At 44.6% G+C, this 71,921-nt stretch overlaps 1 protein-coding gene and 1 pseudogene across 1 annotated transcript; both read right to left on the minus strand.

Moving 5' to 3' along the window:
- Positions 1-5,524: 5,524 nt before the first annotated feature.
- On the minus strand, positions 5,525-17,124 carry LOC122474344 (NUT family member 2G-like). Its single transcript, XM_043565234.1, has 8 exons — positions 16,320-17,124; positions 12,821-16,238; positions 10,205-10,922; positions 9,590-9,718; positions 9,108-9,247; positions 8,363-8,649; positions 6,765-6,881; positions 5,525-6,389 (listed from the first exon to the last, which is right to left on the minus strand). The coding sequence occupies exons 2-8, from the start codon at positions 12,834-12,836 to the stop codon at positions 5,634-5,636; spliced, it is 2,163 nt and encodes a 720-aa protein (XP_043421169.1). The 5' UTR covers positions 12,837-16,238; positions 16,320-17,124; the 3' UTR covers positions 5,525-5,633.
- Positions 17,125-28,250: 11,126 nt separating this feature from the next.
- On the minus strand, positions 28,251-28,817 carry LOC122474345 (annotated as a pseudogene).
- Between the last annotated feature and the right edge of the window lie 43,104 nt (positions 28,818-71,921).

Genomic DNA, 71,921 nt, shown 5'->3' on the forward strand with positions numbered 1-71,921 from the left:
AACAGATCAACAAAGCAAAGAACTGGTTCTTTGAAAGAATGAACAAAATTGATAAACCCCTAGCCAGACTTATCAAAAAGAAAAAAGGACCCAAATAGATAAAATAACAAATGAAAGAGGAAATATCACAAACAACATCACAAATACAAATAGTGATAAGATAATACTATGAAAAATTATATGCCAATAAACTGGGTAATCTGAAAGAAGTGCACAAATTCCTAGAAGCTCACACACTACCAAGACTGAAGAAATAGAAAATTTGAACAGACCCATAGTCAGCAAAGAAACTGAATCAGTAATTAGAAATCTCCCAACAAACAAGAGTTCTGGGCCAGATGGCTTCCCAGGGGAATTCTACCAGACATGTAAAGAGTTAATACATATTCTTCTCAAACTGTTCCAAGAAATTGAAGTGGAAGGAAAACTTCCAACTCATTCTATGAAGCCAGAATTACCTTGATTCCAAGACCAGATAAAGACCTCACTAAAAAGGAGAATTACGGGCCAATATCCCTGATGAAACTGAATGTAAAAATTCTCAACAAGATACTAGCAAATCAAATTCATTTACAATTGCACCAAAACCTATAAGATACGTGGAGATAAGCCTAACCAAAGAGGTAAAAGTTCTATACTCTGCAAAACTATAGAAAGCTTATGAAAGTAATTGAAGAAGACACAAAGAAATGGAAAAATGTACCATTCTCATGAATTGGAAGAACAAATATTGTTAAAATGTCAAAGACATTTGAGGTCAAAAGACCTCAAATAGCCAAAGTAATGTTGAAAATGAAAACCAAAGCTGGACGCAGCACAATTCTGGACTTTAAGCTGTATTACAAAGCTGTAATCCTCAAGACAGTATGGTATTGGCACAAAAGCAGACACATAGATCAATGGAATAAAATAGAGAAACCAGATATGGTCCCACAAGTATATGGCCAACTAATCTTCAACAAAGTAGGAAAGAGTATCCTATGAAAAAAAGACAGTCTCTTTAGAAAATGGTGCTAGGAGAACTGGACAGCAGCATGCAGAAGAATGAAACTGGACCACTTTCTTACGCCATACACAAAAATTAATTCAAAATTGATGAAAGACCTAAATGTGAGACAGGAAACAATCAAAATCCTAGAAGACAACATAGGCAGCAACCTCTTTGATCTCAGCTGCAGCAACTTCTTCCTAGACACGTCTCCAGAGTCAAGGCAAACAAAAGCCAACATGAACTATTGGGACTTCATCAAGATAAAAACCTTCTGCACAGCAAAGGAAACAAAAGATAGCCTACGGAATTGGAGAAGATATTTTCAAACAACATATCTATAAAGGGTTAGTATCCAAAATCTATAAAGAACTTGTCAAACTCAACACCCAAAAAACAAACAACTGAGTTTAGAAATGGGCAGAAGACATGAATAGACATTTTTCCAAAGAAGACATCCAGATGGCCAACAGACACATGAAAAGATGCTCAACATCACTCATCATCAGAGAAATACAAATCAAAACCACAATGAGATACCACCTAACACCTGTTAGAATGGCTAAAATTAACAACGCAAGAAACAACAGATGTTGGTGAGGATGTGGAGAAAGATGAACCCTGTTGCACTGTTGGTGGGAATTCAAACTGGTACAGCCACTCTGGAGAACAGTATGGAGGTTCCTCAAAACTAAAAATAGAACTACCTTATGATACAGCAATTATACTACCAGGTATTTAACTAAGGGTACAGAAATGCAGATTTGAAGGGGTATATACACCATAATATTTATATCAGCATTATCAACAATAACCAAGCTGTAGAGAGCCCAAATGTCCATCAACTGATGAATGGATAAAGAAGATGTATTATAAATATACAATGGAATATTACTCAGCCATGAAAAGAATGAAATCTTGCCATTTGCAGCAACGCAGATGGAGCTAGAATGTATTATGCTGAGCAAAATAAGTCAATCAGAGAAAGACAATACCATATTATTTCATTTATATGTGGAATTTAAGAAAGAAAAGAGATGAACATATGGGAAAAGAGGCGAATCAAAGAGAGAGGTAAACAAACCACAAGAGATTCTTTTTCCTCTTGGACATTATGCTGATTAAAATAAGCCTGTCACAAAAGAAAAAATATTGTATGATTCCCTAATCACTCATATGAAGTATCTAAAGTAGTCAAAATCATAGAAAGAGAAAGTGGAAAGGTGGGTTGCCCAGGTCTGGGGAAGGGGGAGGGAGGACTAGTGTTTAATGTGTACAGAGTTTCAGAACTAGAAGATGAAAACATTCTAGAGATCTCTTGCACAGCAATGTGAATATACTTAACACTACTGAACTGTATGCTTCAAATCGTTAAATGATTTTAAAAAGGTAGAAAGCAGAGGCATATTCACAACATAGGGTCAGTCAACATATTTTTAGGTCTGGCAAAATGGCACAAACAACAGAAGAAAAAATACATACATTGGACTTCATCAAAATTAAATACCTTTTTACTGCAAAGAACTCTATTGACAAACTAATAAACAGCCTGCAGAATGGGAGAATATTTTTGCAAATCATCTCTGAATAAAAGATTTTATCTAGAATATATAAAGAACTCTTACAACTCAATAATAAAGGACGAATAAACCAATGAAGAATGGGCAAAGGATAAATATATATCACTCCAAAGAAGTTACAGAAATGGCCAATAAGCACATAAGATGCTCAACATCAGGGAAATGCAATCCAAAACCACACTGAAAGCCCACTTCAGAACCACAAGAATGACCATTAGCAAACAAAAACAAAAACAAAAACAAAAACAAACAAACAAACAAACTAGATGGTAGGAAGCATTGGCTAGAATGTGGAGAGAAAGTAGAATCCTAATACACTGCTAGTGCAAACATACAAAATGGTGCAGGCACTTTGGAAACAGTCCAACAGTGTCTGAAAAGGTTGAATATACAGATTTCAAACAATCCAGCCATTCCACTTTTAGATATATAGCCATGAGAAATGAAACATGCATCCACACAAAAGTTCACAGCAGAATTATTCGTATTAGCCAAAAGTAGAAACAACCCAAATGTTTGGCAACTAATCCGTGGATTTAACAGACAGTAGTACATCCACACAATGGGATATTATTGAAAATGTGCAAACACGAGTGAAACATGGAAACCTTATTCTACGTAAAAGAAAGCAGACATAAAAGGATTATCATATAATCCCATTCATACAGAAGTGCAGAATGTGGGAATGTATAGAGACAAAGGAATGAATGGGTGCTTAGGCCTGATGTCCAGATGGGAAGACAGGGGGACGGTGAGAGGGTACAGGATTTCTTTTGGGGCTGATGAAACGTTCTATAATTTATTGTGGTAATGGTTACAAATTCTATAAACAAGCTGAAAGCCATAAAACTGTACACTTCAAATGAGTGAATTGTATTTCACGTGAATGTCTAAAAACAGTTTTTATTTTATAATTAGGCTAGAGCAAATATGTCAAAATGCTAACGTTGCCTATATCTAGGTGCTGTCTGTTGTGGTTTCTATTGCATTTTTTTCATTTTTTTCTATAAGCTTGAAACATTCCTACTGAAATTACCCATTTTCTAAAATGGAAAATAAGCAATTGGTGTGAATGCAGGCCATCTGGGATCTATGGACCCTTGTCGGCTAGTTTAGAATCCCAGAGGAATCTCCTAGCATCACCTAGGGTATGGTCTGTGTCCAGCACAGACCAGTTCTGATGATCTGTTCTGATGTCCTGGTTCTGATGACATCAGGATGGTGACAGTGACATACCATTGTGTGACTAGTGCCTTGGGGGCTCTCCTTCTCTACGTCATGAAGGATGAGAACACCAGCATCTGGCCAGTTTCATTAACAGACTGTGCGGGAAGAGCAATTAACAATGACCACCCCCCGAGTAAATAAATTAGGAGCCTTACAATTGGGGATGCCTCTGTAGTTTGTGGTTGGAAAACATCTTTTAATGTCCATGCACTTTGTACGAATTCACACAATACACAGCCCTGAAGCATGATCTTCGGAATGAACCACGACAAAGGACATTCCAAAGGACAGACTATGGGAGGAGGGTGGAGACTGGCCTTCAGAGACTGCGGTGAAGTAGGGAAAATGAACCCTCACACAGCCCAGCTTGATCGCAAGATATTTTGCTAAAATGAGCACCGAGAGAGAGCCCAGGCTGGCACGCAGGCATCCCAGACGGACGGGCCCTCAGACTGCGTGAGTCACGTCCAGGGCCTCCCAGGAGACCTGCGAAGCTGTGGGGACTCGTGCCAGCTCATCTGGAGGAAGGGTCCCGTCAAGTAGGTCGTGGGGACCACAAGTGGGGACTTTCCGAGCCCTCTGATTCCCGGCCCAGAGTCTCCAGAGCAAATGCTTGTAGGGGTTCCGGGGATGCCTCAGCACTGTCTGTCCTAACAACTGGCCACGGACACCATCTTTCTCTGCCGGAGCCCCCTAAGACACCTGTGCCCAGTGATGGCTGATGACCGATGGAGGCATGGGTGCGGGCAGACCTCCCCAAAATCAGCGTTTGGGGAGCATGGGGGCACCCTGGCCAGGATTCCCCAAACCAGCCTGCTCTCCCCCTTCCCGCGCAGCGCACAGTGACCTGTAGGACACCCCGCAGCTCGGAATGAAGAACAAACGTGCAGCCAGGACAGGGGGGCAACAGGGAGCCCGACTGCCCGGGTGCCATCAGAAGACATGACACCGTCATCAGTGGGGACAGGTATGCACCTGGATGTGAGGGATTTCCCCACGACTCCATGGCTACTTTGAGGGGTTTCTTCTTACGGGAGCAGGAGGAGGACTCTGGAGCCAACGCTGTGTGGCAGCCGCCCTGGCGCCCGTGACTGCCCTCATCCCCTGGCCTCCCGGAGCCCACGGTCCTCAGAAAACGGTGAAGCCTGGCTCCCTCCAGGCTCCCTGTGGAGGCCCAGTGAGCTGACCCGGAGGTGCCGCCTGGGACAGCGCACGCACACCTCGGCTGGTGGCCCCCAAGTCCCGCCTCATGCTGCCCCCAAGTCCCGCCTCATGCTTTCCCCAAGTCCATCCTCACGGGGATGAAGAGGACCCCCCCCCCCTCACATTTCAACGGTCCCACTGGGACTGGAAGATGCTCCTCATACCAAGAGGCCAGAGCCCCAGAGCCTGTCCCCTGAGTCTAGGCCTTCTGCCCTCCCTCAGGCCCACACAGGGAGCCTTGGAGGAGCCAAGGAGGATGTAGCCCCCCCAAGCCCCCCTCCCCGCCCCAGCTCAGCCCCATGGCTGGACGCTGCAGGGAGGCAGAGGGCAGCTCCCGGAGAAGACAGGGCTGACTGCAGACTGCACTCTGGAAGATGGTTGTGGTGCAGAGGGCGCCCATGCCTGGATGTTCAGGGACGCACATGGTGACCGCAAGCCCCTGGAGGCCCCTCCCAGACCCCTTCCCTCCGGCCAGGGCATCTCCACGCAGCGGCCCAGACGCATTTCCCAGCAAAACCATCTTTATTCCCACGTACACGCAGCGCCCCTGGGGGCTGCTGCCACCCCGCCCGCAGTCGTGCCCTCCCCCTCTCCCCCCGGCCAGGATCAGCACTGAAGGGTGGGCCCAGGGCTCCCTACGGGCTGCAGTGCTGCTTTCTCCTCCTCCCTGGGACAAAGGAGCCACACCTTCTCTTTGGAGGCAGAGAGGGCCGAAGCAGCCCCACGGCCAGGGCCCGCACCGAGCCCCTGAGGCTGGCCCCTGGGAGGGGCGTCTTCCCGGCCGCGGCCAGACCCGCACGCAGAGCCCGCTTTCTGGACTTGGCAGCTGGGGGAGCGGCTGGGCTGCGGCCTATTCTCTGAGCAGCGGGGGCCTGGGGAGCTCCCCGCGGCCCGCGCCCTCCAGGGCTGGGGAGGCCCGGGGCCGGAGCAGGACTCTGGGAGAGCCCCCAGGGCAGCAGGCTGTGCCGAGAGGACAGGAGGAAGGCCAGGCTGGGCAGCTCCTCCTCGTCCTCACTGGACCCATCTGCTGGCCCGCCAGGCTCCCTAGCAGGGGGGGCCTCTCTGAACAACGGGGCATCCCTGGGGTCCGGCCGAGGAGGGGTGCGCCCTGGCCCCTGGGGAGGAGAGGAGAGCCCACCAGCCCGGAGGGCAGGCAGCTCCTGTTGTCCTGGAGACGCGGCAAAGGCTCTGGGTCTGCACGGGTGGGCGTGTGCCGGGCTGTGCCTCCGGAGGTCCTGGCACTCGCTCTCTGCTGGGCAGGCTTCACGGCTGACCCCTGGCCGGGCCCTGGCCTCACCCTCAGGCCCGGAGCCCAGTGTCGCTGCACAGTGACTCGGGGTTGTGGGCACACCGTCCTCCACCGCCAAGGCCACCAGTCTCTTCTCTACCAGCTGGGAGGAGGGAGGTGACGGTGACTGGCCAGCACGGGAGTGTGAGAGGGGAGGTGGGATGGTGGCATGGGGGACGGGGGGGGGGGGGGTGGGAGGAGGGGTCGGGTGGCCCGTGAGGCCCTGGCTCTCCTAATATCCCCCTGAGTCCCTCCCTCCCTTCCCAGGCTCCCCATCCTATAGATGCCATTCTCTGCTCAGTACCTGCCCTGGAGCTCCTGGAGCTCGCCTCCCCAGTGCCATGCCTCCTAGGCAGGGGAGCGGGGGACCGAGTCACGTGTGCCATTGTACTGAGTGCCCCCCCTTCCCCTGGCTCACCTGGGTCCCCTCCCTCCCCTGGCTCAGCTCCTCTCCTGCGTCTCTCTTTGCCCTGCTCACCTCTGCAAGGGAGAGTCCTTCCTCCTGCTCCAATTTCTCAGCGAGGGCCAAAAGATCCAGCTGTGGTTCTGAAGAAAGCAGTTCTGCCAGGAATCGCGGGTGAATGACTGCCTCCACCTGGGACAGAAGGAACAGGCTGTGGGCACCTTGGCAGGGAGCACCTGTGAGCCAAGGAGGACCCGCAGGGAAACTGGCAACGTGAAGCTCCACCCCACCTTCTGCACAAGGCAGGATGTTTGAACTATCATGGTCACTGGCTGCACGCACACGCAGACAGGCGCACACGCACACACACACATGCACACACAGGCACACATGGAGACAACACAATTTCACACATGCATACACAGAGAGACACAGCCTATACATACATACGTACATATATACATACGCACATACAAAAGCCACACAAATGCGTATGCACACACACCCCCAACACATATGTGCCCACACAGAGACACAGAAGCATTCAAATGGTAGACACCAACATATCCTCACAAACATATGCATACACACACACACATGCACGTACACATATACACAGGCCACACACAGACACCCACACAGGCTCACCCACCCCTGCACAGGTGCACACACACACAAGTACACACACGTTCATGTACACAAGTACCCACAGAGGCACACTACACATAGGCACAAACACGTGCATGGACACACACACACAAGTACACACAGGTGCACCCTACACCCAGGCACACTTACATGCACGTAAGCACATTCACACAAGTCCACAGATATACAAGCCCTTGCATGTACGTTCATGCACCCAAGTACAACATGCAAACACACACAGGCACACACACACGCATGTAAGCACATTCACTCAAGTACACACACATACAAACACTTGCATGTGTGTACACGCACTCAAGTACACGCACATGCACACACACATGGACGCACAACACACAAGTATACACATATGCATACCCACAAGTACCCACAAGCACACTACACGCAGGCACACACATGCACATAAGCACATTCACACAAGTACACATACAAACAAACCCTTGCTTGTACGTACATGCACACAAGTACACACACGCACACTACATGAAGGCACACACACGTGCACGTAAGCGCATTCACACAAGTACACGCACATGCACACACAAACATGTATGCACACGCACACGAGAGCACACACACATGCACCCTACACGCAGGCACACACACATGCATGTAAGCACGTTCACACAAGTACACACACAAACACTTGCATGTATGTACATGCACTCAAGTACACGCCCATGCACACACATAAATGGACGCATATGCACACAAGTATACACACATGCATGCACACAAGTACCCACACGCACATGCACATAAGCACATTCACTCAAATACACACACATACAAACCCTTGCTTGTACGTACATACACACAAGTACACACATGCTCGTAAGCACATGCACCCAAGTACACACAGGTGCACACACACGTGCCTGCACACACACAGCTCAGGAACGAGGAACAGAGCTTGATCCCAAAGGCCTAGGCACAGTCCCACTCCGGGTGTCGGAGTGGCAATGCCTGGAATCTTCCAGACGCCAGGCTGTGGGCCAGCCCACCTTGGTGATGAAGTCTTCCTGGGAACACAGCTTGTCAATGTAGCTGAGAAGACCCGGGTCCAGGTAGATGGCGTCCTCGTCCTGCCGTGGCTCCTCTCCGTCCTGTCCCCATTCACCCGCTAGCGCCCCCGGGGCTGAGCAGGCAGGCCCCAGCAGCCCCTCCATGATGTCCACGTACTCTCTCACAGCCTCAGGGGGGATCTCCTTGGGTGCCTTGGGCTGCGGGGGTCTGTGTGGCTGCCGGCAGGGTGGCTGGGCCCTGGAGCCGGCCTTCCTGGGAATGCAGGCTGAGGCAGAGCGGGAAGGAGGGAGGAGGTGAGAGGGGCTCCGGCTTGCTTGTGGAGAGGGCAGGGTTTGGGGGACACTGATGTCGGTGGGGGCTGGGTCAGGGCCACCTGAAGCCACAGGCACCCTGGGACGGGGGAGCTGAGGGGAGGAGCATCTAATAGCGTCTCCTGTGAGCAACAGAGGACCCACCGATTCTCCAAGGGTCTCCCCCCGCAGCCCGCTTTCCAGGCAGAGATTTGTTGGGTCCCTTGACAGGGAGGTGGGAGAGTAGTCACCAACTTGGCCAGGTCAATATCTCACGGTGACAAAGGGCAGCTACGACCCCAGGCTCTCTGCGGCTGGTTTGGTTGAAAGACCAAGGCCCACGTGAAGGAGGAGACAGGACGTGGGGACAGCGGCCTTCCCTAGGCCCCACTGCCTTCGGCCGCCAGCTCCCTTGGGAATGTGGGTGCTGTACCTGGCTGCCGGCCCCCCTCCAGGGCTGGGGACCCCTGTGTTCCAGGCTTGGGTGGGGCTGGAGCAGATGCGCCCTGGGCCACCTTCACCCACTGCAGCTTCTGAATCTGTATCTCCTCCTCTGCCTCAAACTCCATGAACCTGGGGGTGAGGAGACCCAGGCCACACTGAGGAGGGGCCCCGCCATGCAGCCCAGAAAAGGCGGAGGCCGTGGGGGATCGGAAGAGGCAGTGCCCGGCAGCGGCAGCCATGGTTTGGCCCCCCAGGAGGCAGCAGGCTGGCCGATCCGGCCCGGCCTGGCCACAGAGGGGGTCCCACCTCCCCGGGGTCGCAGGTTCAGCCCCCATCCTGAGACCTTCACATGGAGGCAGGGGTGGGTGTCGATCAGGTTGGGGTTGAAGCCTGGGCAGGTAGGTGAGGAGGACCCTGTGCTCAGCCCGGCCTCACGGGTCCCACCGGCCTGGGGCTGGGACCCTGACTCACTTTCCTGCCATCTCGTAGTAGATGACCCGGTCAAAGTTGCTTCTGCACTGCCACTCCTGCACGGCCCGCCACACTCCCTCCTCCAGCGTCATGGTGGGCTTCAGGCGGGCCAGGGACCGAAGCACTGGGCTGCAAGCCCTCGGGGTCAGGCGGCGGCTGCGGCCTGGTGGCCCCCACCCTGCCCCACCCCCGCCCTGTGCAGCACGTGTCCCCCCGCCCAGCGTGACTCAGTGCTGGCAGGTGACAGGCGGTGTCTGGCCGTGCAAACCAGCCCCCTCCAGGCGACCATTGGCACTGCCTCACACTGGGCAGCCCCGGGCCCTGGGCTCCAGGCTGACCACCCACCCGCACCTGGATCAGGGAGCTCTTTCCCCCCGGACCCTGCGTTCCATAAGGACGATACTGAGCGTGCCGTGCCAGGCAGTGATCCGGTCCCCCGGTCCCCTGCGGGAAGTGCCGTCACCCCGTGTCCAGGGGGGGACCCCAGAGGACCCGCGCCGCACTGCCTTCCCAGAGCGGCACTGGCTCACACCCTCCTCTCCTCACCCTGAGGCCCCCGCCCTGGGCACACCCCAGGGTCCTGGCTGAGGGCGGCGGGGGGCAGAAGGCGCTCACATGAGAAAGCAGGAGAGGGCTTCGGCGTCGGGGCTCTGCGGGAGGTGCCTGCGGGCCAGGACCTTGAAGCACTGCCAGCGCCGGAAGTTCTCGTACACACTCTTGGGGCTACAGGAGTCCACGGGCGAGCCCTTGGCAGGGCTGCTGGCCAGGCTGCCCTCCCTGGCAGCTGTGGGGGGCTGCGGCCCTGCAGTCCCCGGGGGCACCATGGGGGCCAGCCGGACAGCCGTGGGGGGAGCCTGAGGTCGAAGGCCTGGGCTGAAGCCTCCCTTGCCGGCCCAGGTGCCCCCGACGGCTGGGGCGGACACGGGGCTCTCCGCTGCCGACGTTGCCAGGAACAGGGGTGTGGGACATGCAGCACCCCCATAGAGGGCCCCGGGAGGACTCCAGCGAACGGGGGCCTGGGTGAGGACGACGGTCTGAGTCTGGGGGGCATCTGCGGGCCCCCACTCTGACCTGACCTGGACGATGACGTTACGGGCCCGGGTCCCACCTGGGCCATGGACGGCATCTCCTGCCACCAGCGGTGTCCTGCAGAAAGTGGGCAGCACCACGGGGCTGCCAGGCGTGAATGGCGGGGTCACGTGGGGCGGCGAGTGCTGCCCCCGGGGTGACCAGTGCGAGGCGCCAGCAGCAGGTGGGGGAAACGGCTGTGCCGTCAAAGAAGACACGGAGGCCTCCGGGTCCATGGCCACATGCGGTCCCAGCACTGGAGATGCTGTGGACAGAAGGGAAGGGCCGGATCGAGTCGGACAATCGCAGCCAGGACGCAGGATCCTGGGCCCCTTTGCTCACTAGGGAGCGGAGTGGGGAATCGCGACACGGGAGGGACGCTTACACGAAAAGGTGCGGTTTGCAAGTGTCCTGGAGTGATTTCCATGCTCTGGCCTCCAGACGACAATTACCGTCCCCGCCCTTCTCAACAAGACAGCCTGCCTGCCTGGAAGAGGCAGCCTTGGCCAGCACTGACTCTGGGAACCTCCCCAGGACCCCAGACACCATCCTCCATCCTCACGGGCTGTCCTCCTGGACGAGGGGCTGGGTGGACATCTGCCCTGTGGGGAATGCCCTCGGCCGGCTCCCAGGCGGCTTGGGTTCTGCTCCCAGGTACGTCCGAGTCACCTGAAGGGCCTTTGTGAACGGGCAGCGTCTAAACCATTTGGGCCCCTCTCCTGCTCAGACCCCCAATGCCTGACGCTCAGTAAAACTCCCTCCCTTTCTTCCTGTCCTAACATAAGAAAACAAACGCTTGTAATATCTTTCTCCATATAAGCGCGGCCTCCGAGCCCCCACGTAACCCCGTCTTAGGAACCCCCACAGCCCACACGCCGCACGGGCCAGGTCCTGCCGCCGCTCAGCAGCTCGGATCCCGGGAGAGTGTGAGGCCGGCGTCATGTTCCCTGGTTCCTGTCACTCGCAGCCCACGGTGGCTACAGAAGATTAGCAAAGGGCAATGCAGAGGGGGCAGCGGGGCTGTTGGGGTGGGGGGACTCTGGAGCTGGGTCACGTGGGGCTGGTCGTGGGAATGCAGGCTTCTGTGGTCTTCCCCTTCCAGCTCCAACAGTGAAGGTGAGGACACACGAGGAGCCCAGCATGAGCCCAGTGCCAGGAGGAAAAGGGGCTGGATCCCGTGCCTGTTCATGAAGAACCCATGCAGGTCCTCGTTCGGGAGGCCAAGGGACACACCTGCACATCTAACTGATCAACAGGTGTCCCACGACATGTCATACAACCTTAGAAGATGGTCCTCCCGTCCAGGCTCCCCTCCTACCCCCTGTAAGGAGGACTCAGCTTTCACAGATGCTGCTTGGGACACGCAACCACACTGCACTCTGTTCCCCATCCACGGCCCAGGGACGAGGAATACAAGCAGACTCTTCATCTCAAAGGTGGCTCCCAGGGCTGAGGGTTGGCCAGGAAACACTGGACAAGATGAAGCACGTGGAAGGACCGCACGTCCTCAAGAGGAAGAGGGACCCAGAACAGCTGAGGAACCCAAGGCCTACCTTGGTTGAGGCCACCTGATGCCCTGTCCCTGCTGAATCTACGAAAAGGGTCACCTGGGCTGGGGAGAAGTCAGCTCTGGGCTGGAAGCAGTGGAAGTCCTGGGCCGGGGGTGTTAGAGGAACTTCCAGCCCCGCTCCCGGGGAGGACATTGGCCATAAGACCGCCCCACTGAACCACGTCTGGCTCAGACCATCTCCCCCCACATCCCTATCAGGCACTACGGAGACCCAGAATCTGCAGTCAAGTCCCTTGGAGGGATGGTGGGAGAGGTCCAGGTGTCTGAGGAATACCACACCCGGCTGTCCTTTCCCTGGGACCCTGCCTGTGCCACCACCACGACACGGTGCCACCTCTGCTACAAACTGTCAAAGTGGTGTGTGACTCCAGAGACACGCAGTGTGCCTGCCTCCATCCGTTCTCCACACCCAGGGCATTTCCCCTACGAGGTCTCGACCTGCCCTCCTCCCCAGGGTCCTTGGCCCTCATCCTCTTTCCCTACTCAACCCCCACCCCCACCCCCATGTGCCCCTGTCCAAGCGTCACATTTGAATCCCACGGATTTGAGGGATGGCAGGGACGCGGACACACCTGCCCAACCCACAGGCTTACCTCCTTCTGAAGCCATCCCCGCAGGCTTGGGCAGGGACCACTGAATCCTACAGCCACCACAATGAGAAACGTCGAGTCCAGGTCCCAGACAGCGACCTGCTCCAGCAGATACTCAAGAGCCAATTAAGGAGGGAAAAGTTTGAATGTAAACAGGGACAGAATGTAGGGCTCCTGACATTCTGCAGCGGGGGAGGGGCCGAGGGCCAGGGCCCTGGGTGGGGGTGGGGAGACCTTCCCTGAGGGCTCTGGCAGGTAGGCAAGGACCACAAGTCCCTCTCAAGTGACACAGGGGCAACACAATTGCTGTGTGCCTTTTGAGGCAATTGATACAAGTTGTTCAGATTCCGAGCACCGAGGTGTTACTCGGTGGTCCTTCGCTTCCGTTTTCATCCATCGGCCGAGTTTGTGTCCCTCAACCCACTCTGCTTCCCACCTGGCTCTTGACTCACTTCAACCGAGGCCAGACTTTCGGAACAAGATTCAGAACATGTATTCTGATGAACACATGGGTCCTGAAGGCCACATGGAACTGAGGTTCCAAATTAGCATGGTCTCAGCAGATCCTGCGTGCTCGCTTGCACACGGGTCCTTCTGTCCTCGCCGCCCTCCGCCGCTGGAAGCTGCTCAGACTCAAGCAGGACGAGCCTTACTAATGCTCTCCTCTGCTGGCAAGCCCCAGCCTATCAGACAAAGGGCGTGCAGCCTACACATGCAGGACCAGAAATCACTACTTTTTGTTTCCCAGCATCCTGTGCTGTCATTCAACATTGACTGTTAACATTTTTCCTTCTTTTAGTGGAATATCTCAAAGAATCAATAGCTTTGTGTGGTTCAATGTCAAAGGACATAAAGGAATATGCAGTGATGACTCTTCCTCCCACCTCTTACTCCTGGGCACCAAGCCCCTTTCTCGCAGGAAACCAGTGTTATCTGTGACGTTCAAATCTTCAGAGAGACGGATCATGCAACTAAAAGTACATGTGAGCTATTTTCATTTTCAACAAATGCTTGTATTTTTTTCTCTGGCTAAAAGTTGACACATATTCCAAAATAGGTGTGAGTGTGCCCAGTGATTGACTTTATGCTGATACTGTGGCTCCTGTCCTTATTTCTGGAGACTGGTTTCTGGGAACATGTAGTTCGACAGTCCTTTACATTTCAAGGACCCTGTGGAATAGGGTGGCTGGATTTAGCATATGAAATAATGGATGCTCCACTGAGTTAGAATTTCAGATAATAGGGATCAGCTTTTAGAATAATTGGGTCCCATGCAATATTTTGGATATAACTTTTACTGGAAATTTGTTCCCAGTTGATTTGAATTTTGCATTTAGCTGGGGTTCTGTACTTTATATGGCATCTCCACCCAAACAGTGTAATATATTCTGCCAATATTAGTCACCCTGTGAGAAAGAGAACTTGGATTAGGAGACTCAAGGGTGCTACTTTGAAAAAAAAAAGAGTGCTATCTTGGCTCACCCACAAAATCATTTGCCTGCACATGCACGTGCACACGAACACACACACACACACACACACACACACACACACACGGTGTCTATAGGCTCTTTGGGTGATATGGAATTTGGAGGCGCCAAATATACAGAATTGAGTATCTGGAATTAATGGGACTAAGGACAGAAGTAAGGGATAGGAAACCTTCCCCTCCCTAACATCCTACAGTCCTGGTTTTCCTAGGGGTTAAAATCAATCCTCACGAAATGGATGTGCACCTGCCATCTATCCACTGACGTCCAACCCCCATTCACACAACCAGCTTCCTCTAAGTTCCCATTGGCCAATGCTAGCCTGGAAGCCCCGCTCACGGGTTGTGTATTTCCTGTCTGCATGAGAGACCCTTGTTCTTTGGAATCCATGTCATCAGTGCATGTGGCCCCATCTGCACGAGAATCATGGGAGCACCTCTTTAACGTCTTGCTTGATTCTTCTTTTCATATTGCACATCAACATCAGTTTACTGGGAAGGTTCAAACTGATATGAAAGAGCATTGGGGTTTTGTGCTGTCAGAAAAGAGGACTGTTAGGAAATTGGCCAAGGGTGACAAGGGTTGAGAACCTCAGTGGTTGCCACCAATCTCTTGGGAGACCTGCTTCACCCCTGCTATCATAACAGGACAGCTCCTAGGATGGCAGGCTGTTGGGGAAGGAAAGGAAGGTTTAGAAGGATGGCTCCACACTGAACATACACTGAAAAAGACTCCTGGTTAAGGCACTGAAACAATTCCTTGCCCCCTTGAGGAAAAGTTGACTCCAAAGGCCACCACTGTGTGGAAACTGAACAGTGGACACCCTGATGCGGAAAGGCACTGGACTTTGAGTTCAGGACCTGGAGTTCCTCCCCTCCCCCTGCTCCGTACTATAGTCATGTAAGAGAGTCATTTCCCAATTGCTCTCCAATCTCCACACGGTTTCTAAGTTTTCTCCCAAATCTCGCCCTGACGGGGCCCAGGGATTATTTATATTAGCACTTCTGGAGTGTAGGGCCAGCCACCCAAAGCAGGTGAGCTCCACGGTGCAGCCCTTCAGGACATTCCCCAGGCCTCTCCCACTCTGCAGTGTGGAAGGGACTCTCCATAGGCACCCATCTTTGTGTTCTCTCTGGCAGCTGCTCTGAGCACGCTTCCTGCATATGACCTGGGGAGACGAGCAGAGAGCCACTCAAGCAAATCATAGTGAACATTATTGCAAACATCCCTGCTGGGCATTGAAAAATAAACAACTTGGAGACATTTCTCAAGACTTGAGCTTTTATCCGGGGAAGGCTAAAAAGGGTTTGAAGCAACAGCTTTGTTTTAGAGAGTTTTGAGGCAAAATATACTCAGGCACTCGTGAAAGCAGGCTCCTTCTTGTTTGCTCCCTTTGTCCAGTCAGTCAACCAATTATTGCTAAGATTCTCACTCATGGCTCAGAGGTAGGACTTGAGTGACCCTTCTCAGGGCCACTGATAAAAGATGACACTGCAGAAAACTTCTCTGGTCCCAATTCTGCAATCATTTTCGAACACTTCGAAATCTAGAGTCAAGAGTCTAGATGGCATCAAATTAGCCCAACTGTAACTTGGGAAGACTGGTCCCAGGAGGGAGTAAGAGCATTCCTTTAGACCCTGATCTCTGGCCGTTCCCGCATTAACTTCTGAGACAAACCCATCTCTGGACATGGATCACAGGCCTCAGAAGAGGGATGGCCTTCCACACGAGCAAGGACCTTAGCAGAGTGGGGGATATCATGCTTGTGTCTCTTGGAGTCTGCAGCCCGTGGACTTGGAGGTGTGCGGTGTGAGGTTTCATCGTTCTGCTGTGGCTGAGAAATAGCACGAAGGTGGCAACTGGCCACGAAGAGGTTGTGAAGGTTGAAGCTTCTCCCAAGAATATTACAAAATCTCGTCAAGAAGTTGAGTCTTTAAAAAAAAAAAAAATCAGTTGAAATTCTTCGCTGTTTTGAAAAGGAGGGAGGGGAGGGCAAATCGTTCCCAGCCCACCTGTGTGACTGCCTCTGTCCAGCAGGATCAAAGGCAGAGCACAAGCTTCGAAGGAGACGTCCGTGCATCACACGTACTGAGCAGCCCGCGTATCAGCAGCTACACTAAAGAACCTAACCTGGCACAGGCAGTGCGTTCGGGAAACTCTGGGAGAGGAGGCGGGGAGGGAGGGGGCCCTTGGAGTGTTCCCCAGGTCTGCATTCTCCGCCCGATCTGTTCCTTCATGGAACCTTCGGGCTCGGGCGTCCAAGGGGCACAGCACTTGTGGAAAGGCGGGGACGAGCAGAGGGACGGGCGGTCCCGGCCGAGGGCGGCCGTGGCCCCACCGGAGGCCGTGGGGCTGCAGGTGCACCTGGTCCCTAACTCGGTGGGAAGGCCGCGTCAGAGGGCGCGGAGCGCACGTGTGCGGTGTTCCAATCGCCAGCGCGGGCTTCACAGGCGCCGGCTCCAAGGCTGGACGGCCATAAAGAGTCCGCCCCGTCCGAGCTAGAGCCGCCCGAGTGGCTTCCCAGCGCGAGAGGGTCCCCTGGTGCCCTACCCCGCAGGGACCTCCAGGCGCGTCCCTGCGTGCCCTTTGCCCGCCCGCGCAGGCCCAGGGGGGCGGGGCTGCAGCGCTCCTGGGCCCGCCCCCCAGTGCCCGCCGCGTCGCGTCCGTTGAGGCGGTGCGCCTGGGAGCGCGCGCGCGTACGTGGGGGCGGGGCTCAACGGCCCTCCCGGCTGGGGGCGGTGCCCTGCCTGGCGGCCTCGTGCCACCGTGACGTCAAGTCGAGGCCAGGGTCGCGCGCCGTTAGTCGCTCAGGCATAGCCGCGGTCGCCGAGTTAAGGCCTTAGCTTGTGCGCGCGCGTGTCACGTAGCAACCGGCCGCGTGGACGCTCGGCGACCGCCGCCGCGACGGTGAGCTGACGCGCGAGTGGTTCGGGCGGTGTGCGGGTGTGGACCGCGCGGGGCTGAGACCGGTTCTTGGGAGTCGGCGTCGGCAGCGGGGTCCGGGGCGGCTGTACGTCTGGGCTCTTCGTCTCGGCGTCTCGACCCGGCGGTTCTGAAGCGGGTTCTTGGGCGTGTCGGCGTCGGCAGCGGGGTCCCGGGCGGCGGCGGGTCTGGGGTCTTCGCCTCGGCGTCTCGACCCAGTGGTTCTGAGGTGGGTTCTTGGGAGTCGGCGTCGGCAGCGGGGTCCGGGGCGGCTGTACGTCTGGGGTCTTCGTCTCGGCGTCTCGACCCGGCGGTTCTGAAGCGGGTTCTTGGGCGTGTCGGCGACGGCAGCGGGGTCCCGGGCGGCGTTGGGTCTGGGGTCTGCGCCTCGGCGTCTCGACCCAGTGGTTCTGAGGCGGGTTCTTGGGCGTGTCGGCGTCGGCAGCGGGGTCCCGGGCGGCGGCGGCGGCGGGTCTGGGGTCTGCGCCTCGGCGGTCGTGCGTCGTGCTTCGGGGGCCTGGGGGGGGGGCGGGGGGCGAGGGGCCGTCGCGGTTCCCCTCCGAGGGCGCGGGGCCGCCAGGCCAGCGGGGCGCAGGTGGGGCCGCAGGAGCTTGTCCGCTGGGAGTGTGGCACGTGTGTTGGCACGTGTGGGGTAGTGCGGTCTCGGGGCGTTGGTGATGAAGGGCCAAGCCCGTGTGTGAGCGCCGGCGGAGAGGCGTGTGTGGACGGGGAGTTGGCGGTTAGCTGTCGGGACTGTGGGGCACGTGGCACGTGCGATTGCTTCCCCCTCTGACTCGGGGGCTGGCGCGAGTCGCGGCAGATTTGGGAGGATTAGGCGCGTGTGCATAGGGGCAGGGCTTGGACCGGCTCCTGCGTGTGTTGGTTTCGGTGTGTGGCGTGCTGTGTGTCACTCGGACGGCGTCGGAGGACCACGTGGTGCATGGCTCGGTTTCTTTTCCTGATTGTCGGCAGCTGTGTATCTGTCCCTCGGCAGCTACAGGAATTATCCAAGTTGTTCGCAAGGCGTGAAGGTTTCAGGAGCGTTCCAAGGGCATTTCTTTGGATAGTGGAGTTGTGTGTGTGTGTTGGTGTGTAGCGGGCAAGTCCGTGACTCGTTCCTGGCGTCGGGGGTGGGGGTGGGGTGTTTGATGTGCCCTCGTGACGTGGGCTTGTGTGAAGTGTTGGGGTGTGCCGGAAGTGCCTTGTGCCGACTCGGGGTGGTGAGTGGTGCGCATCTGTTCCTAGTTGTGCGTTTAGTGTCAGCAGGCGGGTCGCTTGAAGGAGTCAAGCTGCGAATGCTAGGTAAAAGCCACAAAGGAAGCCTTTCCCTCCTTTCTCCGGGAGCATTTTCTTGAGCATTTAGGAGCACACCACCGGTCTGTGTGGGTGGATGGATGAAGCAAGCATATTTGGGCATCGTTGTGTGTGTGTGTGGGGGGGGGGGGGGGTGACTCTGTGAATTGTGAGTGGAGCTTCCGGAGCTGTGGGCCCTTGTGTGTGTGCACCGAGCCTGGTCATCCTGAACCGTTGCGTCACTCCTAATCAGGTCGGCCCACTGGTTAGGGCCAAAGCATCCCTGTGAACATTGGTGATGTGCAGATAGGTTGGGGGTGTCTGTTAGGTGGGTGGAGACTCCTTCAGCACCTGCGGTCCTGGCATCTGGGTCTCAAGTGGGATGGCCTGGTGGGCATCGATGGCTGTCGGTGCAGAACCTTCACCAGCGTGTTGTTGGTGTGATGGGGATTCCTGGACGGGAGGTCGGAAGGTCTGCTCTCCCGGGCAAGTCAGCCGGGCAGCTACGGGCACTGCTGTCTCTTCTGGGGCATGGCTGGGAGGCAACGACACCCTCCACGTGGGTTCCAGGTGGTGACGGTCTGTAGAACCATGTATCTGCGAGAGCAGCTGCCCCAGGTGGTGGGGGATTTTGGCGGTCATGCTGCTCAGCCGTGTCACTAGTTCTCAACCAGCTCATCTCAGTGGAAGCCTGAGTCCTCGGTGCTCGGCAGGACCTCTGGGGGCGGGGTGGGGGGGTCAGTGAACTGACAAGGCTGGAGTTGGGAGGCTTTGTCCCTGCAGAAGGGCTGGGGGCTGAGACCCGGAGAGACTGGGATGTTGTGCTCTGGGTAGGTATGGCTGTGATGTTCCAGAACCCTATAGGGTATGCTCTCTTTTCTTTTCTGAAGGTTCAGGATGCTCCTAGTCCTGGGAAGCTTATCTCAGCTTCATGTTTCTCTGATGGGATGACCTGATGCTCTTTTTCTCCGTCCACATGGACCTGCAGACCCACCAGAGGGTTCAATCAATATGGCCACCAGCTGACCACATACACAGCTGCCTCCCCTGTCTCTTGGACCCACCCAAGCCTTTCTGGGCCTTCCTTATGGGGAGTCTCCCACTGGCCTTTTCTCCCTCGTGGTGGATCTCCCTCCAGCAAAAGGTGCCGACGTCACCTTCTTGAATGCCCCAATACCACCTCTCTTAGCACTAGCGGATTCCTAGTGGCTCTCACTGCCTCCTTTGTAACCTATCCCCAATAAAGGGACAGTACGGTATGTTAATTGCATTGTGTTTTGTTGGCAAAATGGACCTTTGCCTGTTTTTTGTATTTTAAAACGTTTTATGTTCTAAAAAGAACATGATGTAACACATGCAAGGTAGACGTTCTTGGGTTTCTTTAATTTGTTTTGTTTTTGATAGGGGAAGATGTAGACCCTGAGCTTTAGGGGAGAAGAACAGGAGTGTCTCGATATCCCAAACCAGCACTGAAAACGCCCCACTCACGTGGAATGGATGGAAATGTCTGGAATGGCTGAGGCCGATCACAGCTGGTTGTTCTGGGGCCACTGGTGTTTTGGAGTGTACGTTACGGCACGTACCCTGTGTTCCCCCATCTCTCCCTGGGCAGAAGCGATCCTCTGTTCCGCACGGAGCGGCCCCTTTGGCCAGGCCATTAGGAGCTCCCACCCCTTCGACTTCGCAGCAGTTGGTGGGGATAAAGGAGCCGAACGCTCTCATCCACACTGGGATTTGGGGGCTCAGGAGCCCTGCAGCAACACAGGAGTGGGTCTGAGGACACCCAAAAGGTGGCTCCACAAAGGGGGCTGCTCTGATGTCTGCTGTAGGAGCTGCGCGTCCAAGGGCTTACAGCCTGCCGAGACTGGGAAAAGCAGAATGGGGTCAGTGGGACTAGGAACAGAGCAGGGAGAGGATGGGAATCAGGACGGGGCTGGAGGCAGGCTTTGCCTCTGCTGGGCGAGGAGGAGGGAGCAAGTCAGGGGATGAATTCCGCCACCCTCATCCCCCCGCCAGACCCTGCTCCTGTGGCTGCTCCTGGTTAGGGACCCTGAGAGAATGTCAGCTTGGAGGTCAGCGGTCTAGCTCCTTCCCGAGGCTCACTCACGCTTTAAAGGACAAACGTGTCCACGGTGCACCCTGGTTAGAAATGCAGCGGTTAAGGAAGCTCAAGGCCTCTTCCTTGGGAGCGCCCCAGAAACAAAATTAGAAACAGTAACTGGTTTTTAATAAGTTGTATATCGGTGCTTGTAGCCTCTCCTCCTCCCATGTGCAGAGATCAGAGTTTTTGGTCAAAGTGCTGACTGGACATTGGCTAATGCTGTGCGTGTGTGTGTGTGTCCGTGTCCGTGTCCGTGATGCAGCTCTGTGTTTAGTATCTGTTTTCTCCACTGGAAAGTAAGAGCCAGAAGAGGAGTCTTTACCGTGCCTGGTAAATACTTCTTATAGCTTGGATTCTTCAGAAAACAGACCTGAACACGGAGTTTAGGGAACAGGATGTTTACTAAACAGCACCCTTGAGGGAAGAAACAGAAAGCAGGATTGGACCCATTGATGTCTCCCCCAAACTCCAGCACAGCCTGTGCTTCCCCCACTGAACTCTCTTTCAGAGCTGTCTGCCCTCATTGGAGGAATCCGGCCAGGCCGCCATCAACCGTGGGACGTATGCCTTCCTGGAAAGGGGATGGCCCGTGGTGAGGCCACCGTGTGTAGCTGGGCAGTCCCGGAAGGAGCCGGGAGTTGACACTGCCTCCCGAAGGCACCCTTGTCAGCGGGGGACACAGGACCTTCCCTGAAAAGAGGTGCAGGTGATACTTGCCATTGTCCCCAAACTCATCCCCATCGCAGTTTCTATATGTAGATTCTGAGTGTGTGAGTGTCTTCAAGGTGGTGGAAACTGTGTAAGTGCGCATCGGTGTTGTGAGTATTGTGAATGTTTGTGCGAGCATGGAGTTTTTGTGTGTGAAGTTGGGGAGTGTGTAGGTTTGCGCTTGTGTCTGGGTGGTGGGGGGGGAGGGGTTGGATGGCCCTTGCATGTTGTGCTGAGGATTGTTGGGGGTCCCGAGCTGGTAGATTGTATTAAGAACCAGTCTTGTATTAAGACCTCCTTCAGCAGGTCATACCCACGCGGCCTCAGCAGGGAGCTCCCTCAGCACCTGAGCAACACCGTGGGGAAGTGAAAAGCACAGGGTGGTTTGATCGAACGCACAGTTTCAGCACACCCCCCTCCCTCCAAGGAAGGAGAGTCACAAGGTTTACTTCCTAGTACTGCCAGGTGGTTGGGGTGGAGGTTGCTCGCTTTTCCCGGGCTCAGCTCTGGAGGGTTACTTTCCAAGGTGCCCTCGGAAAAGCAGAGTGGGAGCTTGGGGTGGGAAGTCTAAGCTCAGGCCCTTATGGAAATGTCCAGACTGGGTGTGAGCAGGCTGTCCTGCTGTAGACACGCGGGCAGCACCTCGTGAGGGCGGTTTTCTCATTGTGAGACTGGAGCTCTGTACGCGTGTGTGCCAGTGACGTGAGGGTGTGTATGCGCTGGGGTTGTGTGAATTCCTGTGAATATTCAGGGTGTTTGCAGGAAGTTTGTGTGGTGTGTTGAGTGTATATAGTACAGGCTGAGTTGTGTGTGAATTCAGTGTTTAGTGAGTCATCTTTTTCTTTAAAAACTTACTTAAATTCTGGCTAGTTAACATGCAGTGCAGTATTGGTTTCAGGAGTAGAATTCAGTGATTCATCCCTTATGTCTAACACCCAGGGCTCATCCAGAGTGCCCTCCTTAATACTCATCACCCATTTACCCCACCCCCGTCAACCCTCAGTTTGGTTCTCTGTGTTTAAGAGTCTCTTATGGTTTCCCTCCCTGTGTATTTTCCCCCCTCCCATATGTTCATCTGTTTTGCTTCTTAAATTCCACATATGAGTGAAATCATAGTAATCTAATATATACATTTGAGGATTGGGGGTTGCTTATGTATGTGTCTGGGTGCATGTGCACTTGGGACATGAAAGGTCGCATATGTGTATGTTTCTATTTGTAAGGGGTCCGTGGTGTGTTTGAGGAATTTTGAAGGGTTCTTGTGTATTTGAGAGGTTTAAGGGGTTGGTTCTATATATTCAGTACTTTTTTTTTTCTGGAGGCCTCGGGTTGGGACAGCGGTTGGGGGGACTGTTGTATGTGTGTGTGTGTTGTGTTTGGAAGGAGGCTGGGGAGAAGCAATGTGAATGAGAACAAAGAAGGTTGTGGAACAACTTGTGGGTATATGGGGGTATGAGATAGTTTGGGGTAATTTTAAGGATGTGTAGGGATTGTGTATGTGTGATTTGGGGGGGCAAGGAGAGCTGTGTGTATACAGGTGGTGTGGAATGGTGTGTGGGTGGGTGTGGGTGCGTGTGGTTTGGCTGGGTGGTGTGGCTGGTTGTGTGCATTTTGAGACTGGTGAATATGTGTATGTGCGTTTCAGAAGAGGCAGAGATATGCATTTTAATGCTTCATGTGTTGGTTTTGTGTGTATTTGCAATATCAGTGTTATACCTGTATTCATGCATCCTGTCAGGGTAAGAATTTAGGGAGTGGAGGGATGTGGGAGATTGGGGTTGTTAGTGTATTGGGGTGTTTTGAGTTGTGTGTGCAGAATTGAGGGGTGTAGACATGGTATTTATAGGTTCTCAAGAGGGAGATGGGTGTACGTTTGTATCAGGGTGGTAAGGTCATTGTTTTTTTGGGGGAGTGACCATTTAGGAGAAGGTAGGAAACCCTGTCTGTGTCTGTCTGAGGGTATTTATGTATTTGAGCTTCGAAGGCATACCTATGTGGATGTTCACAGCTCTAGGGGACTGTATGTGGTATATGTGGGATTAGAGGATTGTGTCTAACATTGAGGAGTATGTGAGTTTGGTTTTAATGTATTCAGTTATTGTTGGAGGGTTTGTGTGCATTGCATTGGGGGTTTTATGAGGTTGAGTGGATTTTTTGGGGATACGGGGATGGTTGGAAGTGCATTTTTTTAATTAAAAATTTTTAAATGTATGTTTGTTTTTGAGAGAGACAGAAGGAGGCAGAGTGTGAGCGGGAGAGGGACAGACAGAGAGGGAGACACAGAATCCGAGCAGCCTCCAGGCTCTGAGTTGTCAACAAAGAGTCCGACACAGGGCTTGATCCCATGGACTGCAGGATCATGACCTGAGCCGAAGTCGGATGCTTAACTGACTGAGCCACCCAGGTTCCCTGGGAGTGCATTATTTTATTGAAGACCATAGCTGTAATTTTATTGGGGCTGGGGGTTTATGTATATTTGGGGCATGAGGGTTCTGGGTACACAACCAGGCACCTGATAGGTAGAGGGTTTGTGTGTTTGAGGATGTGTGGAGCTCTGTGGGCCTGTTTGATGGTGGCACAGATCACTGTGACTGGGTGGAGTGTCTGTTGGCCTGGGAGTGGGATTTGGGGCTGTATTGGTGGCTGTAAGTCTCCCCCATGTGTACTGACCCTTGTTTGTTCTGACCTTCTGTGACTTGCCGTCATCCTGTCTCTCCTCTAGGGCAGCCATTCCCCCTGGAATTGTCAGCAGTCTTCTCATTTTCACCTGGATTGGTCTATTGGTCTGGGAATATCACTTCTGCTGGTGGCTGGATGCAGAATGGGGCTGAGTCCCCCAGGAGTCCTGTCCTCAGTGGGGTGGCTGCTAGGTCAGGACTTGCCCTCCAGGAAGTCAGACATGACCAGTCCTCTCCAGAATGTGCTGGCAGGACTGACCTATTGGATGGACTCTGCTAGGAGAAAAGTAGACCCAGACCATTCCTGAGAGAGAAACCTGTTTCCTCCCTTGGGTGGCTCCCAGTGGAGCAGGCATGGCATAGAACTTCAATAGCCTGGCTGTAAAATTATAAACGGTGACCTTTTTAGAATGCAACATGTTTCCCGTTATCCAAATATTGACAGCCAAAACTCTTGGTGTCCTAAACTGTTGAAGAAAGAGCAGAGCCAAACTGAGTGCCCAGCTGTGTTTATCAGGCTCCATTGAAAATGCAAATTTGCATCATCACTGCATCACTTGAGTTTCTAGTGTGTGCAAGGCCCTGTGTGGAGTACTTGCACATGCATGTATTCCAAATCCATAAAAACCCCACTAGGTGGAAACATTAATTGTTTCACTTTGGCAGGTGATGAAGTTGATGTTCAGAGGTGGGCAATCATGATGAAGCACCTTGTATGTGCCAGAATATCAGTCATACTTGTTAACCCCTCCCAACAAACTAAACATAACCCTGATCAATGCATCCGGATGCCAGGCTCTGAAGACACAAAGTAGATCCCAGCAGCAGAATCTGTTTTTATCTAGTAGTTTCAGGTCTTAAGTCTTTTTTATCCATTTGAAGTTTTTTTTGTGATGGAAGTTGAATAAGGGACCAGTTTCACTCTTAAGCATGTTTTCCCATCACCATTTATTAGAGACTACCCTTTCCCCACTTTGAGTTCTTGGAATCCTTCTTGAAGATCACACTATAGATGGATGTATTTCTGGGCTCTTGGGTCCATTTACCTGTATGTCTATATGGCAGTACTGTATTATTTTGATTATTGTAGCTTTGTAATCTATTTTGAAATCAGGAAATGTGATGCCTCAGGCTTTGCTCTTGTTCAAAATTGTTTTGGCTCTTCAGGATCTGTGGTTCCCTATAAATTTTTGGATTGTTTTTCTATTTCTGTAAAGATTCCATTGGAATTTTAATAGGGATTGCGTGAAATCGATAGGGCACTTTAGGCAGTATGGGCATTTAAACAATATTTTTTTGGATTCTATATTGTTTCTTTCTGCTCTGATCTTTATTTTTCCTCTTATTCTGCTGGCCTTGGGGTTTCTTTGTCGTTCTGCTTCTAGTTCGTTTAGGTGTGCTGTTAGATTTTGTATTTGGGATTTTTCTTGTTTCTTGAGATAGGCCTGAATTGCAGTGTATTTTCCTCTTAGGACTTGAGGCATCACTTTTTATTGCATCCTCTTTCCCTTCTGATTTTCTTGATTCGAGTCCTTTTTACTTAATTAATGTAGTTACGGGTGTGTTGAATTTATCTTTTCAAGAATCACCACTTAGTTTTTTAAAACTTTTTCTGCTGTTTTTTCTGTTCTTTACTTGATATAGTTCTGTTTTAATCTGTACTATTTCCTTCCTTCTTCCAACTTGAGGATTATGTTTTTCTTTTTTTCCTTAGGTCCTTGAGGTGTAAAGGTAGGTTGTTTATTTGAGGTCCTTTTTATTTTATTTTTTTGATATAGGCATTTATGACTATAAACTTCCATCTTAGTACTTACTGCCTTTGCTGCATCCTGTGAGTTTGGGTGTGCTGTGTTTCTTTGAGTTTGTCTTGATACACTTTTTCAATTCCCTTCTGATTTCCTCTCTGAGCAAATGGTTGTTCAAGAGTGGGCTGTTGAGTTTCTACATTAGTGAATTTGTTTTGTTCGTTTGTTTGTTTTTGCTGCTAGTGATTTCTAGTTTCATTCCCTTGTGGTCAGAAAAGATCCTTTGAATAATTTTGATCTTCTTAATTTAAGATCTGTGTGTGGCTTAACGTATTATTTATCCTGGAAAGCGTTGCTTGTGTACTAGAAAAGAATCTTTGCTGCTGTTGGATGGAATATGAGTTCTGTGTATGTCTATAAGGTCCATTTGATCTATACTATTGTTCAAGTCAACTATTTCTTTACTGATTTTCTGTCTGGATATTCTATGTTATTATAAGTGAGTTTTTGAAGTCCCCTAACATCATTATAGTGCAATATAATACGTCAGCATTTATTTTATATGTTTAGGTGCTTGGATATTGGGTGTACATATGGTTGTTATATCTTCCCGTTAAATGGACTCTTTAATCATCATATACAGACCTTTATGGTCTACAGAAAGTTTTTGACTTAAGATCTATTTTGTATAAAACTCCTGGTTGTTTTTTGTTTTTTTGGGGTTTTTTTGGTATAAAAACTCCTAGTTTGTTTTGGTTACTATTTGAATGGGGTATTATATCCTTTTCCATCCCATAACTGTGAGTCTATATAGGTTTGAATATAAATGAATATCTTGTAAGTAGTGTATACATGTCATCCTTGAACTGCATGAATTTGAACTACGTGGGTCCATTTTTTGTCCACATTCTTGCCAACACCTGTTTCTTGTGTTGTTGATTTTAGCCATTCTGACAGGTGTGAGGTGATATTGTAATTTTCATTTTCATTTCCCTGATGATGAGTGATGATGAGCATCTTTTCACGTTGGCTATTTGGATTTCTTTGGAGAAATGTCTGTTCATGTTTTGGGCCCATTTTTTATTTATTTATTTATTTATTTATTTATTTATTTATTTATTTTTAATTTTTTTTTTTCAACGTTTATTTATTTTTTGGGGGACAGAGAGACTGAGCATGAATGGGGGAGGGGCAGAGAGAGAGGGAGACACAGAATCGGAAACAGGCTCCAGGCTCTGAGCCATCAGCCCAGAGCCCGACGCAGGGCTCGAACTCACGGACCGCGAGATCGTGACCTGGCTGAAGTCGGACACTTAACCGACTGCGCCACCCAGGCGCCCCTGGGCCCATTTTTTAAATATTAAGCTTATTTAAATTCAAGTTAGTTAACATACCGTGAAGTACTGGTTTCAGGAGTAGAACCCAGTATGATTTATCACTTACATATGACACCCAGTGCTCATCCCAACAAGTACCCTTCTTAATGCCCATCACCCATTTAGTCCATTCCCCCCCAGCTTCCCTCTGTTAACCCCCAGTTCTCTGCTATGGTTTGCCTCCCTCTATTGTTCCTTCCCTTCCCCTATGTTGATCTGTTATGTTTCTGAAATTCCACATAGAAGTGAAATCATATGATACTTGTCTTTCTCTGCCTGACATTTACTTACCAGATACACTCTAGTTCCATCAGCGTTGTTGCAGGTGTCCAGATTTCATTCTTTTTCATCGCTGAGTAATACTCCATTGTGTGTATGTGTATATACGCATCTTCCATATCCAGCAGTCAGTGGACATTTGGGCTCTTTCCATAATTTGGCTGTTGTTGATAATGCAGCTATAAACATTGGGGTGCGTGTGCCCCTTTGAATCAGCATTTTTGTGTCCTTTGGATAAATACTTAGTAGTGCAATTGCTGGGTTGTAGGGTAGTTCTGTTTTTAATTTTTTGAGGAGCCTCCATACTGTTTTCCAGTTTGCTTTCCCATCAACAGTGCAAAAGTGTTCTCCTCTTTCTGCATCCTCACCAACATCTGTTGTTTCCTGAGTTAATTTTAGCCATTCTGACAGGTGTGAGGTGGTATCTTGGGTTATTTGCTTTTTGGGTGTTGAGTTTTATAAATTCTTTATATGTGTTGGATGCTAATCCTGTATTGGATATGTCATTTGCAAATATCTTCTTTTTTTCTTCATATTTTAACGTTTATTTTTGAGACAGAGAGCACAAGCAGGGGAGGGCAGAGAGAGGGAGACACAGAATCCAAAGCAGGATCCGGGCTCTGAGCTGTCAGCACAGAGCCTGACGCGGGGCTCAATTCATGGACTGCAAGATCATGACCTGACCCAAAGTCGGATGCTTAACTGAGTCATCCAGGTGCCTCAAAACCCACAATATTTGAATAAAGCCATCCCCCAGTGAATTCAGATATAAAGTTTGTTTAAATACTTCTTTGGGGAAGGCAATACCACGCTGCTACTCAACTAAAAGAAACATTTTTACAGTCTTGACGTCTTTTATTTTTTTTACATTTATCACGCCATGAATTCATAGGGAATGGGCTCCAACAGCTCAGGCTCCTTTCCATTGTTCTCACAAAGTATGCTTCTCTGGGTGGGGCAGGCTGGCGCTTCAGTTGAACCCAAGTACCTTTCTCCTTGGCTTCCTTCTTTTTCTGATCATTTTCCTTCACACACTTCAGGAAGCTGTCTCGGCTCTTTGAGTGCTTAATGTGCTCGATACCTAAATTAATTCTCTTCGCAAGAATCTTGCCCTTGTTTGTTTACAACAGTGCCAACAGCATGCTGGGTAACATTGTAGACTCTTCCAGTTTTGCCATGGTAACATTTGTGGGGCATTCCTTTTTGAACAGTGCCCATTCCCTTGATGTCCACAATATCACCTTTCTTGTAGATTCGCATGTATGTTGCCAAAGGAACAACTCCATGTTTTCTAAAAGGCCTAGAGAACGTATAGCGAGTACCTCTCCTCTTTCCCTTTGTGTTGGTCATTTTGGCGAATTACTGGAAGATGGCGGTTCTGGCCGAAAGGCAAATATCTTCTATTCTAAATGTTGTCTTTTAGTTTTGTTGGTTTTTTTCCTTCATGTGCTGAAGATTTTCATTTTGATATAGTTCCAGTAGTTTACTTTTGCTTTTATTTCCCTTTCCTCAAGAGGTATATCTAGAAAGAAGCTGCTATGGCCTATGTCAAAGAAAATACTGCCTATATTCTCTTCTAGGATTTTTAAGGTTTCAGGTCCCACATTTAGGTCTTTAATCCATTTTGAAATCATTTTTATGTATGGCGTAAGAAGATGGTCCAGTTACGTTCTTTTGCATGTTGAGCCCAGTTTTCCCAACACTGTTTGTTGAAGAGACTGTGTTTTCCTATTGGATGTTCCTTCTTGCTTTGTCAAAGATTAATCGACTGTATAGTTGTGTGTTTATTTCTGGGTTTATGTGTCTCTTTTTATGCCAGTACCATACTGTTTTGATTACTATAGTTTTTTGATAGAACTTAAAGTCCAGATTGGCAATGCCCTCCAGCTTTGATTTTATTTTTCAAGATTGGTGTGACTGTTCAGGGTGTTTTGTGGTTCAATACAAATTTTAGGACTGTTTGTTCTAGTCCCGTAAAAAATGCTATTAGTATTTTGATAGGGACTGCATTAAATGTATAGATTGCTTTGAGTAGTATGGACATTTTAACAGTATTTGCAGATGACATGATGCTGCATACAGAAAATCCTAAAGACTCCACTGAAAAACTGCTACAGCTGATAAATGAATTCAGTAAATTTGCAGGATACAAAATAAACGTGCAAAAATCTGTTGCATGTCTATACACCAAGTGTGGGAGATGCAGGAGAGAAGCATCAAAGGAAAAGACTTCAAAACGGAAGGGCTGGAGAAGGTGCAAGGCCTTAGGACATGTTTACACAGCTGAACATGGCTGCGACTAGTAAGGAACGCCTAAAGCCATTAACATTGTCCAGGGCCAGATCCTCCTTCACAGCTGACACTTCCTACTGTTATAGAAACCAATTAACTCGAAATTCAACCTTGAAAAACTAAACCATTAGATTGATTAACACACTTGCTTAGCTGACTTTATGCACGTAGTCGTTATCGATTATCCTAATAAAAAGAAGCTTCATTGTGGAGTCAGGGCCTCATTCCGACTTGAGTATGAGGACCTTCACTTAACTGCACTTTGTTTGCAGACTCATCTTTTGCGACTCCGGCCATACTCCTTGCAACGACCAACAAGGAAGCATCAGAAAGAGAAATTAAGAAAACAGTCCCATTGACAGTTGTAGCCAAACTAATAAGATACCTAGGAGTAAATCTTACCAAAGAGGTGAAAGACCTGTACTTTCACCTGTACTGTGAAAACTATAAAACACTGATGAAATAAATTGAAGATGACACAAAAAATGCAAAGACATTCTGTGCTCATGGATTGGAAGAAAAATATTGTTAAAATGCACTGACTGATTTTTTAGGGACTCTTGGGTGGGTTAGTCGATTGGGCATCTGACTTTGGCTCAGATCATGATCTCGCAGCTCATGAGTTCGAAGCCTGCAGTGGGCTCTGAGCTGGCGGTTTGGAGCCTGGAGCCTGCTTCGGATTCTGTGACTCCTCTCTCTGCCCCTACCCCACTCCTTCTGTCTCTCTTTCTTTCTCTCTCTCTCTCCTTCAGTGACTCTGTCTCTCTCTGCCCCTGTCCCTCTCATTCTCTCTTTCTCTCTCTCAAAAATAAATAAGCATTAAATTTTTTTTTAATGTCTTGACTAATTTTTTTACAGAAATACTTATTTTTACTTCCTTTGTGTTTTCCTGACTCCATACTGTCATTTTTGTTGTTTGCTTTCTACTCAGAGTTCCCTTTAATATTTCTTGACGGGCTGGTTTAGTGGTCATGAACTCCTTTAGTTTTTGTTTGGCTGGGAAACTCTATCTTTCCTTCTGTTCTGAATGATAGCCTTCCTAGATAGAGTATTCTTGGCTACAATTTTTTCCCATTCACACGTTGAGTATATCATGCGACTCCCTTCTTGCTTGGAAAGTTTCTGTTGAAAAATCCCCTAATAGCCTTATGAGGGTTCTCTTGTTTGTTACTGTCTACTTTTGTCTTGCTGTTTTTAAAATATCTCTTTTTATCACTATAGTTTGACAATTATATATCTTGGAGCGAATCTGCTTTTGTTGATTTTGTTGGGGGTTCCCTGTGCCTCCTGCATCTGGATATGTTTCCTTTCCCAGATTAGGGAAGTGTTCAGCTTTATTTCTTCAAATACATTTTCTGTCCCCTTACGTTCTTCTAGGATGCCTATAATGTGAATATTGCTATGCTTGATGGAGTCACTGAGTTCCCTGAGTGCCTTCTTGTTTTGCATAAGTCTTTTTTTCTCCCTTTTGTTCAGTTTGATTACTTTTTGTTACTCTGTCTTCTAGGTCATTATGTTCCCCTGCTTCTTCCAGCCTGCCATTCATTCTATTGTGTTTCTCTCATTTGTTTATTGAACAATTTGTCTCTCTGTTACTCCTTATCTCTGTGTTAATGGTCTCACTCATGTCTTCCACTCTTTTCTCAAGCCCAGTAAGTATCCTTATGATCACTGCTGTAAATACTCCCATCAGGCATGTTACTTATATTTGTTTTGCTTAGGTCTTCAGCTGTGGCCTTGTCCTGTTGCTTCATTTGGGATAAATTCCTCTGTCTCTTCATTTTGCTTATGTCTCTGTGCCTGTTTCTGTTTATTAGGCAAGTCAGCTGAGTCTCCTGTTCTTGAGGGGAATGGCCTCATGAAGAAGAGGTGCTGTAGTGCCCTGCAGTATAGTGTCACCTGTTCCCCAGGACCTGGTGCTTCCGGGAGTGCCTCTAAGGTATGCTGTTTGCGCTGTGCTATTGAGTACGGGCTGCTTTATTCTTCGCGCCAGTTACTTGCAGACTCTTTGCCTGCTGTGGGCAGTGTTTGGTTCCTGGCTTGAATGTGGCGAGTTTTAACTGGGTGCTCCCTGCTCTGCTTGTGGAATGAGACCTGTTGCCACTGCCATGGGAACCAAGACTCTGCAAACCTCCTGATTGGGAGATACATGTGAGCAGGGGTTTGGGCAGGTCTTCATGAGGAGGGGGCCTGCCAAGCTGGGAATGAGGCTGTTGACTGGAAGAGTGGTCGTATCAGAGGGTGTGGGGGTGGGAGTTGGTGTAAACAAGTTAGGTTGTGAGTGCTGATACTGCACTGGTTCCTACAGTTTGCCCTGTGCTTTTGCTAAGGGGTAGAGGAGGGAAATGGCTCTGGCCAGTTCCTTTGTTCCCAGAATGTTCCATGAATGCTGCCTCTCTGAGATGTGCTCTAAAATGAGCACATAACCTCCCCACTGTGTGCCCCAGGCACTCTTCAGATTCCTGTTTTTTTTTTCTTTTTCTCTTTTATTTATTTAAATTCAAGTATTGGCATACAATGTAGGCTTGGTATCAGGAATAGAATCCAGTGATTCCGCACTTAGGTATGACACCCAGTGATCATCACAAACAAGTGCCTTCCTTAATACCCACCACCCATTTAGCTCATCCTCCACCTCCCCTTCAACAACCCTCAGTCTGTTCTCTGTATTTAGAGTCTCTTATGGTTTGTCTCCTCCCCTCCCCGTTTTTTCTTATTTTTCCTTCCTTTCCCCTATGTTCATCTGTTGTGTTTCTTAAAGTCCACATAGGAGTGAAATCATAGATATTTGTCTTTCTCTGCCTGACTTATTTTGCTTAGCATAATACACTCTAGTTCCATCCACATTATTGGAAATGGAAGGTTTCATTCTCTTTGATTGCCAAGTAGTATTCCATTGTGCATATATGTGTATGTATGTGTATGTATATGTATGTAGGTATGTATATATACATACATACACACCACATCTTCCTTATCCATTCATCAGTTGATAGACATTGGGGCTCTTCCCATAATTTGGCTATTGTTGATAGTGCTGTTATAAACATTGTGGGTGCATGTGCCCCTTTGAATCGGCACTTTTGTACCCTTTGGGTAAATACCTAATACTGCAATTTCTGGATTGTAGGATAGTTCTATTTTTAATTTTTTGAGAAACCTCCATACTGTTTTCCAGAGTGGCTGCACCGGTTTGCATTCTTACCAACAGGGAAAAGTGTTCCCCTTTTTCTGTGTCCTCACCAATATTGGTGGTTTCCTGAGTTGTTAATTTTAGCCATCTGACAGGTGTGTGGTGGTATCTCATTGTGGTTTTGATTTGTATTTCCCCAATTATGAGTGATGTTGAGCATCTTTTCGTGTGTCTGTTAGCAATCTGGACGTCTTCTTTGGAAAAGTGTTCGTGTCTTCTGCCCATTTCTTCACTGCATTATTTGTTTTTTGGGCGTTGAGTTCTTTATAAATTCTTTATAAATTTTGAAAACTAACCCTTTATCTGAGATGTAATTTGCATATATCTTCTCCCATTCCATAGCTGCCTTTTAGTTTTGTTGATTGTTTACTGTGCAGAAGCCTTTTATCTCGATGAGGTCCCAATTGTTCATTTTTGCTTTTGTTTCCCTTGCCTCTGGAGACATGTCTAGTAAGAATTTCCTGCGGCCATAATCGAAGAGGATGCTGTCTATTTTCTCCTATAGGATTTTGATTATTTCCGGTCTCACATTTAGGTTTTTCATACATTTTGAATTTATCTTTGTGTATAATGTAAGAAAGTGCTCCAGTTTCAGTTGTCTGCATGTTGCTGTCCAGTTTTCCCAGCACCATTTGTTGAAGAGACTGTCTTTTTCCCATTGGATCTTCTTTCTTGCTTTGTTGAGGATTAGTTGGCCATATGTCTGTGGGTCCATTTCTGGGTTTTCTGTTCTGGTCCATTGATCTATGTGTTTGTTTTTGTGTCCATACCATACTGTCTTGATGATTATAGGTTTGTAATACAGCTAGAAGTCTGGAATTGTGATGCCTCCAGCTTTGGTTTTCATTTTCATCACAACTTTGGCTATTTGGGGTCTTTTCTGGTTCCATACAAGTTTTAGGACTGTTCTAGCTCTGTGAAGAATGCTGGTGGTATTTTGATAGGGATTGTGTTGAATGTGTAGATTGCTTTGGATAGTATCGACATTTTAACAGTATTTGTTCTTCCATGAGTATGGAATGCTTTTCCATTTATTTGTGTCTTCAATTTCTTTCATAAGCTTTCTATAGTTTTCAGTATACAGACCTTTTACCTCTTTGATTAGGTTTACTCCTAGGTATCTTACGGGTTTTGGTGCAATTGTAGATGGGATTGATTCCTCAATTTCTCTTTCTATTGCTTCATTGTTGATGTATAGAAATGCAACTGCTTTCTGTATGTTGATTTTATATTTTGTGACTTTGCTGAATTCACATATCATTTCTACCAGTTTTTTGGTGGAATCTTTTGGGTTTTCCATAGTGTCATGCCATCTGAGAAGAGCGAGAGTTTGACTTACTCCTTGCCAGTTTGGATGACTTTTGTTTATTTTTGTTTGATTGCTGAGACTAGGACTTTCAGTATGATACTGACAACAGTGGTGGGAGTGGCCATCCCTGTTGTGTTCCTGATTTTAGGGGGAAGGCTGTCAGTTTTTCCGCATTGAGGATGATATTAGCTGTGGGCCTTTCATATGTGGCTTTTATGATCTTAAGGTATGTTCTTTCTATCCCTACATTCTTGAGGCTTTTTATCAAGAAAGGATGATGGGGGTGCCTGGGTGGCTCAGTCTGTTAAGCGTCTTACTTTGGCTCAGGTCATGATATCACAGTTCATGAGTTCGAGCCCTGCGTTGGGCTCTGTGCTGACAGCACAGAGCTCAGAGCCTACTTCAGATTCTGTGTCTCCCTCTCTCTCTACCCCTCCCTTACTCACACTCTTGTCTCTCTCTCTCTCTCTCTCTCTCTCTCTCTCTCTAAGATAAATAAACATTTAAAAAATAAAAATAAATAAAAATTTTTTAAAAAGATGATGATAAAGAGGTCGGAAGGAGTTTATTTTTTTAATTTACATCCACGTCAGTTAGCATATAGTGCAACGATGATTTCAGGAGTAGATTCCCTAATGCCCCTAAAGCATTTATCCCATCCCCTCCCACACCCCCTCCAGTAACTGTTCTCCATATTTAAGAGTCTCTTATGTTTTTGTCCCCCTCCCTGTTTTTATATTATTTTTGCTGCCCTTCCCTTATGTTCATCTGTTTTGTATCTTAAAGTCCTCATATGAGTGAAGTTATATGATATTTGTCTTTCTCTGACTGAGTAATTTCGCTTAGCATAATACCCTCTAGCTCCATCCACATAGTTGCGAATGGCAAGATTTCATTGTTTTTGATTGCTGAGTGATACTCCATTATATATGTGTGTGTGTGTATATATATATATACACACACCAAATCTTCTTTATTCATTCATCCATTGTTGGACATTGGGCTCTTTCCATACTTTGGCTCTTGTTGATAGTGCTGCTATAAACATGGGGGTGCAGGTGCCCCTTCAAAACAGCATACCTGTACCTGTTGGATAAATACCAAGTAGTGCAATTGCTGGGTCGTAGGGTAGTTCTATTTTTAATTTTTTGAGGAACCTCCAGACTGTTTTCCAGAGTGGGTACACCAGTTTGCATTCCCACTAGCAGTGCAGAAGAGATCCTCTTTCTTTGCATCCTTGCCAACATCTGTTGTTGCCTGATTGTTAATGTTAGCCATTTTGACAGGTGTGAGGTGGTATCTCATTGTGGTTTTGATTTGTGTTTCCCTGATGATGAGTGATGCTGAGCATTTTTTCATGTATCATTTGGCCATCTGGATGTCTTCTTTGGAGAAGTGTGTTCATGTCTTCTGCCCATTTCTTCACTGGATTATTTGTTTTTTGGGTGTTGAGTTTGATAATTTCTTTATAGATTTTGGATACTAACCCTTTATCTGATATGTCATTTGCAGATATCTTCTCCCATTCCGTTGGTTGCCTTTTAGTTTTGCTGATCATTTCCTTTGCTGTGCAGAAGCTTTTTATTTTGATGAGGTCCCAGTAGTTCATTTTTGCTTTTGTTTCCCTCGCCTCCAGAGACGTGTTGAGTAAGAAGTTGCTGCGGCCAAGGTCAAAGAGATTTTTGACTGCTTTCTCCTCAAGGGTTTTGATGGCTTCCTGTCTTACCTTTAGGTCGTCATTCATTTTGAGTTTATTTTTGTGTATGGTGTAAGAAAGACGTCCAGGTTCATTTTTCTGCATGTCACTGTCCAGTTTTCTCAGCACCACTTGCTGAAGAGACTGTCTTTATTCCATTGGATATTCTTTCCTGCTTTGTCAAAGATTGGTTGGCCATATGTTTGTGGGTCCATTTCTGGGTTCTGTCTTCTGTTCCATTGATCTGAGTGTCTGTTCTTGTGCTAGTACCATACTGTCTTGGTGATTGCAGCTTTGTAATACAGCGTGAAGTCCGTTTATCGTCATTGTCTTGAACTCTCTGTTGGGTAAGTCACTTATCTCCCATTTCATTAAGTCAGTTTCTAGAGATTTATCTCATTGCTTTGTTTGGAACATATTCCCATTTCTTCACTTGACTATCGGTGTGTGTTTTGTCTCACAGTCTTGAGTGATTGGCCTTGTTCGGGAGAAGCTCATCAGTCATCCTGGCCTGAGCTCCTCTGGTTTCTTAAACCTTTGTGATTGTTCCAGTTCCTGTCTTTGTTCTTGGTGGCTCCCTGTGGTGGAGGGTATGCCAAGAGTCATCAATTTCCCAAAGGCATGGGAAATGGCCACTTGCCTGTTCAGGTTCCCAGTAAACTATCAGTTGCCTAGAGAGTTTTGAGGCAAAATGTACTCAGGCACTCGTGAAAGCAGGCTCCTTCTTGTTTGCTCCCTTTGTCCAGTCAGTCAACCAATTATTGCTAAGATTCTCACTCATGGCTCAGAGGTAGGACTTGAGTGACCCTTCTCAGGGCCACTGATAAAAGATGACACTGTAGAAAAATTCTCTGGTCCCAATTCTGCAATGATTTTCGAACACTTCGAAATCTAGAGTCAAGAGTCTAGATGGCATCAAATTAGCCCAAATGTAACTTGGGAAGACTGGTCCTAGGAGGGAGTAAGAGCATTCCTTTAGACCCTGATCTCTGGCCGTTCCCGCATTAACTTCTGAGACAAACCCATCTCTGGACACGGATCACAGGCCTCAGAAGAGGGATGGCCTTCCACACGAGCAAGGACCTTAGCAGAGTGGGGGATATCATGCTTGTGTCTCTTGGAGTCTGCAGCCCGTGGACTTGGAGGTGTGCGGTGTGAGGTTTCATCGTTCTGCTGTGGCTGAGAAATAGCACGAAGGTGGCAACTGGCCACGAAGAGGTTGTGAAGGTTGAAGCTTCTCCCAAGAATATTACAAAATCTCGTCAAGAAGTTGAGTCTTTAAAAAAAAAAAAATCAGTTGAAATTCTTCGCTGTTTTGAAAAGGAGGGAGGGGAGGGCAAATCGTTCCCAGCCCACCTGTGTGACTGCCTCTGTCCGGCAGGATCAAAGGCAGAGCACAAGCCTCTAAGGAGACGTCCGTGCATCACACGTACTGAGCAGCCCGTGTATCAGCAGCTACACTAAGGAACCTAACCTGGCACAGGCAGTGCGTTCGGGAAACTCTGGGAGAGGAGGCGGGGAGGGAGGGGGCCCTTGGAGTGTTCCCCAGGTCTGCATTCTCCGCCCGATCTGTTCCTTCATGGAACCTTCGGGCTCGGGCGTCCAAGGGGCACAGCACTTGTGGAAAGGCGGGGACGAGCAGAGGGACGGGCGGTCCCGGCCGAGGGCGGCCGTGGCCCCACCGGAGGCCGTGGGGCTGCAGGTGCACCTGGTCCCTAACTCGGTGGGAAGGCCGCGTCAGAGGGCGCGGAGCGCACGTGTGCGGTGTTACAGTCGCCAGCGCGGGCTTCACAGGCGCCGGCTCCAAGGCTGGACGGCCATAAAGAGTCCGCCCCGTCCGAGCTAGAGCCGCCCGAGTGGCTTGCCAGCGCGAGAGGGTCCCTTGGTCCTCTCCTGCAGAGATCTCCAGGTTGGTTCCAGCATATCCCCGGTCCTCCTGAAGGCACACGCCCAGGGTGGCGGGGCTGCAGTCCTGCTGGTTGTAGGTGTGGGCGGGTCCAACGGCCCTCCCTGCTGTAGGCGGTGCCGTGGGAGGTGGCCTTGTGCTACAGGTAGTGACTTAAAGTCTAGGTAAATTTCGCGGGGTGTTAGTTGCTCAGGCGAGGCCGTGGTCATCAGTGTTAACACCGTTGTTTGTGTTCGTGCTACTTGTGTGGTAGCCGGAAGTATGTACGCTCGGTGACTACCGCCGCGATGGTGAGCTGATGTGCGAGTTTATTTGGGCGATTTGCGGTGTGCGGGTGTGGACCGTGCGGGGCTGAGCTTGGTTCTTGGGAGTCAGTGGCGGCAGGGTCCGGCGTCGGTGGGTCTGGGGTCAGGTGTGTGGAATGGGCGGGTGGCGAGGAGACGTGGTGGTTGGCGTCTGAGGGTGCAGCTCCGCGAGGGAGGTGGAGCACAGGTGGCACTGATGCGGGAGCGAAGGAAAAACCAACGTCAGTAGGTAAGATTCCATTGAGTAGGTGGAATTTACAAGGAAGAGTATTGTTTTCTGTTTAATTGTAAATTATTTGCACATCCATGGTATCATGGAAGTGAAATACGTGTGTGTATATTTGGGTCCGGTGCAGCTGGTTCGGATTCTGAAGCCATTGCCAGCACACGCTGCTGCCTGTTCCTTTGGGATTTAAGGTGGTTTATGCTTGTGTTCTGTGGGAGTGAGGAGACTGTGTGGGTGAGTTTGTAGTGTAAAGTGTATGTATATGTGTTCGTGGGTTGTTGAGATTCAGTGTTTATTTGAGGATAAGTTTTGTGTTTGGTTGGAGATTGGGACGTTGTCGGTGGTTGTATCTGGAAATGTGGTGTGGTATATGTGTGTTTGTGGGTCTCCTACAGATTGTAGGATTTCATGGGCAGTGGTGGCTTTTTACCTGTCATATTAAAGAGTCTCTTGGAAATATGTTTACATGGATTCTTAGTTGAGGTTTGTCTTTTTATAGAGTTGATGGGAATGTGACTAGTATATCCGCATCTGTGTGTTGGTGATGTCTATGTGGATGTTTGGGGTTAAGTGGAAGACACGAGTGTGTTTCTTCAGGGTGGGGTTAAGTTTATTTAGCGGGTTTGAGTTGTAATTCAGATGTAGTCCAGGTGTTTGGGTTATGTGTTTGTAATTTAGGACTTTGGGATTGTGTTATGTTATTCCCCTGAATGTTGGCAGTTTGTAGTGTCAGGTTTGGAAGGGTTAGCTGCTTGTGCCTACTGGCAATATTGGGGAGAGTGTGTTTATTACTTTTGGTGTAGGGTCTCTGCATATTTTCTATGAAAATAAGTAAAGAGCTCTCAGGCACTACCAGTCACTCCCATATGTAGACCCAGTAGGAAAAAGCATACCTGACTACTCCAGCAGTAGAAGATTTTCTCCTTGCCCAACAACAGCCCAGCCAATGGAAAACTGTCACCACATCAAACTCCTGATCTTCTCCAATGAACTTTGATTCAAAACCGCTCCTCCCAACTTCCTCCTTTTATAAAAACAAGCATCTCTTTTTGTTCTCTAGGGTTGCCTATGGTTTGCCATAGTTTGCGTGTTCCAAATTGCATTTCCTCTGCTATTCCTGAATAAAGTAATTTTGTTGGTAAAATGGCTGGCTGTTTTTAAGGTTGACATTTTGAAAAGTGGATGGGTCCTTTGTGCACTCAGGACATGCTGTATTGTTACATGTGTTTCTTTTGTGATTTCCAGGAGTTGTGAGCACATATCTGGGGGGTGAGGACAGTATGTGACCTATTTCATAGGTATGACTGGCGGTGTGTCAGAAATGTGCAGATGAATGGATTGTATGGTGTGGGCTTAATCTGTATTCTGGAAGATGGTGGAGTTATTGAGTATATGAGAGTGTGATTATGTGTATGTGGGTTATGTGAAGCTTTATGTGTATTGGGAGGTATAAGGTGGTTTGTTTTCACATTTGTAGTGTGCTGGGTAATTTGGGATATATTTGGGGCTTGTAAGAAATGTGTGTTGTGTTTGTATTCAAGGAGCATGGCAGATTGGATGAATATTTTTTATGGTGAGTGTTTGCATTTTTCATTAGGGGCTTATTAGTATGTATCTGGGAATATTTTTGTATTGACAGAGTAATGGAGTTCTGTGTTTATACAGGGGAGTTGGAGAATTGTATTTGTATGTACTGAGGGTGCATAATATGGCTTTGTGAGTACTTAGGAATGTGGAAATTTGAGATCTTTCATTGGGGACTTCAGAGGGTTTTATGTGTACTTATATAGGATGTGCCAGAGGTGTTTCCTTGTTGTAGGAGTGTATACTAGTTTGTTTGTACATTTATCAGCACACATGTGAATTTTGTAAGTTTATTGATAGGGTTTGGGGTTGTCTGGAATAGTCAAAGTTATCTCCTTTGGAGAATGCTAGGGTTTTTGTACATTTTGGGGATTGTTTGGGAAGTGTGGTGGTAATGTTGTATTCTGGAAATGTGAAGATGATGCATAGTGTTTTGGGTGATGTCACACCCAAATATTTAGAGATTTGGAGTGTGTGTGTGTGGGTGTGTGTTTGTGTTCATGTGTGGAAGTTTGAATGTAGAGTGCAATGATTGTTGGTGTTTTGTGTGTATCTGTGAGGGTTCTATGTATATTTATATTCATGGCTAGTTTGTGAGTATGTGTGTTCATGGGTTCAGGGATTCGCTTGTGTCACTTCTGGAATGTAATGGTTGTAGAATTTGGCTAGTTGGCTTATATGCATGGTTTCAGCATTTATGGGGTAGTCTTCTATGGATTTGGTAAATTAGGTGTTTTTTTGTGGCTGTGTGTATATTTGGGTTCATGGTAGCTTATGGGGTGTGTATTCTACAAGATGTGGGAGGTTCAGTGTATATATTTTGAAACAGTCTGAGTAGGTTGTGTTTGTGTTCCGGAATGGTAGAGTATGTGCATTTTAGAGCTGTGATATTATGGGAATATTTTGGGGTGGTTCATGAAACAACTGGGTACATGGTAGTTTTTGAGAGCCTATGTGTCTTTTCAGGGTATTCACTGTAAACTTTTGGGTAGCATGTTCATTGTTCATGTTTGTATTTGGGCACCAGTTGTGTGTGTGTATATACTTGTAGGTGTGGCATGTGAGTATTTGAGGTGAATCGGGTTTTGTCTGTAAAAATCTGGTTAGTAAGAGGTGGTTTGTAGTATATTCGGGGTGCAGGTAGAAATTGTATATATGTATTTAGGTATATAAAAGGTTGTATATTTTGGAGATATGCAACATTTTTATTTTGTATATTTGGGTAAAGGTTTAGGGTATTACTTGGGATACAAGTGAATTATGTGCACATGTTTTTGCGAATGAGGATAGGGTGCACTGGAACTGGCTTGTACTAGCTTGGAATAGTTAATGGTGCATATTTCTTCCCAGTTCTGTGACATCAGGTGGAATTAGTCATGCTGAGAATATGAACACCAGGCAAATTGTTATATGCCACAGATTAACGCTTTACCGCCTACCCCTAAAGATCATTTTATTAAACATTTACCAGAATTTAACCACTGGTGTATGGGGGTGTGGTGCATGTGAAGCGAGAGAGAGAGCATGAGTGTGAAGCAAGAGCAAGAGAGAGAGAGAGAGAGCATGGGGGAGAGGGGAAAAGGGAGGGAGAGAGGGAGAGAGGGAGAGAGAGAGAGGGAGAGAGAGAGAGAGAGAGAGAGAGAGAGAGAGAGAGAGAATCCCAAGCAGGCTCCATGCCTGGCATCATGACTTGAGCTGAAATCAGAGTCAGTTATGGTTAGAGTTAGCTTTTAGGGATTAGGTTTAGGGTCAGGGTTAGGGTATGTGTCTTGTATTTTGCCGCTCAGACCTCTCCAGATGGTTAGGGTTGGGTTTAGGATTAAGGTATGTGCATGCAGTACAGAAACCTCTTCAGAGAATAAAATCCCAGACTTCTGCTGGAGTGAGAATAGACACAGAAATCTAGGGTAGTTCTGTTTTTAATTGTTTAAGGAACCTCCCTACTGTCTTCCACAGTGGCTGCACCAGTTTGCATTCCCTCCAACAGTGCATGAAGGTTCCTTTATCTCCACAACCTTACCAACACTTGTGCTTTTGATTTTAGCCATTCTGACAGGTTTGAGTTGATAATTCATTGTGGTTTTGATTTGTATTTGATAATGAGTGATGTTGAGCACATTTTCATGTGTCAGCCATCTGTATGACTTTGGAGAAATGTCTGTTCATGTCTTTTGCCCATTTTTAAATTGGATTATTTGTATTTTTGGTGTTGGGTTTGTGTGTTATCAGAGATGCCATTTGTAGATTGTCTTTTATTTTTGTTTCCTTTGCTATGTTGAAGATTTTTATTTTGATATACTCCTAATAGTTAATTTTCTTTTGTTTCCTTTGCCTCAGGAGATATATCTAGAAAGAAGTTGTTACAGCCAATATCAGAGACATTACTACCTATGATCTTCTCTAGGATTTTTGTGGTTTCAGGTCTCACATTTAGGTTTTTAGTCCATTTTGAGTTTATTTTGTGCATGTTGTAAGAAAATGGTCTGGTTTCATTCTTTTACATGTAGCTGTCCAATTTTCCAAACACCATTTATTGAAGATCTTTTCATAGTTTAAATCTGAAAATCTATACCTATTAACTTTCCATTCTCCTCTCTACCCCACACCTAGCAACCATTATTTTTTCTCTTTGTGAATTTGACTACTCTATATACATCATATAAATGGAATCTTAAAGTATTTGTATTTTTGTGAGTGGCTTATTGAATTTAGCCTAAGGTCCTCAAGTTTTATCCATGTTGTAATACATTAGAGAATTTCATTGCTTTTAAATGCTAAATAACATTTTGTTTTATATATATAGCACATTTGCCTATGTGTTTATTGGTTGGACAATTGGGTTACATCCCACATAATGTGACTAATTCTGCTCTGAACATGAATGTATAAATATCTCTTGAAAACCTTGCTTTTTTTTCTTTTGGGTGTATTCCCAGAAATGCAGTTGCTGGGTCCTATCATACTTTTATTTTTAATTTATTGAGGAACCTTCTTACTGTTTTCCACAGTGACCATATCATTTTATATTCCCAATAGTGCAAAAGGGTTCCAATTTCTCCAAATCCTTGCCAGATCCTCTCGTTTTCTTCCAGTAGCCATCCTGATAGGTGTAAGGTAGTATCTTATTGGAGTTTTGATTAGCATTTCCCTAATGATAAGTGATGTTGAGCATCTTTTCACATGCTTATTGGTCATTTGTTTATCTTTTTTAGAGAAATTCTGTTCAAGTTGTTTGCCCATTGTTGAATCAGTTTTGTTTTGTTTTCTATCAAGTTTTAGGAAATTTCTACATATTCTGGATAGTGATTCCTTATCAGATGCATGATTTACATGTTTTCTCCCATTCTATATGTTGTGTTTTTATTTTGTGGATAGTGCCTCTTGATGTCAAAATGTTTAAATTTTCTTGGTGTCCCAAGTTCGTCTATTTTTTGTTGTTCCCTATGCCTTTGGTTATCCTATTCAAAAAATCACTGCCAAAGCCAGTGTCATGAAACTTTAGTCATATGTTTTCTTCTAAGAGCTTTATTATTTTAGGTCTTACATTTGAGCTCTTTATCCATTTTGAGTTAATTTTAGCATATTGTGTTAGGTAAGGGTCCAGCTTCATTATTTTGCATGTGAATATCCAGTTTTGTTGAAAAGGCTGTCCTTTCTCCATTGAATAGTCTGGGCACTCTTGTCAAAAATCATTTGACTTCATATGCAAGGGTTTACTTCTGGGCTCTATATTTGATTCCATTGGTCCATATTGTGGTTTCTTTATGCCAATACCACACTGTTTTGACTCCTGTAGCTTTGTAGTAGATTTTGAAATCAGGAAGTGTGAGTTTTGTTCTTAAGATTGTTTTGGCTATTCAGGGCCTCTTGAGATTCCATATGAATTTTAGGATAGGTTTTCCTATTTCAGAAAAGATATCATTGATACTTTGGTAGGTATTGCATTGAATCTGTAGATTACTTTGGGTAATATTGACATTTTAACAACATTTAATCTTCTAATCCATGAGCATGGGATGTGTTTCTATTTATATCTTCTTAATTTCTTTCAGCAACATCTTGGAATTTTCATTAGCTTTCATTGTCTCCTTGATTAAGTCAATCCCTAAGTATTCTTTTCTGGTGCTATTGTAAATGGACTTGTTTTTGTAATTTCCTTTTCAGATTGTTCATTTTTGCATGTAGAAATGCAACTGGTTTTTGTGTGTTGACTCTATATCCTGATACATTGCTGAATTCATTTATTCTAACAATTTTTGCGGTATCTTTCTTTAAGGTTTTCTATATATAATACGTTCTCTGCAAACAGAGATAATTTTATTTCTTTTTATTGCCTGATTTCTCTCACTAGGACTTCCAGTGCCATGTTGAATAGAAGTTGTGAAAAGCATCTTTGCACTGTTTCTGATCTTAAAGGAAGTTTTCAGTGTCTCACATTTGAGGATTATGTTTGCTTTGGGTTTTTCCTTTATGGCTTTTATGTAGAGATCATTTGCTTCTATTCCTATCTTGTTAAGTGTTTATATCATGAAAAAGTGTTGAATTTGGTAAAATGTGTTTCCTGCATCAATTCAGATGATCATGTGGGTTTCTTCATTCTGTTAATGTGGTGTGTTGATTGAATTTTCTATGTTGAACCATCCTTGCATTACAGGAATAAATCCCACTTAGTCATGCTGTATAATCCTTTCAATATGCTGTTGAATTGTTTGCTATTATGTTGAGATTATTAAGTGTTTATGAAAGATATTAGTCTCAGTTTTCTTCTGGTGGCTTTTCTGGCTTTGGTATCAGGGTTATGTTGACCTCACAGAATGAGTTAGGAAGTATTCCCTCTTCAATTATTTGGAAGTTTGAGAAGGATTGATTATTCTTTAAATGTCTAGTGAAATTCACAATTGAAGCCATCAGGTCCAGGGTTTCCTTTGTTGGGTATTTTTTTTATTAGTAATTAAATATCCTTACTAGTTATAGATATATTCAGATTGTTTCTTCATGATTTTGTTTTGATATGTCTTGTGTTTCTAAGAATTTGTGCATTTCACATGACTTATCCAAATTTTTTGTGTACAATTGTTCCTTTTATTCTCTTACAATCCTTTTTATTTCTGTAAGGTTGGTATTATTGTCCCCACTTTCATTTCTGAATATTATTTCTGATTATTTGAGTGTTCTCTTTTTTTCTTAGTCCACCTAGCTAAATGTTTGTCAATTTTGTTGATTTTTTCAAAGAACTAGTTTTCAGTTTCATTGATTATTTTTTTATTCTCTATTTCATTTATCTCTTTTCTTTATCATTTCCTTCCTTCTGATAGCTTGGGTTTAGTTTGTTCTTTTTTTAAACGTTTGTTTATGTACTTAGGAGGGGTAGAGAGTGAGGGAGAGAGAGAATCCCAAGCAGGCTGTGCACTGTGAGCACAGAGTCCAACGTGGGGGCTTGAATTCATGAACCGTGAGATCATGACTTTAGCCAAAACCAAGAGTCAGATGCTTAATTGACTGAGCCATCTTGGCATCCCTCTTTTCTTTTTCTAGTTCCTTAAGTTGTAAATTTAGGTTGTTGGTTTGAGATCGCTTTTGTTTTTTAATGTGTTCATAGTTAGAGATTTACCCCTTAAGCACTGTTTTCATTGTATGCCGTAAGTTTTGGTGTGTTGTATCTTCATTTTCATTCACAGCTAAGTATTATCTAATTTCTCTTGTGATTTCTTCTTTATCCACTGGTTGTTGAAAACTGTTTAATTTACACAATTTTGTGAAGTTTTCATTTTTTATGTTACTGATTTCTGTCTTCATCCCACTGTGGTTAGAGTAGATACATTGTATGATGTCTGTTTCTTTAAATCTCAAGACTTAATTTTGTTCCTAACATAGGGCCTATCCTAGAATATGCCCCATGAACACTTGAGGAAAAATGTGTATGCATTTGTTGTTGGGTAGAGTGCTCTGTATATGTTAGATTCAGTTGGTTTATTATGTTAAGTCTTCTGATTCCTTATGTTCCATCTGGTGGTTTCATGCATTATTGTGAGAGGGATGTTGATGTCTCCAACTATTATTGTAGGACTATTTCTCCCTTCAGTTCTGTCAGTTTTTGCTTCATATACTCTGATGGTCTCTTATTAGGTGCATAGATGTTTACAATTGTTTTATTTTGCTGTGTTGAACTGTTTATTAATGTATTATGTTCTTCACTATCTCTTGTAACTGTTTATTTAAACTCTATTTTGTCTGAGAAATAACAAGTGCTGGTAAGGATGTGGAGAAGAGAGAACCCTTATGCACTGTTAGTAGGATTGTAAATTGGTGAAGCCACTGTGGAAAGCAGTACGGAGGTGGCACACTCCCACTCTCACCACCACTCAGCTGCTGGCAAGTGGCATGGGGATAATGTGAACACGTCTTGTAACTCACCTACAGGAAAGTTGCAAGGATCCCACCTGGGAAACGTGATCATACTTTGTAAACATTTAAAAGCAGCAAGAGAGAAATCTTATAAAATAATACAGCAGGCCTAACTATCATAAAAATATAGGCCTGTACATCCATGAGACCCAAGAAAGGTTCATTAGATCAGCTAGACTTTATGAAGTGGAATGTGCATTTCTAACTGCAGCTCCCTAAATATCACTTAAAATTTCACAGATTTGTATATCTGGCCTACATTTTTGTTTGGGTCTTAGATACCTGATAATACAAATATCAAGGCAATAAAAAAATTAGTTTTCTTGTTTCATGTTCTGTAGAATAATTATAAGTGTTCTGAAAATTATACAGATTTAAAACTTGAAGACAATTTTGGACAAAGAAAATAATCAGTTTTGGTTTTTCCACTTATCTGCCAATTGAGTAGTTTTAGAGAATAGAGAATTGTAACATTGTATGAATAGCCTCAGCATAAACAGAATGCCATTTTAATGTAAAAATCCTCTCTCATAACTGATGGACCAGAGAGCCTTTCAAATCCAAGAGGTCTTAGGACTTCTGGCAGAGCTATGCCTTGGGTGCCTTAATTATCTCAGTCACTCCTGAGATTGACAGTGCAGTGATGCCCTGCCATATCATTCATGTATTCAAGTCCAAACCCCAGAGTGACCCAGCTGAGCATAGGCCCGTGGTAGGTTTTTCTAACATTCATTTTTATTTTTATAAACAAAATCTTTTAGAATGACTTATAACTTTAGGTGTGTAGGATTTTTCTTTTGTTTTTCTTTCATTTTTACCTGTCTGTCCCCAATTGTCCCCCCCCCCTTTTTCTTTCTTTGGGTGTTCACCTATTAGCTCCTGAGTGGCCCCTGCTGTGAGTGCTAACCACCCTTTCTCAGGCATTGCAGTCAGCGTCAGGTGGGCTGGGGTCAGCATCCAGGAGAACAGTGATGGCAGCATCCTGATTTTGCAACAGTGCTTTTGAGGGGGTTTTGAGCAGACTCATAGTATGCTAATGGGCTCTGGCATTTAGGAGTGCCCAGACACATTGACCAGGAGATTTGTGACCTTAAGTCAGCTGAGAAACGTCCTCAGGTATCTTTGAGGGGATGAGAATGAAGTGCTCCTTCCCCTTGACAGAGATTCTGTCCTGGGAAGATTCTACTCAGGCTTTTATGAACTTTTCCAACCAGCTTCTTCTGAGTTCTCTGCACTGTTCAGTTTTAGCAAGAGTCCTGCTAAGTCAGTTCAGCTGGAGTCCCCACCCTTGGTATCTGGTTAGATTCCTCATCCTCCACCATCCCCCAGGTGGTGTCTGATCACCCTGGCCTGCCTCCAGCAAGAATCATGTGAGGTGTGTTTAGCCCTGGTCAAGGACAGGCTAGGATCATACACACACTTCTGATGTTCCTTCTTACCAGACCTTATGGCGACTTCTGAAACTTTGTATGAACTCCCCTCATTCTCCAAAAGCTGGACTTTGACCTCTATCATAGCAGCTTTGACTGACAGAGGGCTTGGTGGTCAGGCTGCAGGGACTGTGGAATGTGGGATGAGTAGGGGTAGAGTGAGCACAAGCAGACACAGAAGGGTTTAGTGGTCAGAAGAGATGCAGGACCATGCACAGGCCAGAGAGGCACTGGGACATGCTGGGGGTACAGTACCCATTCACTGTTGGCGGTAGTAAAACCTGTATAGTTTAGGTCCTGCTTAATGAACACACATTACAAGGGAGATAGTACTGGGTTTGAGGAGCCTGTGAGGACTACAGAAAATGCCAGCTTGACACAAGTGACAGCACACAGTTGTTAAAGCATTAGCCATCCTCTCCCTTTAACTTGCATAGAACAGTTTCTAAAGCACACGTTCACTCTGTAAGCACTTTCACGCCCCTCTTCTAGTCCAAGACAGTCCTGCAGGAATGCATGTCCTAGGATGGCCTGCCTCCTCCACCCTCAGTGGAGTGGAGGGGGTGGCTGCCAGTGAAGGAATGATGCTGCTGTCTGCCCATGTGTTAACGTGGGTGCACGCATGTTTCTGTGCATGCACACCTGAGGGATTGAGGGGTGGAAGAGTGCAGTATGTCTGTTTGGTTGTGACTGCATGAAGGCACAAGGGACTCTGTATAAATGCTTGTCTCCAGCATGTCACAGACCTAAGGACATGCACGTTTCATCACCTGTAAGTCTGGACCTGTGTTGTCCAGTACGATAACCACAAGTCACATGGGGCTATTTGAATTTAAGTTTAATTAAAATTAAAATTTAAAATTTAGTTCCTCGGTCACACCAGCCACATTTCAAAGTGTTCAATCCATATATGGTAGTGGCTGCTGTATTGGACAGCACAGATATAGAACATTTTCATTATTACAGAAACTTCTACAGGACAGCCCTGCCCTAGACTGTGTGTGTGTGCACCCATGTGTTTTTACGTGTCCTAGTTCATGAATGTATGCATTGGTTCATGTGCTGCTTGCATCTGTGTACCCAGAAGTGCCTTCTTGAGTTCACATCTCTATGTATGCTGCTGGCTCTGCAGATGGGATAATGGCTTCAGGGAGTCACGTAGGGTTAGAGGTCCATTTTGGACAGAGTTCAACTCTCTGAGCTTCAGTTTCCTCACATGTAAAATAGCAACAGTAATCCTTTCCTGATGCTGGGTTGTTGTAAATGATGGTGTGCTGATCATTATCATCCTTATTTCAGATATAGAAGACATCTTAGAGATATATTCCAAAATACAATGTGAGTCATTGCTGTGTATGACACCCTTATAATGATTTTTCCTGAACATCTCTAGTGGCAAATATGTTATTAATGGTCACCTCCAGATGCTGGGAGAGTTGCTCATTATCCTGAGCTGTAATCTTCCATCTCTGCCAGCTAACACTAGTTTTCCTGTCAGCATACATGCAGTTTTTATGATAGTCCTTGAGTTATTGGAAAGCAGTGTCTTGTCCAAATCTTCTGTACCAAAAGATCACTTCTACGCTTCTTGCCAATCTGATAATCTCTTCTGGTATGTCATGTTTGTAAAGATCCCTTTGCTCCTTGCTTCCAAAAGTGTGGGCCCATCAGACTCCCTTAAAGTGTCTGATTGGGCTATCAGTATTTGTACTCATTAGTAGTTAGTTGGTAATACAAACAAGTTTTGCTAAACCTTTTGATGATTTCCAAAGGCTACAGTTGAAAGTTGAAAATTAGTGAAGTTCTCTTGTTAGAAGAAAAACGTGCTTTCCTGTTAATTAGAAACATTCCACATTGCTCAGTTTTCCTGCCCGTTATTAAAGAGGACTGGAACAAATATACATGTATCTGTTCTTAATGAGGCTAAAAGGAATAAAGTAATATCATCAAAGATTTTGTTTATAGCAGCTCTATCAACAATAGCCAAATTATGGAAATAGCCCAAATGTCCATCAGCTGATGAATGGATAAAGAAGATGTGGTTTATATATACAATGGAATACTACTTGGCGCTGAAAAAGAATGAAATCTTATAATTTGCAACAACGTGGATGGAACTGGAGGATATTATGGTAAGTGAAATAAGTCAGAGAAAGACAGATACCATATGACTTCACTCATGTGGAATCTAAGAAACTTAACGGGAGGGTGGGTTAAATGGACAATGGCATTAAGGAGGGCACTTTTCGGGTTGAGCATTGGGTGTCATGTGAGAGATGAATCCTGGGTTCTACTCCTGATGCCAGGTATGCTGTATGTTAGCTAACTTTAAAATAAATTAATAAAGTCCTAGCTAAAATCTAAAAACAGAGTCATAAAACCTGTTATCTGTCCTTTCCAGAAGGAATTTTGAGTTCAGGAATAAATGGAGCCCAAACCATGTTGAGGAGAGTTACAAAGTCTTTAAGTCATCTTTGAAGACCAGAGTTTCTAATGGTCCACTCTTCACAAGAATTCATACTGATTTATAGAACTATAGATTAATCTGATTCATAGAACTATGAATTTGTACTGATTCATAGAACCATGAATCCACATGGACTCCTAGAACCATGTCCTACTGATATCTTCAATTCCACTCCAGCAGCAGAGCACGTTATAGCCTTCCTCCTTTGCTTTGTTTGTAGTTTTTTTTTAATGTTTGTTTGTTTGTTTGTTTATTTTGACAGTGCAAGCACATGTGTGGGGAGAGGCAGAGAGAGAGAGAGCAGGAGAGAGAGAGAGAGAGGGAGAGAGAGAGAGAGAGAGAGAGAGAGAGAGAGAGAGAGAGAATCCCAAGCAGGCTCTGCACTGTTAGCACAGAGCCCAACGCGGGGTTCGATCTCATGAACAGTGAAATCATGACCTGAGCTGAAATGGAGAGTCAGACACTTAACTGACAAAAGATATACCCAAGTGCTCCTCTCTCTGTTCCTTCAACCCTATTTCCATTTCCTCGTCTTAGCCCCTTGTCCCTTCCCAGCTCTAACATCTCATTCGTTTTTAGTTTGTATTTTCTTTAGGGTTTTTTTTTTTTTTTGCACATGTGATAGATAACATGTATATTTTCTTGTTTCCTGTTCCTTCTTGTATGAAAAGTAGATACTTCATGAGGAAGTTTTTGCCTTTTAAGTCTAATCCAATACCTAGACAAATGAGAGAATCTAAACATTTAGCACCTTCAGGGGAACACATAAGGAATGAAGCTTCTAAAACTAATCTGAATTATGGACTCTACTTTCTATTTTTCTCTATCTGTAAACATTCTTGTCCTGCATATGGGTGCCCAAAGGCACTTACCATTCAACCTATGTGTAACCACAAAACAGCAGTAGCCATCCTGATGCCACTCTGGTGTGTTGAAACACTCATCTCTGTTTCTAAACTAAGAGTGTATGTAAACTTAGAAACTTCCTCTGATAGGCAGACACAAAAGTTCAGGTTAAGCAGATGGATCTCTGATGCCACTCATCCCCAAGATTCTGTGACTCTTGTTCCCATGGTGTCATGGTTCTAATATTCCAAACTGTAGGAGACTCATTTTACTGAGACATTTACAGGAAGCCTCACTCTCCTGCCTTGACCTTCCTCTGCCAAAGTTTCACAATGGGTGGAATGGGCTACCCAGTACAAAAGAGCACCTTGAAAATAGGAGATCCCATGTACCTGAGGAAGGCCCTTGTGAACAACCTTGGAGAGGAGAAGAGGACTAGACTACACATTCAGAAACTCCAAAAGGCTTTAAATATCCGGTTCAGGGAGATTGATAAAGAAAAAGCAGCCCTGAGGAAGTTTTTGGGAAAGCTTCACAAGACAACTGGCTATTTTCTTTGACTGCCCTTCTGGTGACCAGTGCCACTATAGGTGAAGAGCTTATGGAAAAGGCTCAATACAAAACACATCTGTGTCCCATGTTATCTCTGTGTGACCCAAGAAAGCAGTACAAGGAACCACTGAGACAAGGTGGAGAAAAAAGACTATACAGTGGAAGATCCAAGTGGAATGTCTATAAGGGAGTCAACAGATATCACCTACAAAAAAGACAATAAGGCCTTCTTGTTTCTAGATGATCCTACAATTCCCATAACTTTACAACTGGAAGTGGTAACATGCAGTGCATATGCTATTTCCATTCAAACTTTCCTTGAGACAAGAATAAAGCTTAGCTATTGTAGAGATCTTTGTTATATTGATCATGGAATGCATCATATATTTGCCTTTTGTTCTTTTCTCATTGATATAACTGTTAATTATTTTCCTGTAGTTTAATAGCATGAATAAAAGTTGAGGCAAAAATTAGGAAAAGCATAAAATCTTGAATCTATAAAAGAACTTGATTCAAATTTCTTTGCCATGTATTGTGTGATTCTGGACTTAGAAACTCCTTTCTCTCATTCAAGATGGAAATAACACCTCCATTAAAAGATTGCTTTAAGGGTTAAATAAGGTACTGTATATACAGGGCATACTGCAGACACCCTCAACATAGTAATAGCTAGTATTGTAATTGATTGTTTTAATTATTCCTGTGTAATAGAGCTCTGGTTTTATTCCTAGTTCTTTTACTAACATCCTAGGTTTCTAGGCAAGTCTGTTTCCATCCTCAGGCCTTAGATTTTGCAAGGTTGTAATGTGAGAACTGGACTGGACCATCTCCAAAGCCTCTTCCACCTGTCAGCTACTTAACACAGCACTAGCACTACTTCAGAAGGTATCTACAGCACAGAGAAAGGATCCAGCAATCAGAATGCATACCTAGGTGACTTTAGAGGCTTGGATACATTTTCTATTCATCCATGACTTACCAATCACATGTTTTAAATTTTTTTTCAATGTTTATCTTTTTTTTTTTTTTTTAGAGAGATAGAGACAGAGACAGAGCATGAGCAGAGGAGGGAGAGAGAGAGAGGGAGCCACAGAATCCAAAGCAGGCTCCAGGCGCCAAGCTGTCAGCACAGAGCCTGATGCAGGGCTCGAACTCATGAACTGTGAGATCACGACCTGAGCTGAAGTTGGACTCTTAACCAACTGAGCCACCCAGGTGCCCCTCACACATTTAAAGGTAGACGTTATTCAAGTATGTATATTCTTAGCAGCCTCTTGTGATATATTTTCTGGGTGACTGCAGAGCAAATGCAACCTACTTCTTGAAAGCCTTTGGGATTGAGTTGCATGTCTTTATTACCTGTTTAGCCTCTGCAGTCAAACAGACATGGATTCTGCCAGATATTGCTATTTGATACTAGGTAAATTAGCTAACACTTGAATACCCTCTGTGTACCTTAAGTTGTCTCAGTTTTCAACTGTACAATGGGAATAACCATACTTCAGTTGGAAGATAGTTGTGATGTCTTCCTGTGATACTGTATATATAGATAGATGTTAGCACAACGTCTAACACATCGTAGGCTTTCAATACATGGAATTTCTAGGAATAGGCAACAACTGGAGCTTCTGAGCTAAGAAATGGCGTTATGGACTATATAATTACTCTTGAAGCTCAGACAAGATGACCTGCTTAGCTAGATCACAGGCACACGCAACAGAAATGGGTATATGTGTATTCAAAAAAGATGAGAAAGATCTAAAGGTAGAATGTCGTGAGTTTGAGGATTCCAAGGCTGATCAAGGAAAAGACATGACCACAGACAGCAGTAGCACACAGTAAGCTTTATTAGGGTGGTGCTTTCATAGGTTACATGAGGGGCAGAGTCCCTCACAGAAAACCTTCCAGAGGCAGTGGCTCAGGACTACCGCCCAGAAGGGGGAACAAGGTAAAGGAACTCCTGGGAAAGAGGGGTATTGGACGGGGGCTTAGGTGTCTAGGCAGTGTTCCTCAGCAACAAGATGGGAAGTGCATTGGTTTGCTTGGGCTGCTGTAGCAAGGTGCCACAAATTAAGTGGCTTACACACAAATTTATTCTCATTTCTGGAGGCTGGAGATCTGGGGTCAAGGTATCGGCAGTGAAAGTTTTTCTGGAGGTCTCTCCTTGGCTTGCAGGTGACTATCTTCTAGGGAGTCCTCACAGGGTTGTCCACGTGTGTGTCTGTGTCCTGATCTCCTCCTCTTATAAGGAGACAGGTCAGATTAGGGCCCACCCTGATGACTTTATTTTACTTCAACTAGTTCTTAAGGATCCTATCTGCTAATAAAATCCCATTCTGTGGTACTGGGAGTTAAGATGACAGCAAATGAATTTGGGTACATTCGTATGTTCTGAAGAGCAGCCGCATAGTAGGGTCTTTCATGGCCCCAAGGTTTGCTTTATCTGTAGCTAGCAGATGTTAGGTGCGGTTTCACAAGGTATGCAAAGCAGGTGGGCTCTAAATGGGCTTATTTGGACTATATTTAAAGCATAAATGTAAAAATTTGAGCTTGATAGTAGTATGTTATGAACTAGAGGTCTCAGCCTGCTGTGAAGAAATAAACAGCATAGGATCCAATATATGGGGCGTCTTTGGTTCACTTAACACTCCATCTGTTGGCTCCATGTTCGTTTTACAATTGAAATTGTGTGTTACTTTATAATGCCCAAGTTTGGAGCCAGTGATAAAGCATTCTAAGGACCCCCTATCCTACAAAAGCAAGATTTCAAAGCCCATTTACAGCCAGCTGCAGGGAAAGCCCAGAGAATAGATCAGAAATGAAGAGTTTGACTTGTTTGATCTGTTTAGTCAGTAGAGTGACATTCTGGTCCCATTGATACATGTCCCTGGCTATCTGTAAAGCTTGATGAATATTACCAACCCACATACAGCAAGATGCGTGAGCAAGTGCACGATCCCACCCCTCTTTAATAGCTTATAAGAAATCTAAGTCTTTGCAGTTGTGTAACACTATGGTCCTAAAGTACATGGACATTCAGCCAAGAGTTCCTGTCCCTGGGCCATTTAGTTTCTGTGGATAATTCCTTGGACACAGCTGTTTGTTTCTTTTACCTGTTGTGAGGTGCCCTGCACGCCTGGTGTCCTCAGAATTGGTGCTCAGAATTGGTGATTCTAGAGTGATTAGCACCAGGGGACTGGTGGGAGAACTCATTTGTGGCATTGGAGAATTTTGGCTGGCATGGTTTGTAAACACAAGTACTTGGGGTTCCCTTGCTGAGTAAAAATCTAATGGGATTTTAAGCCATATCCAAGTACAGAAAGTACTTTGCAGTGTTGGATGGGGGAAAGCTTATGATGGGGAGGCTGTTTGACTCTTTTAGGTCCACCAGACTCCCTCTGCTCCCTGTATGCTATATGTTCCTGAGAGGGGTGAGTTTGTGTGGCTCAGTGAGATTCCAAGTGGTGTGAATAGGAGCATATAATTACGGTCTAATGGCCATGGATGGTAACTTCACACTCAGCACCCGGGTCAACTAAATGGGTTTTGTGCTTAGCCCACCATTGCCCACACATTTCTGTGGCTAGCCTCACGCAGATTCATTGGATTTCAATCCTCTTGTTGAGGGGAGTAGGTTCACGTCGATGAGTGAAGTTTACAGGAGACTTTGGCAATGGGAGAGCTATTATTCTTATGTGCACCAAAATCAAGTTGTCAGAATGAAGTCCAGCATGCGAGTAGGTCTGTTTAGGTATATATTGCTGTGGCTAAGGCTGTACACAGGTTTGGTTTGGTGAGCGGTTGTATATTCCTTTTTACTCAGATTATTGTGCCTTAGGGATTGAGCTTCCCCCTGATTGCCAGTAGTAAGGAGCATCAGTGTGCTTCCATGAGTGTGGGATGAGTTTCACAGGAGCTCTTGGTGGTTTGAAAAAAAGTTACTTTAGCTGTGTACGAAATTAGAGCCTCATCATGGGGTACTCACACATGGGATCCTCACAGGTGGGCCAAGTTATTTCAAAAATAGACATCAGTTGTATACACATTCATCCCGTTTTTGCCCATTTATGAGAATGTTGCTGTGTTTCACTGTAGGACCACATGCTCCACTTGTCTCTATCTAGGGCAGATGTTTGTACAGCTTTTGTAGCTTCAGGGGTGGTACCTTGGGAAGTGGTGGTGTGATCACACCAAGAAATTTCCTCCCAGCTTCTCTTCCTTGCTGTTTTTTCATTATTGTTTCTATCTTCTGTAAGGTGGGATATGTACGGTTTTTATAATTGAGATATAATTGACATGTAATATTAGCTTTAGGTAAACAGCATAATGATTTAATATATGTATATATTGTAAAATGATTACCAAAATAAGTTTAGTTAACATCCATCATCTCACAGGTACGATTTTATTCTTTTTTCTTGAGATGAGAATTTTTAAGATCTACTTTCTTAGTAACTTTCAAATGTACAATATTGTTACCTGTAGTCAGCATGCTACACATTACGTTCCCAAAACTTACTTATCTTATAACTGGAAGTTTGTGCCTTAAAAAAATAATTCTAACATAGTTAACATACAGTGTTATATTAGTTTCAGGTGTACAATACAGTGGTTCAACAATTCCATGTGTTACTCAGTGCTCATTAAGATATGTGTACTCTTAATCCCCCTTCACCTATCTCACCCATCCCTCCACCCACCTCCCCTATAGTAACTATCTGTTCTCTATAGTTAAGAGTCTGTTCCATGTTGTCACAAATACCTGAACTTTCTTCTTTTTATGGGTGCATAATATTCCATTATATGTATATGTATGCATGTACCTATATATATCTGACAACATAGTTATCCATTTATATAACAATGGATCCTTAGGTTGTTTCCATATCTTGACTGTTGTAAATAGTGCTGTAATGAACGTGGTAGTGCTCATATCTATTTGAGATAGTGAGTTCATTTCCTTCAGATAAATAACAAGAAATGGGATTGCTGAATTATGTGGTAGTTATATTTCTAATTTTTTGAGCAGTCTCCATACTGTTTTCCATAGTGACTGCACCAATGTACATTCCCATCAAGAGGATGCAAGCATACCCTTTGCCACCACTTACTTAGTCTTCCTGGTAATAGCCATTCTAACTGCTGTGAGGTAATGTCTCATTATAGTTTTGATCTACAATTCCTGATGATTAATGATGTTGAGCTTCTTTTCATGTATCTGTTGGCCATCTGTATGTCTTCTTTGGAAACATGTCTATTCAGATCCTCTGCGCATTTTTTCATTGGATTGTTTGGTTTTGCTATTGAGTTATGAGTTTTTATAAACTTGGATGTTAGCCCCTCATCAGATACATGATTTGCAAATATCTTCTCTCATTCTGTAGTTGCCTTTTCATCTTCTTGATGATTTCCTTTACTGTTCATAAGCTTTTTAGTTTTATGCAGTTCCATTTGGTTATTTTTGCTTTTGTTGTCTTTGTTTTTGGTTCAAATCAAAAAAAGCATCACAAAGATAGATGTCAGGGAGCTTACACCCTATGTTTTCTTGTAGGACTTTTTAGGATTTCAGGTCTTATATTCATATCTTTAATCCATTTTAAGTTAATTTTTGTGTATGGAATAGTTACCCAGTTTTCCCAAAACCATTTATTGAAGAGAGTGTCCTTTCCCTGTTGAATATTCTTGGTTCTTTTGTCATAAATTAATTGACAATATGTGCATGAGTTTATTTCTGGGCCCTTTGTTCTGCTCCATTGATCTATGTGTCTGTTTTTATGTCAATACCATACTGTTTTAATTACTACAGCTTTGTAAGATCATTTGAAATCAAGGAGCATGTTACTTTGTTGTTCTTTCTCAAAATTGCTTTGGTTATTTGGGGTATTTTGTGGTTCCATACAAATTTTAGGATTGTTTGTTCTATTTCTGTGAAAAGGCCATTGGAATTTTGATATAGGTGGCACTTAATCTGTAGATTGCTTGTAGTGTGAATATTTAAACATAGTAATTCTTAGCTAGGAGCATGGAATTTTTTTCAATTTATTTGTGTCTTTAGTTTCTTTAAAAAATTTTTTTAAATTTTTTTTAATGTTTATTTTTGAGAGAGAGAGAGAGAGAGAGAGAGAGAACGAACAAACACGAAGGGGGTAGGGGCAGAGAGAGAGGGAGACACAGAATCCAAAGCAGGCTCCAGGCTCTGAGCTGTCAGCACAGAGCCCAACGCCAGGCTCAAACTCACAAACCATGAGATCATGACCTGAACCAACTGAGCCACCCGGGTGCCCCTTAAAAATTTTTATTATGTTTATTTTTGAGAGGTAGAACATTAGTGGGGGAGGGTCAGAGAGAGAGGGAGACAGAATCCAAAGTAGGCTCCAGGCTCTGAGCTGTCAGCACAGAGCCTGACGCAGAGCTTGAACTCAAGAACCATGAGATCATGACCTGAGCTGAAGTCGGACACTCAACCAACTGAGCCACCCGGGTGCCCCTTAAAAATTTTTATTATATTTATTTTTGAGGGAGAGAGAACATTAGTGGGGGAGGGTCAGAGAGAGAGGAAGACAGAATCCAAAGCAGGCTCCAGGCTCTGAGCCGTCAGCACAGAGCCCGATGTGGGGCTTGAACTCACGAATTGTGAGATCATGACCTGAGCTGAAGTCGGTGCTTAGCCAGCTGAGCCACCCAGGTGCCCCTAATTTAATTTTAAATTCCAATATAGTTAACATACAGTGTTATGTTAGCTTCAGGTGTACAATACAGAGATTCAACAGTTCCATATATCACCCTGTGCTATCAGACAAGTGCATTCCTTAATCCCCATCACCTCTTTCTCCCATACCCTCACCCACCTCCCCTCTGGTAACCATCAGCTTGTTCTCTATAGTTAAGAGTCTCTTTCTTGGTTTTTCTGTTCATTTTTGTTTGTTTCTTAAATTCCACATACAAGCAAAATCATATGGTGTTTCTCTTTCTCTTATTTCGCTTAGGATTATGCTCTCTAGCTCCATCCATATTGTTGTAAATGGCAAAATTTTGTTCTTTTTTACAGATGAATAATAATCCAGTGTGTGTGTGTACCACATCTTCTTTATCCATTTATCTATTGATGGATGGTAGGGGTGCTTTCATACTTTGAATATTGTAAATAATGCTGCTATAAACATAGGGGTGCATGTATTGCTTTGAATTGTGTGTGTGTGTGTGTGTGTGTGTGTGTGTGTGTGTGTGTGTGAGTGTGTTTTGGTAAGTACCCAGTAATGCAATTATTGGATTGTAGAGTAGTGCTATTTTTATGTTTTTGAGGAACCTCCCTACTGTTTTCCACAGTGGCTGCACCAGTTTGCATTCCCACCCACAATCCACAAGGTTCCTTTTTTTCTACATCCTTGCCAACATTTGATCCCTTCTTATGTTGTTGATTTTAGCCATTGTGGAAAGTGTGAGATGATATCTTATTGTAGTTTTTATATGCATTTTTCTGGTATTGAGTGATGTTGAGCATCGTTTTATGTGTCTGTTGGTCATATGGATGTCCTCTGGGGAAATGTCTGTTCATGTCTTCTGCCCATTTTTTTAATTGGGTTATTTATTTTTTGAATGTTGAGTTATATCAGTTCTTTATATATTTTGGATACTAACCCTTTATCAGATATGTTATTTGCAAATGTCTTCTATTCAGTAGGTTGCCTTTTCAGTCTTGTTGATTATTTCCTTCACTGTGACAGAAAGAAGCTTTTTATTTTGATGTAGCCATAGTAGTTTATTTTTGCTTTTGTTTCCCTTGCTTCAGGAGAAATATCTAGAAAGAAATTGTTATGACTAATGTCAAGGAAGTTCCTGCCTGTGTTCTCCTCTATGACTTTGATGGTTTCCTGTCTTGCATTTAGATCTTTCATGCATTTTGAATTTATTTTTGTGTATGGTGTAAGAAAGTGGTCCAGTTTCATTTTGCATGTTACTGTCCAGTTTTCCCAACACCATTTGTTAGATACTCTTTCCTGCTTTGGCCATATATTTGTAAGTCCATTTCTGGGTTCTCTATTCTATTCCATTGATCTATGTGTCTCTTTCTGTGCCAGTACCATACTGTTTTGATTACTACAGTTTTATAATATAATTTGAAGTCTGGAATTGTGATGCCTCCAGCTTTTCTTTTCTTTTTCAAAGTTGCTTTGGCTATTCTGGATCTTTTGTGGTTCCATACAAATTTTAGGATTGTTTGTTCTAGCTCTGTGAAAAATGCTATTAGTATTTTGATAGGCATTGCATTAAATCTGTAGATGGATTTGAGTAGTATAGATATACTAACAGTATTTGTTTTTCTAATCCGTGAGCATGGAATGTCTTTCCATTTCTTTGTGTAATCTTCAGTTTTTTCATCAGTTTTTGACAGTGTTCAGAGTACAGATTTTTCAACTCCTTGGTTAATTTTATTCCTAATTTTATTATTTTCTGAGCAGTTGTAAATGGAATTTTCTTAATCTCTCGTTCTTCTAGTTCATTATTCGTGTATAGAAATGCAACAGATTTCTGTACATTGAATTTATATCCTGTGACATTCTGGAGTTTATCACTTTTAGTAGTTTTTTTTGGTGGAGTTTTTAGGGTTTTCTGTATGTAGTATTATATCATCTGCAAATAGTTAAAAGATTTACTTCTTTACCAGTTTGGATACCTTTTTTTTCTTATATGATTGCAGTAGCTAGGACTTCCAGTACTATGTTGAATAATAGAGTGGACATGTTGTCTTGTTCCTGACTTTAGGAGGAAAGCTCTCAGTTTTCCCCAAATGAATATACTGTTTGTTGTGGGGTCTTCATATATGGCCTTTATTAGGTCAAGGTATATTCCCTCTCTCCCTACTTTGTTGAGGATTCTATCATGAATGGATGGTGTACTTTTCAAATGCTTTTTCTGTGTCTATTGAAACGATCATATGGTTCTATTTTAATGTGTATCACTTGATTTGTGAATATTGAACCACCCCCACAGCCTAGGAGGAATAAATCCCATTTGATAGTGGTGATGATTTTTTAAATGTATTGTTGAATTCGATTTTCCAATATTTTATTGAGAATTTTTGCATTCATGTTCATCGGGGATGTTGACTCAGTTTTCTTTTTTAGTGGAGTCTTTATCTGGTTTTGGTATCACAGGGTAATGCTGGCCTCAGAAAATTAATTTGAAACTCTTCCTTCCTTTTTTATTTTTTGGAATAGTTTGAGAATAATAGGTATTAACTCTTTAAATGTTTGGTAGAATTTGCCTGTTGAAGCCATCTGATCTTGGACTTTTGTTTGTTGGGAGTTGATTACTTGTTGATTACTGATTAAATTTCTGAGCTGCTTATTGGTTTGTTCAAGTTTTCTATTTTGTCATGTTTCAATTTGGGTTAATATATATGTTTCCAGAGATTTATGCATTTTTCCAGGTTGTCAAATTTGTTGGCATATAGTTTTTCATATTTTCTTATAGTTTGTATTTCTGTGGTGGTGTTTGTTATTTCTCCTCTTTTACTGGTGATTTGGTTTGGGTCCTTTTTCTTCCTTCCTTCCTTCCTTCCTTCCTTTTTGATGAGTCTGGATAGAGGTTATCAACTTTGTTGATCTTTTCAAAGAATCAGCTGGTTTTCTTGATCTATTGATGTTTATTTTTGTTTCTATATTATGCATATATACATATACATGCATTTTGTTTCTATATATATGCTCGAATCTTTATTATTTCCTTCCTTCTGTTGGTTTTGGGTTTTGCTTGTTGCTCTTTTTTCTAGCTCCTTTAGGTGTAAAGTTAGGTTTTTTGAGATTTTTCTTCTTGAGGTAGGTAGGTTTTCATTTTCATTTGTTTCCGTGTACTTTTTTATTTCTTTGATTTCTTGGTTGACCCACTTATTGTTTAGTAGCATGTTATTTAACCTCCATGATTTGCATTCTTCCCAGATTTTTTCTTGTGGTTGATTTCTAATTTTATAGTGTTGTAGTCAGAAAAGATGTATGGCATGACTTCGATTGTGACCTAACAAGTGATCTATTCTGGAGAAAGTTCCATGTGCACTTGAAAACAATGCATAGTCTGTTTTAGAATGGAATGTTCTGAATATATCTGTTATATCCATCTGCTCCAGTGTGTCATTCAAAGCCACCATTTCCTTATTTATTTTCTGTTTAGATAACCTGTCCATTGATGTAAGTGGGACATTAATGTTCTCTATTATTATTGTATTATTGTCAGATACTTCCTTTATATTTATTATTAGCTGCTTTTATTTGGGTGCTTCCATGTTGGGTACATGTATTTTTATACTTGCTGTATCTCATTGTTTGTCCCCTTTATTTTTATATAATGTCTTTCTTTTTACAGTCATTGTTTTAAAATCTATTTTGTCTGATATCAGTTTTGCCGCCCTTGCTTTCTTTTGACATCCATTTCTGTGGTAAATGTTTCTCCATCCCCTTACTTTACTTTCTAATTTTTTTTAATATTTGTTTATTTTTGAGGGGGGGTGGATGAGGAGCAGAGAGAGAAGGAGACACAGAATCTGAAGCAGGCTCCAGGCTCTGAGCTGTCAGCACAGAGCCTGATGCAGGACTTGAACTCACAAACCATGAGATCATGGTTTGAGCCAAAGTCAGATGCTTAACTGACTGAGCCTCCTTGGCTCCCCATTTCCATCCTCTCACTTTCAACCTGCACGTGTCTTTAGGTCTGATATGATTTTCTTGTAGGCAGCATATAGATGGATCTTGGTTTTTATTTTTTTATTTTTTTTTAATCCATTCTGTCAATCTATGTATTTTTTTTTCAGTCTGTGAAATAAAAAACCTGGAACTTTATTTACATTCAAAGTAGTTATTGATAATTATGCACTTACTACTATTTTGTTACTGGCCCTGTGGTTTTTGTAATTTTTCTCTGATACTTTCAATCTTTCATGGTTTGCAGGTTTTCTTTAGTGAAGGATTTCTTACTCTTATATTTTGCGTATCTTTTTATTTATGATTACCATTAGATGTATATATAACATCTGCATGTAGCAGTTTATATTAAACTGATGGTTGCTTAATTTTGAACTCATTCTTTATTCCCCACCACTATTCAGATATTCAGTATCATATTTTATGTCTTTATTTTGTGCTTTTCTTGACTTATTTTTACAGATATAATTTATTTATTTTGCTTTTGTGCTTCCTACTTTTCTTACTCATGGTTTTTGTTTTATACTCAGAGTCCCCCTTAAAATTTCTTGTAGGGCTAGTTTGGTGGTCACAAATTCTTTTAACTTTTGTCTTGGAAACTTTGGATCTCTCCTATTCTGAATGATACAGCCTTGCTAGATACAATATTCTTGGCTGGAGATTTTTCCCTTTCAGCACTTAGAATACATCGTGCCACTCCCTTCTGCCCTACAGAGTTTCTGTTGAAAAATCACCTGATAGCCTTTTGGGGTTTCCTTTGTATGTAATCTTTGTCTCTTGCAACCTTTACATTTATGTGTCTATCAGTATTTTTTGCTATTTTAATTACCAGGTGTCTTGGTGTAGACCTCCTTGGGTTGATTTTTGTTGGAGGCTTTCAGTGTCTCCTGGATCCTGATTGGTTTCCTTCCCCAAATTCTGGAAGTTTTCAGCTATTATTTCTTCAAGTGCATTTTCTGCCTCCTTCCTCTCTTTTCTTGTTCTGGGATCCCTATAATGCAGCTATTATTACTCTGTATAGTATTTCTGAGTTCCCTAACTCTCATTTGTTATTATTTTTCACTCTTCTGTTCAGCTTGCTTTCATTCCTGTCTCCTCCAGATCACTCAACCAATTCTTCTGCTTCCTTTGGTCTATTTATTTTCTTTACTGTATTTTAAATTTCAGTTTTTCATCTCTGATAGGTTCTTTATGTTTTCAGTCTATTAAGAGTCTCACTGAGGTCCTGTACTCTTTTTTTCAAATCCAGTGAATACCTTTATGATCATTACTTTAAATTCTCTAGCGGGCATATTACTTATGACCATTTTGTTTAGCTCTCTTGCTGTGATATTGTCTTGTTCTTTCTTTGGGACATATTCCTCTGTATCCTCATTTTGTCTACTTCTCTGTGTCTGTTTTTATGTATTAGAAAGGTCAGCTATACCTCCCACTCTTGAAAGTTGTGGCCTTTTGAAGAATAGGCTCTGTTGGATCTTCCTGTGCAAAGTCTCCCACTCACCAGAGACTGGTGCTTCAGGGGTGTCTATATGTGTTGTGTGAGCCCTCTTGTTATGGCTGAGCCACTTTTGTCTTCAGTCATCTGCAGTGGCTTTCTTTGTCATGGGCAGGGTTTGGTCCCTGTTGTTGTTAGTGGGCCAGTGTTGGGCCACTGTGAGCTTGAGTTGAGTCAGACCAGGTATTTGCCAGAGATACAGTAGCACCAAACTACAGGGTGATTTCTCTGTGTTGTCCCCTGAGAAGCTTTTGTTGGTGGGCCTGGCCATTCCCACAGATGTCTGACCCTAGTGCACAGCTGGGTCCACATTTGGACTGTTGTGTGTGGTCATCTTCCCCCTCTACCTTGGACAGGAGTCACTTTGGAGTGGTGCTGCCTCCTGTCAAGGCTGCTTGCACACTGCCAGGTTTGTGGCATCACTTTGCATGGGCTTGGGCCTAGGGTGTATTGGAGGGCTGGGTCCACAAGAGAACACAGGGTGTGGGTGCTGTCAACACGCTAGGCCAAAAGTGTTTGCACTGCACTGGTTCCCAGAGGGGGTCCGTGTGTCAAGGTTTGGGCGGGCAGGGGAGGGAAATGGCATCTGGCAGCTTCTTTGTTCCTGGAGAAGCCCCCCAGAGATCCCTGCCCCTCCAGCACACACATGAGATTAGTAAACAAATGTCCCTCCTGTACACCCCTAATGGTTTTCAAATTGCTGCTTCTATGCTGTATCACCATGGTGCCATTTTTTCTGTCTCTTTAAGGGCAGGGACTCATTTTCCTATTGCCCATCAGATAGCCACTTTTCCAGAGTGGAGCCCACTGATTTTTAAACTTCCAGTGTTAAGCCCCACAAATTACACAAACTCAAAATATTAGGCTCCTCTGGTTTTCACAGCCAAATATTACACAGACTCGTCTTATGCAGGTCCCCCCATGCCTGGGGTGCTTGGTGTGAGAGTCTGTTTCTCTTCCCTCTTCATGTATAAGGTGTTCCTCCCTACTAGGGATAGTCCCATGAGTCTATTTAACTCTGGACTCTGTTTCTACCCTTCCAACCCTCTTTTATGTGGCTTCTTCTCTACATTTAGCTTTGGGGAGTCTGTTCTGCCAGTCTGCCAGGTGTTCTCTAGGTGTATCCATGGGATAAGGTGATCCTAGTATCCTCCTACTCTACCATTTTCCCCAGAAGTCAGCCATTTTTATTTTTGTGTATAGTGTAAGAAAGTGATCCAATTTTACTCTTCTGCATCAGCTGATTTTCTCAGCACCATGTATTGAGGAGAGTGCCTGTTAACCGTTGTGTGTTTTTGCCTCCTTTGTTGGAGATTAATTGACCATATAAACTTGTTATTTCTGTTCTGTATATTTTACTGAAGTATATGTCTCTTGTGTGCCAGTACCACACTGTTTTTGATTACTACAGATTTGTAGTATCTCTTGAAATCTGGCATTGTGATACCTTCTTTGTTCTTTCTCAAGATTGCTTTGGCTGTTTGGGGTCTTTTGTGTCTCTATAAATTTTAGGCTTATTTTCTAGTTCTAAAAAAAACACCATTTGTATTTTGATAGGAAGTACATTCAATCTGAAGATTGCTTTGGGTAGTATGCACATTTTAACAATATTAATTTTCCCAGTCCTTGAGCGTGGTATATCTTTCCATTTGTTTATATTCAGTTTCTTTCATCAGTGTCCTGTAGAGTGTAGGTCTTTCACCTCCTTGGTTAAATTTATTCTAGGGAATTTTATTCTTCTTGGTACATTTACAAATGGCAGTTTTAATTTCTTTCTCCTTACACTGTTCATAGCATATAGGAACACAAAATTTCTGTATATTAACTATGTATCCTGCAACATTAATGAGTTTGTTAGTGCTGATAATGTTTGTGGAGCCTTTCAGGTTGTAGTATAATGTCATATGCAAATACTGACAATTTAACTTCATTTCCTTCTTTTTCTTGTCTGATTGCTATAGCTAGAACTTCTAGTAATGTATTGAGTAAAAGTGGTAAGTAGACACTTTATCTTATTCCTGATCTTAGAGAAAAAGCTTTCAGTTTTTCACTATTGAGTCTGATGTTAGCTGTGGGATTTTTGTATATGGGCTTTATTATGTTGTGATATGCTCCCTCTGAATGCACTTTGTTGAGAGTTACTAGCATGAACCAGTGTTGTATTTTGTCAAATGCTCTTTCTCCCATATTGAGATGACTGTATGGTTTTTATCCTTCCTCTTGTTAATGTGATGTATTGCATGGATTGATTTGTGAATATTGAACTATCTTTGCATTCCTGGAGGAATACATTCCACTTGATTATGGTGAACGATCCTTTTCTGTAGCGTTGAATTTGGGTTGCTAATATTTTGTTGACATTGAGCCTTAAGTGTTAATTGCTGTGGGCATACTGGTGGGAAGGACTGGCTGTAATGATCTCCTCTGGATGCTGAAGGTGTATTGTGGACAGGTTTTACTCCATACACTAGTGGCTGAGAGGTCCAGTGCAGCTGCTGTAGGCTCACTGGTGGGAAGAGTTTCTCCCTGTGCTTCTGAGAGGACTGGCTGCATTCACCATAAGCTTGCTCTTGGGCATGACCAGCGCTTAGTCTGGTTGTCTGCAGTTACCTGCTATGATACCAGGGGCAACAAAAGGCAGGGCTGGCTCACTGCACACCCAGGTAAGAGCCCTACCTGCAGGAGCTACAGCCATGTTAGTGTATGGGGTTAGCTACCTACATACTCAGGGCAAGAGTTGTTTTGCAGGGGTGTTGGTACCAGTGGGGTTGCCTGCTGGATGTGGCAGGATAGTAACTGCTTTGGAGGGGCATGTGCTGGGATGAGTTGGGTGGGGTTGGTCATCAGAGGAAGACATGGGCAGGGCATGTGGTGCTAGCAATGTAGATGGAGAATGTTAGAACTAGCTCCTACAAGGTCCAGTTATCTAGGCTGCGGAAGGGTAAGAAAAATGGTACCTGCCAACACTTTTGTTCCTGGAGAAATCTGGAGATCCCTTCCCTTCTACCCCATGTACTTCAGGCACTTTTGAAACTGCTGCTTCTGGGGTTGTCTTGGCATAGTTGTTTAGCATGCTGGCTAAATATGGTGGAAGCTAGATTTCCTGTAGTTTTCAGACACTTTTAGAGTTAAGCCAGACTGATTTTCAAAACTAGACATATGGGGACTCATCTTCCCAGTTCATGTCCTAAGGGTAGTGGTGCCCATTGTGGGATCTGATTCCCTCACTCCAAGCTTGTGATGTCCCTTTTGTTGCAGTCATTCACCCTGTGGACCTGGTTCCCAACCACTTCTCTGCCCCTCCTGCCATTTGTGATGTCGCCTTCCCTCTGTGAGTCGCTGTGGAAGATCTGTCAGTTTTCAGGTCATTTTCGGAGTGAAATACATCTTTGTTGTTCCCTCAGTGTGTCCGTGGGATGAAGTAAGCTCAGGACCTTACTACTCTGCCATTTCCCTTTCTCCCCCACTTTTTAATGTTTTTAATCAAATCTGAGAAGTTTGCAATCACTATTTCTTCAAATGCTGTTTCTGCCTCTTTATATCTGTTCTGTCCTTCTGTATATCTATTTATGTACATTTTGGCGTGCTTGATGGCATTCCACAGGTAGCTCAGGCTATGTTCTTGTTAGAGTTTTTTTTTCAATCAGTTTCTCAAACTGGATAATCTCAGTTGACATATCTTCAAATTTTTTGATTCATTCTTCTGCCAGCTTAAGCTTATTATTGAACTTCTGCATAGAATTTTTCACTTCAGTTATATTTTTCAAATCTAGAATTTACATTCTTTTTCATAATTTCTCTTTATTTATACTGTATATTTGTTAGGACACTGTTCTCCTGGTTTCCTTAAATTCTTGTTCCATGTTCTGTGTTATAAAAGCCTAATAAACGATAAGTGAGTGCTCCAACACAGAGCCAATCTGTAAAAGACTGAAGAAGTATTTTTTTCCTCTTTTATTCCTTCCTTTCCTCTTTGTTTCCTTCCTTCATTTCCTTTCCCTCCTCCTTTCCTTTTGTGTTTGCCCCTCCTTCATTCCTCCTTTCCTTTGCTTCCTTCCTTAGGAATTCAACTGACCATGCATTAAAGAAACAGAGACTTTAGAGACTATCCCACAAATAGAAACTTTATCAAGTCACTAAACAAACTACTACAACCAACACTAAGTAACAAAAGCAAACTTTAAAAAGGGGGAAGAATCTGGGGTCCAGAATTACCAAATTATAGTATTTAAAACATACAGTTCTCAACAAGAAAAATGACAAAGCATGCAAAGGAACAAGAAAATATGGCTCACAAACAGGAAAAATTAAGAGACACTGAGCTCCAGAAGCACAGAAATTGAGCTTGCTCTACAAAAACTTTAAATCAGCTATCTTTAATATGCTCAAAAGAGCTACACAAAATCAGGAAAAAGTTTCTCAACATAAAGGATTATATAAAGAAATTATAACATTCTAGAACTGAAAAATACAATAACAAATGAAAAATTCACTAGAGTTTTTAAAGATGATTTGAACAGAAGAGTCAATAAACTTGGTAAGACAACTGAAATGATCAAGTCTGAGGAGCAGAAAGAAAAAAGAAAAGTGAACAGAGAAGAGACCTGTAGAATACCATCAAGAATACAAACATATGGGGGTGCCTTGGTGGCCAGTTAAGTAGCCGATTCTTGATTTTGGCCCAGTTCATGACCTCGTGGTTCATGGGATCAAGCCCTGATTTGGGCTCCATGCCAACAGCATGGAGCCTACTTGGGATTTTCTCTCTCCCCCTCTCAAATAAAGTTTAAAATAAAATATGAAATAAACTTAAAAAAAAAGGAATACAAACATATGCATCATAGGACTCCCAGAAATAAGAGCAAGAAAGGGGCAGGAAGAATCTATGGATAAATCATGGCCAAAACTTCCCCAAAGTGATAAAAAAAAAAAATAATGCATCTTTAAATCTAAAAAGCTCAGTTAACTCCCAAGTGTGTAAACCATGGTCCTGCACCAAAACATAAAGCATCAAAAGCTAAAAACAAAAAGAATATTGAAAGCAGTCAGAGTAACATCATATAAAAGGGATCTTCAATAAAATTAAGCCAGTTTCTCTCAGAAGATTGCTTTAGCAAGAGGTAGGATGATAATATATTTAATAATTGCTGAAAGAAAAAAAAACCTGTCAACAAATAATTTTGTATCTGGTGAAACTGTCTCAAAAGTAAAGGAAAAATTAAGGCATCACAAGATAAACAAAAACTAAGGGAGAGTGTGGCTGTTGGATATGCCCTGTAAGAAACGTTTAGGGGCACCTGTGTGGCTCAATGGGTTAAGTATCTGACGCTTGATTTTGGCTCAGGTCATGACCTCAAAGTTCATGGAATTGAGCCTTGCATCAGCTGGGGTAGCACTGAGCAGAGCCTTCTTAGGATTCTCTCTCCCACTGTGCCCCTCTTCCACTCAAACCCTCTCTCCCTCAAAATAAATTCTTAAGGTGTCCTTCAGGTTTACATGAAAGGACACTCGACAGTAACTCAAAGCCATATGAAGAAATAACACTGATAAAGATAACTACACAGATAAATAAAAAATCACTGTAATCAGAAGGAAACTAAGATGGCAGCATAACAGGAGGACCCTAGGCTTGCCTCATCCCTCAAACACAGCTAGATAACTATCAAATCATTTTGACTACTCAACAAATCAACCTGAGTTGGATAGAACAAACTTCACAACTAAAGGGAGAGAAGAGGCCGCTTTGAGGAAGACAGGAAATGCAGAGACATGGTTTGAGGAAGAAATGGATCATGGTGCTGCAGAGAGGAGGGAGCTCTGGTCACAGAGAAAGGCGAGAGAGAGTAGAGAGCACAAGGATAAGCACAAGGAGAGCACTTCCCCCAAAGCCATTGGCTGGGAAAATGACAAGGGCTGATTTTCATGAGTTTTTGCAAGCAGCAGGGCTCAAAGCAGTATCAGAGTTTCCTTAGCTTGGCTGGGATAGAACCCTGAGGACATTGCCTTACTCAAGAGACAGAGGCAGGGCACGCTGTGCAATCTAAGGAACACCTAAGTGGCAGAGGGAGAGCCTGTTCATTCTCTTTAGAGCACAGCTATGAGAGGTAGCATTACCTCTCTGGGGACAAAAGAACTGGTGGGTGCCATTTCCCTACCCTGCCCCTCAGCATAGGTGCACAGACACCTGCTGAGGGCAGCCAACCCAGACACTTGCTTTGCTCCATATTGCATGCCACTGTGCTCTGGCACAGCTGCCCTTCTGGGTCAAACCTGCATCAGTCCCAGCATGGTGAGACCCTTTACCAGAGGATCAGTACAGATACCCACCATACTAGGTCCTGGAAATCTGGAATTTTAAAAGTCAGCTGGCCTGGCTGTGATAGAGCCCAGGGTGCACTGAGCTGCTCCAGGAAGGCAAGCAGCCCAGAGACTGAAATTAGGGATCTGAAAAATGTACAAGGGGAATTTATTAATTCCTCTGAAACTGCCTCCCTGAGAGCAGCCAGCATGTACTCCTCTCTCCAGAGAGAAGCTGGCTAGTGCCATTTCCCTCCCACATCCCTAAGCATAAACCAACTTCAGCAAAGAGCACAGCACCAATACTGGCTGCCTGATCTGCTTACACCAAGTCCCACCCCCTCTGCACTCTTCTGGTACTTTCTCAGGCAAGTGTGCCTAAAGAACAGTGCAGCAGACCCCTCCCCCAGAATACCAGCACACACCCCTGTACATGTTTACACACCATAGTTCTTCAAAGCTTCAATTCTAGTGTAAGTAGCATCAGGTCTCTCTTAATGAGCAGAGCAGAGCACACCTAGTTAAAACTTGCCACACTCTGGCCAAGGTCCAAATACTGCCCACTTCAGGTAAGAAGAAACTCTGTGGGCAACTTACCTGAGGGATACAGCACCAAAACACAGCAGCAGAGTGTATGCAGGACACTTCCTGGAGCACGAGGCTCTGGACATTTTATCACCTCTTCTTTGTAAAGCCATTACTCTCAGAAGCTGGAAATTAACAGGCTTTCTTAACAGAGAAGAAGACAGACCTAGACAAAATGCCAAGATGGGGGAATTCATGCCAAAAGAAAGAACAACAAAAGGTCACAGCCAGGCATCTAATAAAAACAAATTCTGATCCAGAATTTAAGGCAACAATCATAAGAATACTAGCTGGGCTTGAGAAACCATAGAACACAGCAGAGAGACCCTTACACTTGAGAAACCATAGAACACATCAGAGAGACCCTTACCAGAGAGATAAAAGACCTAAAAATAAATCAAGCCAAAATGAAAAGTGCAATAAGAGTTTTGAAACTGAATGCATGTAATGATCACCAGAATGGAACAAGAATAAGAATCAACACACATACAGGCAAGAGGTCTGAACCAGAATTTAGAGTCAAGATAATAATACTATCTGGAGTTGAAAATAGATTAGAATCCCTTTCTGCAGAGATAAGTAAAAGCTAGTCAGGATGAAATAAAAAATGCTACAACTGAGCTGCAATCTTGAAGGATGCCACGACAGCAAGGATGGATGAAGCAAGAGCAGTGAATCAGCGATACAGAGGACAAACTTACAGAGAATAATGAAGCAGAAAAGAAAAAGGCAAAAGAGTATGGTGTAAGAATTAGAGAACTCAGTGACTCATTAAAAAGAAATAACATCAGAATCATAGGGGTCCCAGAAGATGGAGAGAGAGAGACAAAGGAGTAGAAGGTTTATGTGAACAAATCATACTGGAAAACTTTCCTAACCTGGGGAATGACACAGATAACAAAATCCAAGAAACAGAACTCCCATTAGATTCAACAAAAGCTGACCATCAACAAGGCATATCATAGTCAAATTCACAAAATACTCAGGCAAGGAAAGAGTCATGAAAGCAGCGGGGGGGAAAAAAAGTCCTTAACCTACAAGAGAAGACAGATCAGGTTTGCAGCAGAACTATCCACAGAAACTTGGCAGACCAGAAAGGAGTGGCAGGATATATTCAATGTGCTGAATTGGAAAAATATGCAGCCAAGAATTCTTTATACAGCAAGGCTGTCATTCAAAATAGAAGGAGAGATTAAAAGTCTCCCAAACAAAAATTAAACGAGTTTGTGA

Source organism: Prionailurus bengalensis, chromosome D4, assembly GCF_016509475.1.
Source record: "Prionailurus bengalensis isolate Pbe53 chromosome D4, Fcat_Pben_1.1_paternal_pri, whole genome shotgun sequence".
In the NCBI taxonomy this organism is placed as follows: domain Eukaryota; kingdom Metazoa; phylum Chordata; class Mammalia; order Carnivora; family Felidae; genus Prionailurus; species Prionailurus bengalensis.

Coding starts and splice junctions, on each gene's coding strand:
- LOC122474344 (XM_043565234.1), bottom strand. Junction 9,719..10,204: donor GCCCTCTCCTGCTTTCTCAT/GTGAGCGCCTTC, acceptor GAGGGCTTGCAG/CCCAGTGCTTCGGTCCCTGG. Junction 6,390..6,764: donor AAGGACTCTCCCTTGCAGAG/GTGAGCAGGGCA, acceptor CCCTCCTCCCAG/CTGGTAGAGAAGAGACTGGT.